A 66,448-nucleotide genomic window follows, 5' to 3' on the forward strand; every position below is an offset into this window, starting at 1 on the left:
ATTTAATTGCATAACGGCTGAAGAGTAAAGCACTGTAGGAATTTCCCCTGGTCTCTTCTAGATGCCATCATACCTTTTTCTCAGAATTAAAAAAAAAAAAAAAAAAAAAGAGGTCATCAATGTCATTTAAATATTTATTGGTGTACAAGGAAAACAAATATAAAGAACATATTTACTCTTACTAGGTCTTTCTTTGTATGAAATTTGTATGAAAAACTCTTACTAGGTCTTTCTTTGTATGAAATTTATACTGTTGTCTATAACTTCAGACAAAGACATTTTAGTAGTTGTAATCAGTTGCGCATCTCTTCTCCCTCCCACATTAATATCAGCAACAAAATGTTCTCATCAAATCGCGAATATAAAAAATGGATCCAGGCCCAAGAATGGAGATCCAGATCACCAGCTCAGCACTACGCAGACCAGGAAACATATCAGCCGTTTCCACATAAAGCATGCTAAGTCTGAAATCTTTTCTGAAGGCGAGTCTCTGAAGCATTTTTCTAAAATGATGCATTACCTACTAAAAATGTTACACCATGCTGTGTTAAATATATCAGAGGATAAGAACAGAAAATGAGAAGTACTTTTCTAGCACCTTTCATACAAATTATGTCTTTGCAGAATTTGCAGCACAACAGCATTTAATTTAACATCAGGGAAAAGTCTCAAGGTGCATTTCAAATAGGCTATGACACAGTCAGGAAGAAATAAGATGTGGAGAAGTACAGCCATTTCCAGAAGGCTAGAGCTGCTCCATAGAAGGCTTGCACACCAACAGTGCCTGAAAGGACACAAAAAGGGCTGGTACTGCCTGATTAGGAAGACGGGTGTGTGTGTGTCAAAAAAACTATCCCAGACAGCTGATATGAAATTTCTTAAGATGGTGTTTTGGTCCTCTTTCATCCCAGCCATACATTTGTACGTATTAAACAAAATTTTTCACTTGGTCTGTAGGACACAGAGAGGTGAGAAGTGGAAACGGGCACAAACTTTATGTTCTAGAGTGCATTGTTCACAGTGGAAGATGTATCCTGTGGCCTGGAAATCTCTGATGGCACGACGGCATCGAGCCAAACAGAAAGAAAAGAGCAACCCTGTGCTGCCTTCTGATTTTTCATTCTCAGGATCCCCATTAAGAACTTCACAACACTGCTCTGTCTCAAAGGCTGGCCAGAGGATACGCTTTTGGCAGTGGCACCCACAAATTAACTGTCTGCAAGCCTTACGTGCACTTCCAGCACGGTGTCACACCCCAGCTACTTTGCCTTTCCAAGGGGCAGCGAACAGCTCTGAAGCTGGTGCTGTGCGGGACCACCGCCCAGGGTCAGACCTGAGCTGAGCCGCAGCCACAGTGTGCTTGCAACCCCCATGGATCGCCAGAACAGGAATAAAAGGAAAGCTGCTGAACATCCACTCAGCACAGGAGACCTGGTGGAAATGTCCTTGGCAAGCTCTACCCTTGCATAATGTGCAAACAGCCTGGGCAAATCCCTCCTTGGTATAATTTTACCGGGACACGAGCACATGACGGTTTCTAAAAAACATAAAATTGGTTATGGATACATCCTGTTGCAGGTGCACGGGTTCAGGCTGGGTCAAACAGTTGTTTGTCCTCCAGATTGGGGTGCCGGCTGTGTCATGGGACGGTGCTGAGGTGCCACCACCACAACTGCCATGTAGGAGAGCGCCCCATGCCACTGGGTGTCCTGGCTGGGCCTGTATGCTGCGTACAGGCATTGGCACAGCTGCTGTGGCCCCCTGGGTATTGTGGCCCCCCAAAGAGCTGCTGCAGCCCCCGAGGCGGTGCGGAGGACGCTCAGTGTCATCGTGTGGAGGGCGAGTGGGCTCTGGCTGAGGCACAGCATCACGGTGCTGCAGTGGCTCAGCTTAGCCCCGGCTGGAGTAGCAGTAGCTAGATGTAGGGCTTGGCTGTGGAAACTGAACATTTGCCTTGGTCTGTAGGGTGAATAAGCTGTAAATATGTATACAGACAGGCCTGGGTATGTATGGTGAATAACCTGTAAATATGTATACAGACAAGGCTTGGTCTGTAGGGTGAAAAACCTGTAAATACATATACAGACTGGCCTTGGTCTATATGGTGAATAACCTGTAAATATTCACACAGACAGACCTGGGTATGTATGGTGAATAACCTGTAAATATGTATACAGACTGGCCTGGGTATGTATGGTAAATACACAGTAAACGCGTATACAGACAGGTGCACACGTTTGTATCCTTTCAGAGCACTGGAGGGAGGGCTCGTGTCACCAGCCCTGTATGAAAGACCCCCCCTCTCCTCCCCATCCCCCGAAACAGACCCTGCCCCTCCCTACACCCCCCCAAATGTTTTATTATCCCCCCCCCAGCTCGGCCTCCCGCGGCGGCCTCCCCCGGCCCAGGGTGCACCGCGACGCCAAGATGGCGGCGCCCAGCGAGGGCCGGGCGGGCCGAGGGGCCGCGGCGTTCCCGGGCGCTGAGGGCGGCCCCTTCGCCTTCCCCTTCGCCGGCGCCGCGGGCTCCGGGGCGGAGGAGGCGCCCAAGAAGCCGTGCCGGGCCTGCACGGACTTCAAGAGCTGGCTCCGCGAGCAGAGGAAGCGGGCGGCGCCGGGCGGCGGGGTGAGGCGGCGGGGCCGGGGCCTCCCCTCACAGCCCCGGGGGCGCTGGGGCCGCGGGCCCGGTTCTTGCCCCCCCGGGGGAGGGAACGGGGCAGGGGCTGCCCCCAGCTCGGCCGCTGTCCCTGTGCAGGGGTGTCAAGGGGCTGTGCCCCCCGGTGCTGATGTCCCCTCACAGCCCTCGCTTAGGGCTAAGCCTTAGGGCTAATAAAATAACGAGGGGCTGGGGCGCCTGGTGTAGGAGGGCGGGCAGAGAGAGCTGGGCCTGGGTAGCCGGGAAAAGAGAAGAGTGAGGGGAGACCTCGTTAATGTGTAATGGGGGGCTGTGAAGAGGATGGAGCTGGCCTCTTCTCGGTTGTGCCCAGTGACGGGACGAGAGGCAACGGGCACAAACTGAAGCTCAGGAGGTTCTGGCTCAATATGAGGGGGCACTTCTTTACTGGGAGGGTGGCAGAGCACTGGGACAGGCTGCCCAGAGATGTTGTGGAGTCTGTGAATACCTTCTGTGGAGGTATTCAGAACCCGCCTGGATGCCATCCTGCGCAATGTGCTCTAGGTGGTCCTGCTCAGCGGCGGGGGTGGACTAGATGATCTTCAGAGGTCCCTTCCAACCTCGGCCGTTCTGTGACTCTGGGATTCTCTCCTGCTGCAGGTTGTGGTGGAGGAGAAGGAGCCGCCCCCGGACTGCCCCCTGGACAGCGAGCAGCTGGGCCGAAACACCTGGGCCTTCCTGCACACCATGGCAGCCTACTACCCCGACCGCCCCACCAGCACCCAGCAGAAGGAGATGACAGACTTCATCAACCTCTTCTCCAAGTTTTACCCCTGTGAGCACTGTGCCGAGGATCTGAGGGAAAGGTCATTTGCCTCTTTGATTTTTTTTTTCCCGGTAGCTGGTGAAGGGGCCTGAAGTGCTGGCTTGCAGCAGGTATTTGCATATTAGCAGCTCTTCCTGCTGTTGGGGTTTATAGGTACCTGAACTGGTTTCTTCCACTGCATAGATCAAAGACACGCTTATTCAGAAAACAAATACCTTTTCTAGTGCTGTTAGGTTGTATGCTGCCTCCAAGGCCTCCCCGAGGTCGTTTTATTACCTTCCTGGTTCAAACTGGACTTGCCCTCAGTCGTGGAATTATACTGTGACTTGGAATAACTCAGATTTCAGTAGGCGAGTGTGCTTATATCTCAGAAGAGCCCCTTTACAGGCAACCACAGCAGTGGAAGCAAAGACTGAGGCTGTGATGTTTGGTAAAGTTTTCTACCCCTGTTACTGTCAATATATTTATCAAAAATTTCAATTTTTTTTTTTGGTGGTGATGAACGGGCAAAAATGTTTGAAACCTAGTTAGTGACTTAGCAGGCGTCACATGGCAAAAAATGTTCATTAGGAGACTAGCTGTCTGTGTGCTATGTGCCTTCTTTGGGTATTGAAATTGGTGACTGTAAAGCAGTAACGTTTGTTTCCTCTTCCCTGTTTGCAGGTTGCGAACAAATCAGCCTGATACTAGCAACAGAAATAACTTCTCCCAGTGGTTGTGTCTTCTTCATAATGAAGTGAACAGGAAACTGGGGAAATCTGAATTTGACTGCTCTCGTGTGGATGAGCGCTGGAGAGATGGTTGGAAAGACGGTAGTTGTGATTAATCCATAGAGACTGCTCTGAAATCTAACAGACCAATTCACTCTGGTGTTGAGTCACTACAGGGAGATGTGCGAGTAAATATGTGTGTTGGTGCGCCTGTGTGCGTGACTGATATGGCTTGTGAAAATAAAGGTGAAACCAATTCTGAAAGTCGACTTGAAAATCTTATCCTAATAGCATTTTGATAAATGGTCGTATCAAATGCATCATCTGAGGGACTGAGGCCTTACATTTGGCACAGGAATTCCAGAAACCTGTGAAGTTAAGTTACTGACAAACTTGTGAAGACTTCTTCATTGCAACATTTCCGTATTTTAGGGGCATTTGCTTGTTTCTGTGACTAGAATTCCTTTTCCTGCACACTGTTGTAGAGGACTGCCTTGTGACATTTTACGTTTATCTGCAAGCACTACCCTGATGTTGTAGAAAATGCATTTTTAATTGTCATTTTAACTTCTGTTCTGATAGGGCAAATTCATACTGTGTTTTGTGCCAGGTCTGTACCCCTTGAGCTCTTCTTCAGACATCTCCAGTACTTGTTGTTAAACTTTCGTTCAGTTGCTTTGCTACAAGCTCTGAAAGCAGGTACGTTTAATTTAAGTGCTAAAGTCGTGGAACCTTGATTTCTCATTTTATTTCTGTGTTTCAACTTATGTAAGATGACATCGTAGAAAAGGGACCTAAAACAAGACAAAAAAAAATCACGAATGGAAGGAAGTATCAGCTGGGTGAAACTCAAATGTTTTAAATTGATTGCTTATTTTCTTTGAATGCGGAAGCAGTATGACAAGAAGGCCTACAGAGTTTCTTACTACTTCTTACTTTTAAAGCAGATAATCGCTCATCTCTGCTACGAACTGTTGTCAGTTGTGAAAATAGCTGTAACGGTCTGAGACTGATACCTGTAATGAAGCGTATTCAGTTTTGTTTAGCATACGGTATTTCTGAGATGTCATTTGTGTTTTGAAATTCTTGATTGGGATTTGCTGACCTGTTTGACATTCTTGTGTTTTCACCTAGCTAAAGGTCTCCCTAGAACAAAAGGACTTTACAACCCCCCTTGCAGTTTTTGAGTCCAGCTTAAGGTTGTAATGTCAGCTTTAGATAGTATTTATTGCACAGAAGACTTGAAGGAGTCCCTAAGGCAGATTCCCTCTATAGATACTGGCCAGAATCCATGCTACAGGTGTTTGCCCTAGGTCAGCTATATTGCATCAGTGTTACTGATATGTAAGTGTGAATTTCAGATGAAAGTGCAATAGCAGCGTAAATGATTTACACCGCAACGTGTATAAATGCACGTCTCTTTAAAGAGATAGTTTATATATAACAAAAAGTCTAAATACTTTCAAATTCTTAAAATAGATAGCAATATCGTGCCCTTATTGCATTTCTGGCTGTGAAAGTTTGCAGGAGTTTGCACAAACCATGACAATAAGAGGCTTCTTCCTTCTGTACTGAGCTTTTCTGGTGTGTTTTAGTAAGCTTCCTTATTTGATGCACTGCAGAATGTTTGTAAATTTACTGATAGGGTGGGAGTTAGATGGTAATGGTACTTTTATAGCAGTATTAGGGTGATGACGGTCTGTAGCTGAGAACTTTGATCTTCCCACCTTTGTACGTGGGGCTCCTTAGTGTTTAGAAAAGCAATCAGAACTTTGGAAATATATTTGGAAGATATATGGCACGTTCAAATCTTTTCAAGTTGGACCTGTTAAAAGAGTATGACACGTTTTATGGACTGGTTATTCTAGCAAATTTTATTTAATAACATTCCTAAACACAAACCGAACAAAATTGATAAGTGTTTCACGAAGTGTGCAATCTGACTTCTTACTTCAAAGTATTTAAGTAGATTATTAAAAGTGCTCAGAAAAATTCCCTATTGGCACGGTGAGGCTCTTAGAACAAATAAATTCAGGCCCCTAGTTCTTGTTTTTCAGTAATGAACTCAATTCCCAAAATGAAGCACGTAGGTATCCACTAGTGCGGTGAGGACCAACAAAAAGGCTGTAGCCCCCTTTTGTCAGGCTTGGCCTAAATTGCCAATGGATGTGGACAAGCATTTTCTGCTGGACGTGGTTGTCCTAAGGGATCATTTTTCTGTTCCTTTCTAATCTGCCCTCAACAATTTCATTGCTCATGGGAGCAGGTTATGAGATTTCTTGCTAATTTGCTTCAGTATAAATGTGGAGGCTGGTAAAGCACCTGTCTTGTCCTATTTCATCTTAGTGCTGAAAATGGGCCAGGTTAGAGTTGCACTTGTTTGTGCAAGCACACGTGGTCTCTGCTGGCAAGTCCCAGGACTGCTGCTGCCGTTTGCAGGCAAGGGGCTGGTGATGGGCGGGAGGATGGCAGCCTTCCGCCGTGCCTCTGTCCACGTCTTGAAAGAGTGTGGAGAGGAAACAAATTGTGTATCCCTCTCAAAAGCGGAGGGAGCGGCTGTGGCAACACCAAATTTTTGTCCCTTGGTATTGTTCAAGGAGGTGGTAGGCCTGTGCAGAAGGAAAGGCCCCTTCTGCCAGCGTGTACCGTTTCGCTGTCCTGGCAGTGGTGCAGAGGTAGGGGAAGAGCTTTAAACCGAAGCCAGTGTCCGTAGCAAATGCCTGCTTACAATGAGGCCACGAGCTGTGGCTACCAGGATGTTACTAGGGCCGTTTGTAACTTTGCTAAGTGGCCATTTGGTAAAATACGTGCTTGAGTTCTCTGTTCTCTCCTGTTTATGGCTTTGCAGAAGAGCTTTAACTTGTGTGTTTTTCAGGCATAACATCTCTGTGGACTTGACTGTCCAAGAAAGGATTTATTTTTTTGCTGCTCGTTTATAACACATCTAAAGTTTTAATCTTATATATGGAATTTCTATTGAAGATATTTGTATTTGTGTACATAAAAAGAAGGGGAAATTGTGAATTCTCTCCTAAATGCACTTGATTAAATCTAGTTCAAAAAAAATCTGTATTCAAATTACGTTTCCTGTTTATGTGAAAATAATAAAGCAACTGAGTTCGTTCCTGGCTTCCCTACTGCATGAGGCCTTATGGAAAGCCATCGCGGTGCGCTGGCGCGTCCAACCGTCTGCATGCCGATATCTTACGGAGCTCAGCCGAGGTTGTGTGATTCTGTGTGTGTGTATTGATCAGACAAGGTGGGGCTGCAACCGGTTCTTTTTCCGTTGTGCTGCTGAATTGCTGCAATTCTCTTCAGAACATGAAGCTACAAAACAGCAGCGACGTAGACCAGGTCCTTGTCCGTCAGGTCAGAGTTTGTCTGGGGACTGGGGGGGGATTTTCTGTGCTGTGCTTCTAACAGCATTGAAGGTAGCATTACAGTTGGGAGTAGCTCAAATCCTGCTGAATTTGAGCAAGATGGCAGTTGGGGGTGTCACCCACTGGAGGGCGATGCTTGTTAACTGCATAGTCGCTGCACGGCCATGCACGGACAGAAAGGGGAAGCTGCTTCCTATCAACACGAGGAACCCTTGCAAGATAAGCACAGTCAGCAGCAGGTGCTGCTTGAGGAGCTTCTCAGAACTTACTCAAGAGCTGCTCTGTGTACTAGGCACCTGGCTAACCTTTCAGCTTGTCAGAGGACTTACTGATTTCACAAACTGGGTTCCATTCATAGCTGACTTTTTTTTTTCCTAAAAGCAAAGAGCAGGGAGCCACGAGGGAATTTTCTTCATGAATGGGAGGCAGAGTTGCTTGAGTAAGTGGCAAGTGCAGATGTTGACGGAAGCAGCACTGTGCCTTTAACATTTTTCCAGGGATTAGCTGTTCCTTTGCAGTGTGTCGGGTGTATACAGTCTCCTGTTTACAGTATGATCCTCAGGAGTGGCTTTGCTTGCATGTGTCTCCAGCCTATTACAGGTCGTGTGTGATATTTCTTCCTGTTGGGGTTTTTCAGGCTTGGAGAGGGTAGTGGGTTTGTTTGTTTTTCCCCGTCCTAGCAGCATTTTTTTTTCCACTCCTGGAATGGTTGTTCAGGCTTTTTGTCTGAGCGATGGAGAGGAGCTGCTCAGTGTTTTCTGTAGTCAGGAGGAAGCACGTCAGTAGAAACTGTCAATAAGGTTGTGTGAAGTCAGCTCTTGATTTTGTGGTTTAATAAGAGAATGGAAATCAAGCAAGTTAAGCAAAACCACAGCTACCAGCACATAGGCAAGCCGTCAGTTAGAAAGACAGGACTGTCAGAGGGAAGGGGTCAGCACTGTGGTCAGCTGGAGCACTGACCTGGGTTGGCACGTCCCGCAGGGAGGTGTGTGGGAACACCACTGCTGTTTCCTCGCCAGCTCACACGGAGACAGCTCGGGTGTCTGCAGCAATCCACGATTAATTCACAGCTGAGGGAGCTGAGAGCTGGTGGTAGTTGGGATGCAGCGTAGTCTGCTGCAAGTCAGAAAACACTGCAGGCCACAAAACTCTGCGACAAAGGTTGGTTCTTACCAGCTGAGGATCAATGGGACTCAGCACCCTTATCCGTCCTGACACTGGCATCTGGCATTGCTCTCAGTTCTTCATTTTTGTAATTAATGTCTGCAGAAGCAAAGACAAACAAGCAGCACTAATGTTTATCTGCCAGGCTTTGAAACTTTCTGTTCGCATTGACGTGTGGCAATCCTGTCTGCGCATGCTGGCCTAATGGATGTTAGCTGGTACAGCCCTGACAGTCACCCTGGCACTTGTCTGGGCTCACAGCAGCTGGCACGCTCTAGGCAGTGGCCCTGGCACTCAGGCCTGCTGAGTTCTGCTCCTGTGACCTTGCTGCTGAAAGGTGCCCTCTGTTTCTGTGCTACTCTGGGTTGTTGAGTTTCCTTTACAGCACTCCCAATGTAGAAGTTTCCTCTTGGTCTCAGGTTTTCCCTCCCAAATATCAGGTACCCTCTAGCTTTTTGGTTTCTCTTGTCTGTTACCGCAGTGTTCTTCCCAGATCTCTGTTGGCTGTGAAGAAAATTTGCTTTGCATCTTAACCAAGTAAACAGTAGAGGGCAACAAAGCTTGTATTTATTTGGCTTTACCATTTCTTTCTTGCACTTCTTTAAAATAGCAAGCTGCTCCAGTCCTTTTGCGTGTTGCATGAGATTTTGGTGACTTCAGTTACTTCTCAAACTAGTGGCTGTGTGCAGTACTTCTTCTATAATTGCACAGATGAGAGATGTTACTTTTTTGCCAGCAGCTAAAGTCTGCACTTGGAAGTGTAATAAACCGCTGCCTGGATGCTATTTCCAGCTTGCTTCCTACCTGCTCTTCAGCCCATAACTGGGTGTATGTGGATAAATCTTGGCTTTTCAAACAAGCAGTTAACAGATGGGAGAGGGTAAAGGAGCTTTATCTGATAATTTTGTAACAGTCACTTCCTTATACAGAGCACTGTTTGTGTAACACAGGACAGTACTTGCTTTCACCGTGAACTGTTCTAGGTACAAAACCAGAGGAGAGCAGAGTAGCAAGGCACTTACAGCCTAAGCACCAGTGGAGTTTTGCACAGAGCAAACACAGGTAAGGGCAAACATACGCAGTCATGAGAATTTTAGTCAGGAGGATCAAGATTGTTTGATGCAGTTGTCATCTACTCTGAATGCTTTATGGAAAAAAGAGGGTTTGGAAAGAAGATCAGAGGACAGTTAGGACTTTAACAACACTGTTGCTGTTGAGAGACAGGGATGCAACCGGCCTTTCTGCATGGCAAGATACAGAAATAAATCCCAAGAAGTTTCATGGGAGCTTTGCTTTGAATTTGCACATCTGCAAGAAAGGAAACAGCTGAGTTAAATTGCTGTCTTTCTCACAGTGGACACCAGGCAGCTATTTCATGCATTCCCTCAAAGCTTCTGTTTTATCCAGAACACCAAGCTTTAGCTCTAAACTCAAGTCGATGCTAGGGGACTTTCCTTTTGAACACCAAGTTTGGTCAGGCAAAGCCAAGCTTTCCCTGCTTCCCCTATCACTGACATCTAGCTAGCAGTAATGTGAAAAAGTGGATGCTGCGGCTGTGCTTCGTGTGGTGCTTCTTAGAGGGGGTAAAAGATAACGCCCTGCGCAAGATACACAAGGTGAGGCTCATACGGCTACAACACGTGGCTGGAGACTCAGAAGTTCAGTTCTTCATTGACCATAGGCTTCTTGCTAGGCTCTAGGTAAGTCGCTTCATCTTCTGTAGCTGCACTTCCACTTCTGCAAAATGGGGATAAAAATAGCAGGTTCACCAGCCTTTTCCTGTGTTTTCTATTTAGATGACAATAAAATGGCCTCCCTGACAGAGATTGTGTTTGCACTGCACAGTCCTGGGCCCATGATTGTTCATTATAATAAAAATCTCTCATCTTAATCTGTCTCTCAAATCTCCTTTATGTCAGGTTACATCTTTCTTTAGAATCCAAGGACCCGGTTGATATTTGCTGTGTTCAGTTAAGAAACGAGGTGTTCCTCATTTTCAATATCGTACTACAAATACCACGTTTGCTGTGCAAACATCAGGACCCTTTTTTCCCCCAGAACTTGCACTGTGAATCTTGCAGTGTTGTGCAACACGGGGAGAAACGATAACGGAATGGCTGAGCTGGGAGAGCTCCTTTGGAAGCAGAGCTGGACGTGTCTCAAATGAGAGCCGCAGAAGCTGTGCGTGTCAGAGCATGGCCTGAGCTGCTCTGAGGCTGCCCCGTGTCCTTGTAGCTGTCAGCTCTGCTCTCGTTACCTTGCCTTCTTAGCTACAACGCCAAGCAGGTAGCAGATGACAAGCACCAAAGTCAACGCTTTGGTCAGGCTCTACACGATGTGACTCCTTGTTGTGGTGCTAAGGAGGTCAGTTTGGAAAACAGCCAGGGATCTGATTTCCCTCTTGTCTAGCACTTTCCGAGGTGTTTGTGCACCTTCACGTAGAGTTCAGCCTGGGTGCTGAAACAGGTGCGATTACTGGTTTGCTATGAAATACTTTGAGAAGAAGCAAAGAATAAGTTTAGCAGATAAGACATCGCGCTTGCAATTGCGCCACTGGAAAGCATTTTGAAACCCGGTAGGGGTTTTGTGCAGTTCGTTTCTTATGCAAGTGCTGAGATATTAACTCTTCTGTTCTAAACAAACGCCATCTTAATTAATTGAATTCCACCATCCAAATCTTCCCCTGGTGACTTCAGTTAGTCAAATTTTCTGCATTTTTTTATGGCGTGTTTATCTTGAGTTTATACTTGCACGGTAACTGCTGAATCCCACCTGAGAAATGGCTGCGTTTCAGATATGGGTGTGTAGCCACCTAATAAATGAACTTCCAGATATTTTTGGATCTCTTAGGGTGGAGGGCATGAGGTAGCTTTCTTAGTAATGGCGTTCAAAGGTATTGCTAATCAGGAAGGCCATTCTCTCTGTTACTGCACGCTGTGAATTTCTCAGTACCTCTCAAAAATAATGCCCCTGAGCGTCCTGTTTTCTAGAGCCTAATGGCTGAGAGCAGTATTAGCCAAACCCTAATGAATGCCCAGCAAAGCATTTCAGAGCAACAAGTAAATGAATGTACAGCAAAAGCACTGCTCCAAGCACGCCATTCAAGCGACGTAAAGGGCAAGCTCTTTCACCACCTACGCCTGTATAAAAGACATCAGGCCGTATGGAAGTGCTGCGGTTGATGGGCTGTAAACCGCGGGCGAAGGCTGCTTGTCCCCCTTGGGCCGTGCTGCAGAATGCCTGCTGCCAGCTCGTTGTCCTGTTCTGAGGCAGCTTTACTATAAATATGTCGCCGAAGCAGTTCCAAGGGCTGGGCGGTTTCGCATCGGTGTTTGGCTTTGGAGTTGTTAAGTAGAAGCTGTAGCCAAGCGGTTGTTTGGTTTGCAAAATTGGGGTGTCCCACTGCTGCCCTCCCCTGCAGAGACCATCTGATCAGCCTTGCTGGAAGAACTGGCGTTAACTCATCTCGCCCCTTGCCGGACTCCCCGTGGTCAGGTCCCGATCCCAGGATCAGGCGTTGTGGAGCAGGATGCGTTGGCCTCAGTCTGCTTGAAGATTTTTGCAAATAAAGTTCTGCTTCGCAGAATGGCACCAGCACTGCTCGCAGGCGGTCAGCTTACAGCGGGTAGCTTGGGGAGCTTTCAAAAACTGGTTATGCGCAGTCGTGTGCCCTTGAAAACCCATTGCCACTCTTCCCTCTGTGGAGGTAGCCGAAGTCAGCCCTTAGCCGGATGGATGGGGCTGACTCAAACTGGTTCTGAAGGTGAAGGCCCCGCATCTTGTTTCCTCAAGGTCACCGTGTCTGTGTGCTTACCCCTGGGTAAAAAACAAATTGCTTTTTTGTGTTGGAGGCAAAGCTTAAGGAGTCAGTGTGGCTACGGGAAGCACGAGGCAAACCCTCGTTTTGCACCACCCTTAATTAAACTCGTGTAAAACCAAAACATGGATACATCTCAGGCACGTGTTTGCTTGCTGCTCTTTCTGCTCCCTGTCACTGAGGTCTGGGGGGAATGGTAAACGCAGAACTTGTTACAACTGAATGAATGCTCTGGGAAGTGCATTTCCAAACACCGTTCTTTTTCCCCATTTGATGGGGGAAAATGTTCAAGACCTGATGTCCTTTCCTGTTGTTGCCTGCCTCGGTCTATCTGTTAGCTTACTTGCAGCAATAGGAAGTGAAATAGAAGCGCAGTTGATGTGTACACCAGAGATAGCTGCTGCACTTTATCGGCACAGTAGCAAGGGACAAAAGCTAGCACAGCATGACATGAAAAATGATTGTATAAAACATACTGCACACAGCAGAAGTTGGAGAGAGGAACCTCAAAGAAGGAGGACAAGTTTAGAAGCAGGGATTTCCATGGGGATATTGCCTCGTGCATCCCAGCCATTCCCTGAAGAGTATAAACCAGTTATCTGTTTGGAAACGGTTATGATTTGTTCTACACTAGTATCTAAAGGATTCAGAAAGTGTCTTGGTCTTGTTGTGCTTTTTGTTGTCCGAAATACGCCTTCCCCAGTCTGGATAGATGAGCTGGGCAAGACCCTTCAGAAGGGGGAGCAGAGGCCCTGAAGGGTGGGGAAGTCTTTTCCAATGCCCCCAGAAAAGCGGAGTAGCCCCCAGAGGTCAGGACGATTCCCTGCGCAGTAGCCCCAGGAGCAGCAGCAGGAGCACCCCGCCTTCATGCGTGTGCACTGTGCCGCATCTTCTCTTCGTGTCATTGATTTTCTGGGTCTGCCCGCAGCCTCGTCCCGGTGGGAGCTGAGGACGTTGAGGACCCATCTGTGGTGTACGGCGTGGCAGTGCCCGTACGGGACGTCCGCTCGCAGGGCGAGGTGCGGGGCGCGCTGAGCCCCGATGGGCAGCCCCGGCAGCGGGGCCTCTGCGGCACCTTCTGCTCTCTGGGAGCAGGGCTGGCCTCGCCTCCGTACGTAACTCTGGGCTGACGGAGACAGGGTGGTTTTCCCCAACACATTAAAATGATTTTGAGGTCACTGGAACAGCTGCTTGTAAACCACTGAAGCTGTGTGAAAATCGCACCTGTGGTAACCCTCAAATAGTTACCTCTTTGTTTTTCATCTGCAATTCAGGGATGAGCTGGTGATGCTCGTGACAGCGGGATAAAATCCCTGGCCAGCCCCAGGAAAACCCTGCCAGAAGCAAGCAGGAGGAACCAGCCCGGCGTTCTCTTCTTTTTTACATAGTAAAATGTGATTTCTACTGAGCTGGTGACACTGAGGAACGGAAGGCTGAATCCTGCTTTTCCTGCTGAGAGTCAGAAATAGATCTGGAGAGACGATGACTCACCTGTAATTGAGAAACTGGATGGCATCATCGTGAGCTTTAACAGTTAAACCTGGTCCCACCTGCCAGAAAGAACAGGCAGACAAAGGTGCAAAAGGCCAAGCTTTGAGCTTGGAGACGAGGCCCAGCACCCAAGAATTCTTTGCTTTTTGGGGCATTTTGCATTGCAAGGGCTTAACACGCCTGCTACGCGTGTACCCCGTGCGATCCAGTGTGGTCCCAGCTACATCCCTGTCCCCAGAGGGGCAGGGAGCTGCCCAGGCAGCAGGCTGGGGGCGAGCTGTGGTGGGGCCGCACGAAGCCCCCGGCCCTGCCCGCAGCCCCGCTCGGTGCCAGCCGTGCATGCGGTGCCAGCCGTGCATGCGTGCTGCTCTCCGCCGCTTCCCCTGCAGTTGCCGTCCGGGCAGGGATGATGTCAGAGTTGTCATGGCATCGGTATCTATGGAACCGGGATCATCGGCGTGGCGCTACCCCGACTAACTCAGGAGACGGTCCTGGAGCCGTGGGGGGAAACTCCCTTTGTAATAACCGAGGGTTTCCCTCCGTAAAATGGCTCGCCTTTTCCTCCTTTCTGCCTTCCCTGGGGGGGAGTGGGGATGGGGCTTGGCCTCTCCCCGTCCCACAGCTCTGCTTGCCGCTGGTCCTGCACCAGGCAAGCGAGAGCTGCAGCCCCCAGCCTGCAGCAGACAGCGGGTGCGTAGCATTGTGCAGGGCTGAGGCAGAGCCCAGCCTTCCCCTCGCCACGCGAGCAGGCTGCTCCCCGCCAAGGGCACCCAGCGGGGCACCTCCTTCGCACCGCTCCAAAATCCCTCCTGTGCCTGGCAGGGCCTCACGGAGCTGCTGGGTGCTAACGGGAGGGGAGCGAGGGGTGCCCTGCAGCGGGGGCTGAGCAGGACCCGGGTGGTGTGGCAGCGTGGGGGCACGGCACCTCCCTGCTGGAGCAGTGCTCCTGCTTGGGGCTGTGGCACAGGTGTCCCTTGCTGCTGCACGGTGACACTGGCTGTGGTGGGGTGTCCTGGCGGCCGTGCGGTGGCTGCAGCAAGCTGTCCCTGGGTGCAGCGAGGTGACATCAGCCACAGCACAGAGACCACAGCTGCATCACGGCGACTCCAGCAGCAGCACACCTCCCTCAGATACAGCACGTGCACGGCCATAGCACAGCGACCACCGCCCCAGCATGGTGTCCCCAGCTGTAGCACAGTGTCACGGCTGCAGCACGGCGTTCCTGGCATTGCATGGCACCCATAGCCATCGCAATGTGTCCCTGGTTGCCACATGGTGTCCCTGACCATCTCACGGTGTCCGTGGACACCTCATGGTGCCCGTGGCCATTGCACGGTGCCTGTGGCCATCTCACAGTGCCCGTGGCCACTGCACGGTGTCCCTGACCACCTCATGGTGTCTGTGGCCACCTCATGGTGCCCACAGCCATTGCACCATGCCTGTGGCCATCTCATGGTGCCCGTGGCCACTGCATGGTGCCTGTGGCCATCACACAGTGTCATGGCCGCAGCACGGTGCCCGTGGCCATCCCTCGGTGCCCTTGGCCACTGCACAGTGCCCGTGGCCATCACACGGCGCCCGCGAGCACCTCCTGCTGCCGGTGGCCACCTCCCGGTGCCCTTGGCCATGTCACAGTGCCCGTGGCCATTGCCTGCTGCCCTTGACCATCTCCTGGTGCCCCCGGCCATCGCACGGTGCCCGTGGCCATCACACGGTGCCCGCGACCACCTCCTGCTGCCCGTGGTCACCTCCCGGTGCCCGCGGCCGTCCCACAGCGCCCCCGACCACCTCCCCTGGGGGTGCCCGGCCGCAGCCCGCGCTGGGCGCATCTCCCCGTGCCTCCGCCCGCCGGCTCCCCCCGTGGGCCGGGCCGGGCCCCCCCGCCGCCCGCGCGCGGCGCCGCGGCCGAGCCCACGCGGGAGGCGCGCGGGGGGCGGGCAGGCGCGCGGCCGGCGCGGGGCGCGCGCGGCTCGGCTCGGCTCGGCTCGGAGCGGCTCGGAGCGGAGCGGGCGGCGGGGGAAGATGGAGGGAGCCTCCTTCGGAGCCGGCCGGGCGGGGGGCGCCATCGACCCCCTGGATTTCCTCAAGCAGCCGCAGACCATCCTCCGCGTGACGGCCTGGGTAAGGCGGGGGGCAGCGCGCCGCGGCTCCGCACCGGCTGGCACCGCGCACCGGGCGGCACCTTGCACCTCGCAGCCCCTTCTTGCACCTCGCAGCCCCTTCTTGCACCTCGCAGCCCCTTCTTGCACCTCGCAGCCCCTCGCAGCACGCAGCCCCTTGCAGAGTGTGGCCCCTTCTTGCACCTTGCAGCCCCTTCTTGCACCTCGCAGCCCCTTCTTGCACCTTGCAGCCCCTTCTTGCACCTCGCAGCCCCTCGCAGCACACAGCCCCTCGCAGCATGCAGCCCCTTCTTGCACCTCGCAGCCCCTTCTTGCACCTCGCAGCCCCTCGCAGCACACAGCCCCTCGCAGCATGCAGCCCCTTCTTGCACCTCGCAGCCCCTTCTTGCACCTTGCAGCCCCTTCTTGCACCTCGCAGCCCCTTCTTGCACCTTGCAGCCCCTTCTTGCACCTCGCAGCCCCTTCTTGCACCTTGCAGCCCCTTCTTGCACCTCGCAGCCCCTCGCAGCACACAGCCCCTCGCAGCACGCAGCCCCTTGCAGAGTGTGGCCCCTTGCAGCACGCAGCCGCCGGGTGCTGAGCTGTGCCCGTTGTGCCCAGTGAGCAGGCACCGTGCACCCTCATGCAAGGGGCAGCCGCACGCGGCGTGGGGCTGGCCAGCGCCCATGGGGGGGCTGCGGGATGCTCCTCGGGAGCAGGGCAGGGCACAGCGGGTGGGCGCTGCCACAGCTCCTCAACGGTTTTGTCGCTGGTGCTTGAGCAAAGCCTACAGAACGGGGTGTAAATCAGGAAGCAGAGGACATTTTCCTTCCTTCCTCGCTCTGTGCATGCATGCGTGTGTGTGAGAGAAGAAATCCTACAGCCGGCCTTGCCCAGCTGCCCCTGTTCTTGTAGGATGTCACATTTTTTGGCTGTTTCCCATGCATGTGTTGTACCGCACAGCAGGGAGGCAGGAGGTGGGATAAGCCGTGCAGCCGCCCAGCGAAGGCTCTGCCCGTTGATGCTCCATGAATAAGCAACCCGGAAAGCTGCGCATGGGAGCTCACGGGAGCTGTGCTGCCAGGCTGCTGGGGGTTAACAGCAGCCCTGATCCGCCTCCCTGCAATGCCTGGCTTTTACCTGCTACAATCTGCAAGTGTACACAGCCAGAGGGCTCTGCAATGCCTGCCCCTTCCCAAAAGCCCCGGTGGGGAGGCTCTGCCCAGCCCTTGCCACGGCCAGCTCCTGGCTCTGGTGCTTGGAGGCTGGAGGAGAGCAGAGCCCCTGGAGGCTCGTCCATGCTCATGCACGGAGGCCCTCGCCCGCTGGCTCTGTGTCACCTTCAGCGGTGCCAAATGTGTACAGTGAGCAAAGGAAAGGTGTGAGGGGAGGTGCTGCCCCCCCCGGCTGCCATCCTCCAGCCCATACAACGGGCGTGTTTGGGACTCCCTGGGGTGCCTCTGGCCAAGACCCCGAGCAGCACGACATGGAAGCATGTGCTTACCTTGAAGCACATGAGCAATTCCAGCTGCAATCACATGCTGAAAGTTAAACCACACGCTTTACTGTTTTGCTGGATCAGAGCCAGCTTGCAGAAGGGCTCCATTGCTGGAGGAAGGTGGAGGTCGGTTGTGGATCTGGAGTTCCCAGGCATGGGACAGATGCGATGCTTGGCACAGGGTTTGGGTGGCACACGGTGGCGGGTGTTTCCTGAAAGTGTCACTTTGGTCTGGAAAACTTGGTTGGGATCCACTGGGATCCTCTGCGTGGCAAAGCGTTGGCAACGGTGTTGGTTTGGGGCATGGCCAGCTAAATTGTTGACCAACAGATGGTGAGTTTGGTTCCTCTTGAAAAAAAGCTGCCACCACTCACCCAGGGAGCTCACCACCCTTGTACAGGGGGGATTGGACCCTGCTGGGAAACAGGAACAGAATGTGGGAGGTGAGCTGAAAAGCCCAGCTTAGAAAATATTCACGCATGGATTTGCTGGCTGGTTTACTCAGTAGAGAAGTCATTCGTTTCATAGGTCTCGGTTCAAAAGGAAGCTGAGAAAAGCGAGTGCTTACGACTACAGAAGTGCATCACCTCTGGGCAGGGAAGGGCCCGTTGGCTTGGATGAACGTCACGTTCCTGGGACTATACCCGGGCAGTTTGTGGCATTCAGTCATCTCCAAAGCCCACTGAGCTCACAGGGATTTTTTTTGGTCTTTTCAGTGGATTGTGCCTCAGGCCCAGGAAGCTCACATTAAAAGCCATTCAGACCACATTTCCCGGGTCTCACATTTGTTGGCAGATCTGTCAGGGACCCTTCTCCCTCGCTGGTCCAGCGTGAGGATCTGGAGTCCCTGGCTGGCCTTGGCTTGGCTGTTGCAGGCTGCAACCTGTCATAAACCAGCTCAGCGTTTATGGCTCCTTCCCAGCCCAGCAGGGACATTGGTCGGCACGAGCTGTGAGCTCAGTGCCGGTTTCCAGCCCTCCTGTTTGCGTGGCTCTCATTATTTCTTGCTTTGTAAAGCTAAGTGTGCCCAGACTCTTTTTGCTTTGCTGCTTGTGCCAGATCAAACCCACGGCCCGTTTTAAGATGGAGAGCTTGGACAGGTGGCAGCCGAAACACTACAAAGCCGTGTCGGTCTGTGAGACCTCTCTGCCTTTCTGTTCTGCCCCAAAACTCCTCCTTGCTGGGCTGGGGAGCGTGGCGGCACACAGCAGGGGCTGCCGGCTGCTTATCACACCCCGCTGCGGCCAGGATGGGTGGCACGTCCCCACTGCGGCCGTGATGCTCCTTTATCTGCAGAACAAACAGAAACCTCGCCGGTCTTGCAGCCGCGGGGAAGGCGAGCTGCCTGTGCTCACATCTGCAGCCTCTGGGGTTCTTCAGAAGCCCCTTGGCTGAGGCCGGACTGAATGTAGGTGTTGGGGCAGGTTTTTTCATGTGATTCCCCTTCTTGTTGTTTGCTGTTGCAGTTTTTCGAGTGTGTTTAACCCGTGTCGTTGGACCAAACCTTGGAGACTTGACCCTAGCTGCCTCGTAGGACGTTCCTTTGGAGCGAGGAGGAGGGAGCTGCCTCGGCTCCTTTGGGATGCGCTGGTGTGGGTGGCGATGTGGGCGAAGGAGAGCCCCTGGCTGGGGCCAGCCTTCACACCTGGTGCCCATCCAGCTGATGGCCATCAGTGGGGTTTCCCCGATGGGGACCCAGCTCCATTTCGTGACTCCAGCAGTTGCTTTGGGGCTGCAGGTTCAGCCCTCGTGCTGGCAAACAACGGAGGGACTCGGGGGTGAGCAGAGACTTTGGTTTAGAAATCCCCAAAATTAAGTTTTGGTGAAAGGGGATTCCTGATTGTGCCTCATCTAGCAACCTTTCCATGACATATATAGTAATTTTGAATATATGAAGGAAAAAAAAAAACAAAACTCTCCTGGCATGGGCTGGAAAGAACCATTTAATAGTTCCTCATTCATCTCTTCCCCCTCTGTCTGATGCAGTTTGTCAGATGAAGATGTGATCACTCTTGTGGTTTCCTTTTTAGACATTTTTTGCACAGCAAAACAAACGCGATATTCACTGAGGATGCCTGCAGAATCATGAGTTCCCTTCTCTGTAACTACCATTGCTATCTATACTTCTTAGCGGTCACTCAGCTTTTAAGGGGAATTCGCAGAATCAGAGTGGTTTGGGCTGGCAGCTGCCTTGCATTGTCCGGTGGGGCCTTTTTCTTTCGTTTCTTAAAGTTGAATGAATTTCTAGTTCATCACCCGTACATTGAGAGCTTTTCCTGTGCAGTATTTTATCTCATCGGGCACAGCATTTGTTGGCTTTTCCTTGTGTTAGTCTTATGCTTTTAAGGGTGAAACCTTTATTAGGAGACTGAACTACGGCAGCCAAACCTGATCACCTGGCACGGGCGTAGCAGCAGGGTGGAAATCCCCGTGCCCTTTGGTATGAGACAGCCGGCTCTCAGGACCAGAGGTTACTTCTGCTCAGATCCAGGAAGGTCTTCTTGGGCTTGGCTCTGCACAGGTCTGGGTCTTAGCCCGTAATAGGGCAAATCATTGCCTTTCAGCAAGGCAGAGGCGCTGTGCTGAGTTGTGACTTTGGCAAGGGACGTGTCGGGTGGTGGTTCGGTGGCTGAGGAGGAGGTGGTGGGGTGCCCCCTTTGGGTTGCTCTGCTCCCACACACAGCCCACGTACACCACTGTGGAGTTGTGAAGCTCCCTTTCTGGTACCTTGCCTGTTCCAAGCGTGCTGCTGAGGCAGGTGGAGGGGCTGCTTGTTGTACCGAGCAGGGCTGAGAACTTCCCGAGGGACATCGGCAAGGAACACCAAGTGTTCCCAGTGCTGCATGCTCTGGATAGCTCCCACGCCTTCAGGGGTTCAGACACTTGAGGCCTCGTGGCTCTTCGAGAAGAGATGCAGGGCCGGGCTGGCTCTTAGGGAGCCCGCGGCGATGCTAAGAGTCATTTTGTGATCTTAGCTGCTCTGGGTTTGGTCTGGGCGTGGCTGCTTTTCAGCAAAGTCACCAGATTTCTGCCTTAATTCTCTCTTTCCGTGGGCTGTAGATTAAAGGCAGAACTTAAAATTAACATTTTTGTTAATGGAATTATACAGAAGTTTCACCACAACTGAGCTTAAAATGCTACTAAATTGCCATTTTCCTGTTACCACTGGTTCAAAATGCTGTCGGTTTGATGTCTGCTCAGATGGCATCACTAGGTTAGGTACTTTGAATGGACACTGTGTTTCAGCCAGCGTCTTTTGCCACATTACAGAAAGTAATTCAGTAAAAATCGGTCATGTGGTCATCAATACGCATCCTTCACAGGCTGATTAGCCCATCAGACACGTCCGTAAACCTATTAGGGTCAGCGTCACACTATCCGGTCCTGTGCCAGAAACTGCGTCAGGCCTTTGCTTTGTGGTCATATCCCTGGTCCTTGGGGGAGCTCTGGCGGTGCTAACAGCAGCTCTTGGTCTTCACACTCTGCAATAAATTACACAGATCTGTGCTGGAAACTTCCCTGGAACTGACAACTGTAAAGATAAACCGGGGGGGGACACAGGACCTGGTTCCCCCAGAATTTGAGCTTGGGGGGTGCTGAAGGCACCTGACACTCTCCCAAGGGCACAGCCCATCTCTAAGCGGAGTATCTGGGCACGGTACGTGTGTAATACCAGGCAGAGGCTTAACCAAGGCTTATGAAAATGCTCAGAGCTGGGCAGGATTTGGCCTGTGCTGGTGTGACCATAGCTGGTTTCCCTTCTTGTCAGCTCTCCCTCCTTGCTCGCTGGCTGGGGGTTCGAGGAGTGGAGACGGGCTGCAGGAGGCCAGCGTATGGCATCTGCTTCTCCCTGGAGCTCTTCGTGTGGGGAAGGATCACCCGGAGGCTGGTGCTGGCTCTCTGTCCGTTTGGGTTGTGCCTAGCACCATTGATAGAGAGCTACAGCAGAGCAAATGAGGGATGGATTATTTTTCCTCGTGCATTACATTTCCTGGATGTTGACATTAGCAGTTGCTTGCGTGTGTAATCGAGGCAAGGTTTTACAGTCTCCTACAACCCCACACCTTCTGGTAATGTTTTTTATAGGTCCCAAATCGAAGCGCAGTGCCTCAGCAGTGGAAACATCTCACCTTAAAATGGCTGACAGCTCGCACACTGAAGCTTTTTCAGCTTGTGCTCTCGTGGTTTTTAGGCTTTCAGTTTTCCTTGCGATGACTGTGCTCAGATTGTCAGGTCTCCTTAAGCACATTTTAGGTGCCTGGGTGACAGAAGGCTAAAAGCAACCTGGAAGAAGGGTGTGCAGGTCCTGCGGTCCAGCAGCCTCAAGCCCTGGGAGGGGATGCGGATCTGCAAAGCACAATGACAGAACCGAGCCAGGGCAGCCTGGCCAGCCACTCGCTTCCAGACGGCAAAATTCTGGTGCAAGCAAGGCAACCGTGGGTCGCAGCTTCATGCACACCTGAAATGGTGCCACGGGTGCCTGCTGTGGGGCTGGTGCTGCAGCCCCAGCTCCCTGGCAGCGGCTGTGGGGCTGGCCAGAGCATGGCACAGACGAGCAAGCTTCCTCCTGCCCTCTCAGGCTCTTCCTTTCCTTCTTTTGGGGAAAGAGTGAGGTGTCATTTGGTCTGCTGCTGCCGGGCTGTCCGAGTGTCCGTGCTGCCTGCTGCCAGCTAGCTGTGCACGGTCACCTCCCTGCCCCAGAGCCCCCGCGGGGGCGTCCACCACTGGCACCGAGCATCGGTCACCAGCCCCTGCACTCGGCAGCAGCTGCCAGCGAGGACGAAGCGGGCGCTGGTAGGGTGAGTGGGGAAAAAGGGAGGTGGGCAGGTGAGCCAGGAAAGCAGACGTGATGTGCATCTGGGTCCAGCGCTTTGGATATCGAAACCAACGAGATCCCCAGCCGAAAGCACGGTTACCTGGAAGCTCTGGGGGGGAGACTTGCACGCAGGGGTGGCTGGAGGTATCCAGCCTTCTCCTGGGTTTTGCACCGGTTCACTCAGCGGGAGCCAAATTTGCTGCTCTTTGTTGTTCAGCTGGACAGTGGAGTGGCTCAGGTGAAGGCTCGGGAGCTTTGTAAAATGTGGGAGATGTGGAAAGGGGGCCGGGCTTGGGGTGCGTGGGTTTGTGCAGCCCATGCCCCTGTGCTGTGGATGCTGCTCTGCCTGGTCGCTGGCACCCCCTGGGCACAGGGGCTGGGGTCCAGCTGAGATGTGGGAGGTGCACGGTGCCTCTGGAGAGCTGGGATCCTGCCTCCCTGCTCAGACCTGCAAAATCGCACTTGCTGTGGAAAGGCTGACCGTGTCTTTTCTCTCCCAGGTCTCTGATGAACTGGTTGTGGGCTTGAGCAAATGAGGTTTGCAGAGGTAGTTGGGAAATTACACTTGTTTTTTGTGATCTTCAGAAAATTCATAGGGGTTTCATTTTCTCCCACCTACCCACATTTCCTCGAAACTCCTTTTTTAACCTACACATAGAAAAACAACACCAAATCTATTCTCGTTAAGATGTTTTACCAGCACCAGTTGTTTTTCCAAGAAAAGCTATAAAATTTCAATCACGGGGGGAAGGGGAGAGAAAAACACGGGAAGACTTGTTTTCACTGAAGAGCATGTTTTGACAGGACTATTTCAGCCAGCGCTGATGTTTTGAGTGCATCTATCAAATGCGTGCACTTTAAATCCGTTACTATTTTGGCCTCCCGAGAAGGGCTGCGTGTCCCGTGGGCGCCGTGGGCTTGCCTGCCTCACGAGCTGCTCTCGCCATCGTGTCCCTGCAAGCCCCTCGGCTGGCCGGGGCTGCTGGAGCTTCAGCCCCTTCAGCCCCTTCCCTGATGCTGGGCTGAGCATCACCCAGCTGCAAGGAGGACCTGTTTCTTTGCACTGAGCTAAGCAAAACGTCTGCTCTTACCATCTCTGGTAACCATCACGCTTGCGGCAGTCCCAGGAGTGCTGCGCGCACCCCAGGCACCTTTTGGCTTTTTGCTGCTCCTCGGTGCTCTCTGCGCATCGTCCTTTGACAGAGCCGGGTACAAACCTGCGTCCCAGCCGTAATCTTACTCTTACTGTGCTGCAGCGTGGGATTTGCCTTCTCCTCGCCCAGCACACCAGGGCTGTGCAGGCAGCACCAGCACCGCGGGCAGGCACAGCCCCTCTGCCTCACCCACCCAGGCGGCGAGCCCCTGGGAGGCGTTGGAAAGCAAGAAGAAGTAGTCCGGGGAGGACTGTTAATCCTGGGAGGACTAAGTAAAACACTTATCTGAGAAGCTGAGTACAAGTTCACTGGACTGCCAGAGAAATAATCCAGTGGAATCAGAGGTTCTCAATTATTCATGTTTTCCAGAATCACATTATTTCTTCCAGGGCCTGTTTTATAAATGCTGCTGCTATTTCTGATGGTAAATAACAATTTTGCATTATTTATGAACAGATTTTTACAACTGCTGATATTACAGCTGCTGCCAAAGCGCTGGGAAAATTATTATTACTGTTTGTTGTTGTTTCTTTCTTACAATGCGGCCCTCTTGTTCTTTGCATGATGATGTGCCCGTCGCGGTGAGATAGCCGAGCTCCGTTAAGTGCAGCGCTAGCGAGGAACAGGGCAAATGCAGGCGGTGACGCAGGTTAGCACAGAGCTCACGGCTGGATAAGGGAAAGGACCCTGGACACTGGTTATATTTGAAGATGGGGGAATGCTCAGAAGGACGTCTGGGTTTATCTTTATATCCCATATTAATGCCTCGGAGTAGATCAAAAGTTGCACCCGCATTTTGCAGATGAGCTCTTGGAAACCTGCACACCTCCAGCAGTGTGGGGTGTTCAGGGTGAGCACAGCCCCATCTCACACCCCGTGGTGGGACTGACGGCTCATTTCCTTGCAGCTACAGAGCATTTGGGGGAGCCTGGCTGGGTGTTTCCCTGCAGCGGTGCCACGTGGGGTCTCGGGGCTGGGTGCTGCGTGTTGGGGTAGCGCAGGGCCGCCGGCTGAACGAGCAGGCAGCTCTCAGAGCATCCCCAGCACCCAGCGTGGCCCAGCAGGGGGCTAGCCTGGTTTTTAGGTGCAGCAGGAGTCTGCCGTCACTAACTGAGCTCCTGGCTAACAGGGTTCGAAGGTGAGCTCTGCCCTCGGTTGTCCTGATGGTGGGTTTTGGAGTGGGGGTGAGCACAGTGCAGAGAGAAGCTGCCCTGTCCTGTGCCTGCAGAGATCAGCCTGAGAGGCTGGTGGCCACATCCCGGGCTTGGGGTGCTGGGGCGGCTGCTTGCAGGAGCTCTCATGCACCTAGGAGAGGATGTTCTCCAGAGACTATTTCTGCTGCTTCTGCTCATCGTTTATTTCAGATGACACCCTACAGAGAAAGAAAATACCCCGCACCAATCCCTCATACCTTAGTAATGCATTCTCTTGTAGATCTGCTGCCTTGTTATCCCCTCCAGTCTGGGGGAGAGTTGGTGGAGATGGTCTAAGGCAGGTTTGCTAATGAGACTCTTGCATTTGTAAGTAGCTTCAGTGAGAACAGCCTCTGTCCCAGCTTCACCCAAGCCCTGGAAGGAAGTAGAGGAGAGGGAAGAAGGGCTGTCTGGATGAAATGCTTCAGGGCAGTCAGGTGTGAGACATCTGGCCGGTGCTTGGGAGAAAATGTATGTCACAGCATTACGCTAAGGTGTGCTGGGAGCTTTCTGAAGGGTTTCCTTGTACTCCATTCTGCTCCCATCCACCCCAGCTTTGCTACCACTACCCGCTGGGAGCGGGGGTGGCTGTTCGGTGGGGCATCAGGCACGCAGAATGACTTTGCAAGGGCCACAGGCTGCAGGTTATCAGGTGGCTGTGCAGCTGCTGCCACTGTCTGCTGCCTGTCTCGGTCTCGTGCACTCGGGACTGTGCTGTTACTGCAAAGAAGCAGTGGGGCTGCCAGACCAGGAGCTGTGCTGTGCCCCAGGACCCTACCTGCTGCCGGTGGGCTCGCCGGAGGAGCGCGCGGTCTCTCTGCCTGCAGACGTGGCTGTGTCCTGTGAGCCGACGGGGTTTGGAGGCATGCAGGGATCCCGTGGGCTGGTGCTGGCGGCAAGTGACAAGATCAGAGATGCACAGCATGGTGCAAAGGCGTCTGCAGGTCTCGCTGCCTGCCTTGCTCTGAGCCCAGCAAGCGAAACAGCAGCGCGGCGCTTCCTAGGCTGTGCCAGAGCAGGCTCCAGAGCGAATTGTAATGCGGCTGGTCCCGGGGTTCTGCTTGCTGCCTTTGGTTTGGGAGGGATCAGGGAATTACCTGAGCGTGCAGCACTGTGAATGGTGTTAATTGACACTGTGCTGCGGCCCCGCTCCTTCCTGCAGCTGGGACGTGAGACAGCCCGCTGGGTGCTGGGCTCGGGGCCGCCTCGGGGCAGCTGCTTCTCCCCGCCCCTGCGAGCAGTGGCTCTGCAGCCCTGGCTGGGAGCAGATCTGCTCCAGGGGCCCAGGACAGCAACATCAGCCCACGGCCCCGCTCCTGGCTCTGCCACAGGTCCCAGCGGTGAGTGGCAGGACTGGGGCAGCCACCAGCAAGCCCTCTTCCCTGCTGTCCTTCGCAAGGCTGGAACTGGGTCACTGGATAATGGGTGCAGGCGCTGCATCCTTCAGACCCTGCTAAGCCATGCATAAGATTGCCCCGTTGTTTGCATGGCAGCGTTGCTGCAGCCTCTTCCTCCTTCCTGCAGCAGCCAGGTGAGCTGCTCCCCATGCCCCCAAGCTACTCCACATGCCCCAGAGCTGCTCCCCATATCTCCGAGCTGCTCCCCGTGACCCCATGCTGCCCTGCCCCTCCAGCAGGCGCTCAGTCCTTCCCAGGGCCAGCCTGCTCAGCAGCTCAATTATCCTCTGTAACTTCATTTCTCTCCGCTCCGCAGTTACACAAGGGGCTTTATTGAGCACAGCCTGACAGCGCAGAGCAGCACAAGCAGAAAGCCTGTGCAGAGACCTGCCTGGCCAATCTGTTTATTTTTTCCTCCCCAGCCTGTCTGGAGAATAGCATCTCTTAAAATACACCGCCGGCCAAGCCACTGAAAGGCGAACAGGCCGGCAGCAGTGGAAGACCAAGGTGCCGTCCACCAGCGCCTTGCTTAGGGCCACCAAGAAGCTGCGAGTAGGAACGTGGTCTGGTGGGGGACCCAGGTGGTCTGTAAGGTCCCTTCCCACCCAGGCTGGTCTGTGATTCTCTGATCTGCCTAACAAATGCCATGTTGCCATGGAGTCAAACGCAGGACCGAATCCAATTACGGTGCTGTTGGAAAACAGTTAAATGTAAAGAGCTGAAGTTGCATTTTTCCCCTTCGTTCCGCAGATCTTCTCCATCGTGGTGTTTGGCTCCATTGTGAACGAGTGCTATGTGAACAAGGACAGCCAGTCCCCCGAGCTGCTCTGCATCTTCAATGAGAACGAGAGTGCCTGCAGTTACGGCATCGCCATTGGCATCATTTCCTTCTTTGGCTGCATCTTCTTCTTTGTTGTGGACCTCCAGTTCCAGCAGATCAGCAGCGTGAAGGACCGCAAGCGGGCCGTCCTGCTGGACCTCGGCTTTTCAGGTACCACCCTGGCTGTGCTGTGCTCAGCAGGACAGTGCCGGCTCCGTGGGGCGTGCGGGGTCGTCGCTGTGCCCTGCAGCTCCGCACCTGAACCCTCGTCTCCTCCCGTGGCGTGGCACGACTCGTGTGTCTTAGTCGGGGAGGGGAGAAGTGGCAGAAGGGCTGTCCCAAAGCGGTGAGCTCAGGGGCAGCAGTGAGGAAGCCGTGTGTGGTGCCTTGGGGTCAGGGGGGGTCCCACTCATCTGTGTTGCTTCTGCAGCCGGAGACGTTTGCTGAGCTGGGATCTGTGAGGCCACCCGGAGAAGCAAAGCTTGGTGGTCACATCCCAGAGACCAGACAGGGCATTTTCCCCTCCCACGTCGCCTGTTTCTGGCTCAAACAACTGTTGTTTCACAAGCTACATCTGGGTCTGTTTTCACTCTGTGCGTGTGTTTCTGAACAAAGCAGAAGCGTGCTTCTACAGCAGGAGCTGAGATACCATCGCAGTCCCTTGCTGCCTCCAGGACTGGGGCTTGCAGGTGGCGCTGGGTCTCCGAGGACTGCCACGGATCTTCTGGGCTGTCCTGAGCCCCTTGGCCTGGGGCTCAGCTGTGTGAACACGAGCAGGCGGGATGTGTTGTGCCAGGAGAGGCCATCCTCCGCTTGGCTGCTCTGGGAGTTTTCTGGCTGAGTCTGCAGCTGATGTTCTCGATTTCCAGGCTCTCGTGTTAGCGAAGTCTGAAGGTGATTTATCCCGCGCGAGCAGAGTTGATGGCTCTCTGGTCCCAGGTGGAAACATCCATCATTGCCTCCCTGCTCTTGCCTGTTGTTAAGGATGTCCTCTCCTTGCTGGAAAGCTGATTGCCGTGGTGTTAGAGCTCCGGCGGCCAGCCCTTGTTAGGTGATATTTACAGCCCCTTCCGTGGGGCTCGGTGCCTGCAACCCTTCAATTCGAATGGGAGGGGAACATCCCCATCCATCTTCTGCCGGGCTGTGCGTGTCTCGGTGTGTGGCTGTGATCCTCCCCTGCCTTTCACCTTGTAAGAGCTGCACTCTCCCCTGCAAGGCATGTGTGAAATGGTACCGGTTCAGTCTCTGCCTCATTCCTCTTTTGCACTTGCCACACACTGTGTGTGTGTTCATGGGCTCAGCAGGAAGCTGCAGAAGACGGGTTTCTGCCCTACAGAGCTTCTGTCCCTCAGGCATTGCTCTGCTCTTGGCTGCAGTGTTGCACCAGGGGTCTGTCCTGGTAAGTCAACCCCGTCCACAGCCTCCAAACGCAGCTGTGCTGCCAGCGGTGACTTTTTTTGCTGGGACCAGGGGTCAGTGTGCATGCTCTGGGTGCATCATGTCAGCTGCGTGTGTCCTTCCTCCTCCCTTGGGCCTTTCCCTCTGTAGGCTTCTTGGTAAAAAACGGGTAAATCACTTCCTTGCTGGCACAAGACCCATTTACATGCAGGTTGTGCCATTGGGAGGGGTCTGGGAGCGGCAGCGCCCTGCTGGGTCGGCCTGTCCGCCCCTTCCCCTCCCCAGCTAAGCTCCCAAATCAGGCCGTGAGTCAAGCAGCGGTGCCAGCTGTCAGCACACACAGTGCTCGGCGTGCAAAACACCCTCCTGCTGTGGGTGCTTCCGCTGGGAGATGTCAGGGTGGGGTCATGCCTGCTGCATTTTATCCCATTCCTATTTCCGTGCCTTCACTTTTCTAAAACGATGGCTGTCCCCAACCTTCCTTACTGCTGTAGCCTGAACACCCACTCGCCCAGAGATGCCAGGCAGGTGGTTGCTTCCAGAAGCAGATCTTGCGGCAGAGATGGAGTGCGGAGCTGTGCTGGCACGTGGTGCCCGCACGGTCGCAGGGGTTGCAGCCGTTGTGCCCACCTGCGCTGCTCCCAGCACCCAGGGCATCCAACTGCTGGGTTCGGCGTCCTCAGAGCCAATCTGTGCAGCTCAGAGTGCAAAGTCTGAGAGTAATTTGCATTAACTATCTCTGTGTTAATCTCTAGAGACCTTGTGGGACTCTCTTTGGCTGTCCGTTTCCTTTTCTTCCTCCCTACCTCTTGATTTCCTCTTACCGCCTTGCCACTGTTCCATCCTCCCCGCACGTGACCTCTGCATTACTGCACTCTTTAATATAAAAGCTGAGAATACATTTGGGAAATAAGAGGGTGAGGAGCATGCTGGGGTGAGAAGGAACATTGCAGATCAGGCAGTGAGTGGGCGGGATGAGAAAAGAAAGTCCTTGTCCCTTCGCCTGGATCGCCCCGGTGCCTGCTGCTGGCTGTTACATGGCAGCTGCTGCCTGTGCAGGCCGTGGGGGAGTTACTCACAGTGCGACCCCACAGCTTTATTTCGCTGGAGGGAAAGAGGGCTTGTGTGTCGGATCAGTGCTAGATTGGAGGGATCACCCCGACAGCTGTGCTGCTCCTCCCTGGCTGTGCAAGGAACGTTAACGTTACAAGGTGCCCGAGTTATGGGGCTGTCCCTGCAGTGGGGTTCCCTGACGGGGCGCGGGGAGCTGCGGCTGCTGCAGCCCCTGGAGCCCGCTGGAAGGGAGCACTGGGCACGGGCAGGACTGCCACGGCCACGGCGCTGTGCAAGTGGTATTTGGGACTTTCTCTTCCAGCTGCTCTTCCAGCTGCTCCTGTAGACGTGCGCTTGCTTGGAACCAGGCTGTAATTATGGCTGTAACGTATCTTTCCTGGTGTTTGCACTCTGTTGTCTGCAGAGCCTAAAACTATAATTATCTGCTGGCTCCTGCACTTCCTCCTGGTATTCTCCTTCCCCCCAGCACTCGGGAGGGTGCAGAGCTCCTCCGGTGCACGGGTCCCCCGGGAGTCAGGACCAGTGCACAACAACCCCCTGCCAGCTCAGCCCCCTTCCTTCTCAGGGTTGTAAATTTCCAAACACCCGCTTCCACCCGGTCCTGCGAATACGCCGGGGCTGGGTCTAGGTGCCGCCGAGCTGTGGGAGCTGCCTGGCCCTTCTGCGGGATGTGACCATGGAAGTCGTGGGACGGTGACAGTCCCGGCCAGCACCACCAGGAGCAGAGCAGCAGCACAAGGGCAGCCCGATGCCTCTCGGGAGCAGCTGTGGTCCCGGCACGTGATTCAGGGTGTTGGGAGCAAAGTCTCATCTCACAGGAGTGCTAGCAGAGGGTGAACGTGATCACAAATGGAAATGGTGCTGGTACAGAACTGAAACCAGCGCTTCCCGGAGCCCCTGGGAAGGCTGGGCTCACGCAGGCTGTGTCAGCCCTCCGAGGGGCCTTCGAGGGCCATACCGTGCCCGCCGGGTCCTTCTGGCCCAGGCCAGGCCCGCCTGGCCTTTGCTCCCCTGACACCCCGAGGCTGGAGAGCTGTGGCAGCCCCCTGCGGGACGCTGTCTCCTGCACTGGGACCTGCTGGGGCCACCCTGCTCACCACATACTGGCCACCCTGTCTGTGTCCCAGGCCGTATCTCAGGCATGAATCTTCCCGTGTCCACATTTTGGGGAGGATCTGATTCCTTAATGGGTGCCAACTGCTGGTAAAGCCCGATTATAACAGACCTGGAGAACTCGAAAGCATGCATGGTGCTGAGGATGGTCTTTGGAGAACAAGCCCCAGAGGTCCCATTTGTTGCTGAGGACTAGGGGATCATCCTGAATCTGAAAATGTGTCCGCAGAGATCTGGGGTAGCAGACGTTAGCCACGTTCTGCAAAAAGAGGCTGTTCTGTTAGTCTGTGACTTGGAAAAGGAAGGCATGTGTGATCCTGGCTGGAGGGTTTTGTTGCTGTGTGGGCAGATCAGCGTCTCAAGCAGGGCCAGGCTGGCCAGAGCTGGTCAGGAAGCCCCAGATCCAATGGTGTAAGAGAAGGAAACAAGGGCTGTGTTCTCCTAAACCAGTTAGGAGCAAATTCTGACTACAAGGCAATGTATACGCTAAGCCCTGTAAATCTTGCAACGTATTTGGATATGTGCATGCATTTTTTATCATTCTTAAAAACAACTGGCAAGATGAAGGGGAATAAAGGAAGCTCCTTTCCTCCCCCTGCAGCCAGACTGTGCTTTGCAGTCGGCTGCCCCACGGGACCGGTGGTGCGGCTGCTCATACTGATGTGTCGGTAATCCTTGGGAAGACGCGTGGTAGCTCAGCATCCTGCCTGCCAGGGCCCAGATGCCTGCCTGTGCTGCCACCCGGAATCGGCACATGGGATGAGCTTTGTGCTGGGGGCGCTCAGGAAAGCTGGAGGCCCTTAAAACAGTGTCATGAAAGGCTCCAGGTTTTGCAGCTCCTCCTTCCAGCACTGGAAAGCATTGCTGCTTGGTACAGTGTGCTTATGGCTTGCTTTGTGACTGTTGTGAGCTCCTTGGCATCAGGCACTGCTGTTGGCTGGTGATTGAATTAGGGAAGCTGCAGCCCTATCTTGCTCAGCCAGCCTTGGTTCCAGTAAGAAATAATCAACGGAGCGTTTTTGCTCAATCCCCCCGAGCCCAGCAGGGCTGGAAGCAGGAGCACAGTCAGCGGAGGGCAGCAGCGAAGAGCAGAGCTGCCTCCTGCCTGACACCCGTGCGCCTCCACGGCTCGGAGGCTCCTGCCATGCCAGGGCTGCAGGGCCGCCCCTCCAGCCCTGTTTTTTTTCTGGCGGTTGTAAATCGGCCTCTTCTAAAACAGATCTCTTTGGGCCACTCCACAGGCCAAGGCACCCAAGATCGCTGTCACTACTTGAAAATCTGGGTGGCAGTGTTTGGTCGTCAGCAGACATCACTGGGGTCTGGCAGCAGAGGTCCTTGCCCTTACAGTGGGCAGTAACAGCACTGACCAGCTCTGTTCTCTTTTAGGTTTCTTGTCCTTCCTGTGGTTTGTAGCCTTCTGCTTCCTGGCAAACCAGTGGCAACGGACGAAAATGAGCAAAGGGGCTTTGCAAGGAGCAGATGCTGCCCGGGCAGCAATCGCCTTTTCCTTTTTCTCCATCGTTGTCTGGGTGAGTTCAGCTTCTGGACTTGTCACGAATCCTATCCTGGGACCTGCTGCTCTTTATCCAGAGGTGCAGCATGGCAGTGCAGCACCCAGGGCATCATCTCGTGAGCACTGCCTCCCGCTGTCACCGCCAGGGTCTGAGCCCCATGCTGGGCAGACACCAGTCACCGCAGCTGGGCGTTGTGCCGGTGAATATTCACCACGGCACAAACTTAATGTTTGCAGAAGAAATGACCCAACTCAGAGCTCATCTGGGAAGAGGAGAAATGAAACCTTCTATGGGCTCAGCGCTGAGCTGGAAGGAGGAATTTGGGGCACGGTTTGGAGAAGTGAATCCTGGTGGGCCAGTGTGGAAGTAACCTGCAGTCCCTCCCCCCTGCCCCTCTGCAGAAAGGTGAAACTTGTGGTTCCTTACCCGGGAAGCACCAGCTCTGTTCCCCTCTCCCCGGGGAATTCCAAACTTCCCCTTCTCCTGCCGCTGGAAAGTTGCATTTCCATCGAAAACGCGTTGCTGGCCACGAGCTGCCCTCATTTCAGGGCCTTGGTAGACCCCCCAGGGCCTTGTTCTGACCGTGGTTTGAAGCAAATGAGTCCCCAGGAGAGGTTTGCCACAATGAGCCTGACCCACGGGATTGCGGGGGATTTGGGCAGCTCGCAGGCTCAGCAGCTCAGCCCCGGGGGAAGCCAGGCTGGGTGCTCCTCTGCCCTCCCCGGGAGGAGCGAGTGCTGGGCTGGGGACTGCCGGGACCCCCTGTGCACTCCCTTTCAGGCTCTGTGCGTCCTGTGGCTGTACCAACAGCCATGGGAGCTAGAGGGACGTCTGCCAGAGGGTGTAAAGCACCGCAGCACCCCACGGGGTCCCTTACCTGCAGCTGCCAGCTGTGCGTGTGCCCGCAGTGCCTGCGCCTCTTGGGCTCAGCACCTGCCTGTGGAGCTGGGGCTGGGGCCAGGGAAAATAACCCGTGCTTGCCAGAGAGCCATGTGTGGAGGAGCAGGGGTAACCCTGGGTCATTTCCACCCCCGCTCAGGCTGTTTGCAAGCAGAGAGCACGCGAGATGTGCGCTAATTCCATAGTGCCTTAAAAGAACTGGAGCAAGAGCCTGCCTGAGCCTTTCCAGCAGCAGCAGCCTGCTTCCAGTTACTCGCCGGTTTTACGGCTCCCCACTCTGTTATTACCCAAATATATCTCCTTTAATCCCAGCTGCTCTGCAGCTCTTCTCCACGGGCAGATCCAATCGCTGTGTTCCCGCACTGCCTGCTCAGCGCAGCCTCTGCCAAGGGAGCCGGGCGAGCCACCCTGCCCGTCCCACTGCATCCATCCGCTGCCCCCGTCCCACAGCAGCCATGTGCTGCCCCCGTCCCACAGCAGCCATCCGCTGCCCCCGTCCCACAGCAGCCATCCGCTGCCCCAACAGGCTCGGGGCTGGCAGCGAGGGCTGCTCCCGGGCTGCTCCCACCCACCAGCAGCAGGGAGGGCTGGGGGACACCGGTTCCCACCTGTAGCAGCCCCTCCACGTGCCCGGTGAGCTCCTGCTCCGCTCCCCGGGGCTCCTGGCCCTGATAGGGGTTACAAACTCGGGTGCTCTGCCCGATCCATGTGTGGTGCACGGCCACCGGCAGCATTTGCGGTGGTTGGGAACCGTTCCTGGTTCGTGCAGGCAGTTTTTTTTTCCCCGAGTCTGTCATTTATAAACTAATTGACTTGTTAATGAAACCTCCTGAAATAAAAGCAACGCGGTGCTCTCGCAGCTCTGCCGCTTGCATTTCCCACGATTTGCGACCTGAATACTTGCAACCTGGGAGAGGGCGAGGGAGTCTCTGCAGGACTGACCTATTTCCTTGGCCCGGGACCCAACAGCGGGGGGCCGGAGGGCTGTGTGCCGGGGAAAGAGGTGCCCTGGCCGCGGCGCTGCACTCACCCCAATCCTCTCCATCCCTCGGCAGGTCGCGCTGGCGGTGAAGGCGCTGCAGAGATACCGCCTGGGGACTGACATGTCGCTCTTTGCCACCGACCAGTTCACGGCTGACCCCAACGCCTCGTACCCTGGGTACCCCACCGGCAGCGGCATCGAGAGCACAGAGACCTACCAGAGCCCCCCGTTCACCGAGACCTCAGACGCCAACCCGAAAGGTTACCAAGTGCCAGCATACTGAGGGACGAGGGTGCCACGCGGCCGTGTACAAATAGAGCACGTCCTATGGTGCAGTACAGTTAACCGGTTGATTGCAAATGTATTCAGTACCATTTCCTTAATGTGGCAAGTCAGTGCTGGGTTCCTTACTATTAGCTAGTTGTGCAGTGAATTCTGTACAGTGGTATTGGTTCTTGTCTTACCTGTCCAAGGGTTTTATAAAAGCAGTGTTCCCTCTAAGTCAGAAGGCAGGAAGGTCGCTACCACAGGTGGCAAAAGACAAATAAGTACCTTCTCTGAGGCTTGTTTTAACAGCAGGCTATGGGCGCCGGGTTCCAGTGAGTGCCTAGGAACGCCAACAATACCTTCTCCTGTTAGAAAACACAGTAGCTGATGAGTTGATATTTATCTCGTTCTTCCAGAGCTAACACAGAACTGGTCTCGTTGCAGCGAGCGCTGGGGCGGCCGGCCCCAGGCTGGTCCCGCTGCTGGGAGCTGCTGCAGAGTTTTTGTGTACAGCGTAAAAGCAGAGTCCAAGGAAAGTGCCAAATTTACAAAGACATAAGCAGTGTCTGTGTTAACTTTTCTTTGTATATATTTACTGTACAAAAACCAACCACGACAACCAAACAGGTGTTTCAAACATAGTTTAGGATGCAAGCAGCATGGGGGGTGGAGGCACAGAGGTTTGGGGTTTATGTTGGTTATCCAAACGGCTTCTGTGCTTCAGCACGGGTCTGGTTGAGGGCACGAAAAGTTGCTGTTTGAAACTTGCTTTGGAAAACAGTTCAGCAATAGTTGTCTGCTAATTAGAAATAGGCTTTTACCAGTGGAAAATATGGTGTGTTACAGTTCCACTTCTTCATTGGGGGTTGTTAAAGTTTGCAAATTTACAAGTAGTTACTGATTGGCAATACTGAACACTTACTCACTCTCAAACTCAGAGTTGCCATCACAAAAGGTGTGGGTGTCTCAGTGACTCAAAGTCTAAGTCAATTAGGAAGCAGCATATAACGTGTATTTTTATACAGGGAGCAACCACCATCTGTCGTAATCTGCAGCAAGAACCTCAGGTGCGAATGTGTGTTTGGCACTGCGGGCTCCAGCAATGCGGAATTCAAAGGGAGCACTGAAAAGCCCCCGTAGGCTCTGAAGTCCATCCCGGGGGCGCACGCAGCCCATGTTTGCACATAGCGGCAGGATGCAGCTCATGAAAAAATGCCCAGGACAGAGGCTGAGTTTTGGTTTCCAGCTGCAGAATTACAGCCTTGGCTAAACCAAGGAAATACGAAAAATCCAGTAGATCCTCGTCAGCAACCTGATGGCTTTCAGGCATCTGGGTGCAGGGGGCAGTGAGCTGAGCTGTTTGCTGCTAAGATTGAAGCGGCGTTGCGGAGGGGCGAATTCCCGACCGCCTCGGTGGAGGCTCTGTCCTCGGCAGCCCCGGCTCCCCTGGCTCGCAGTGCCTGGCTGCTGGGAAGGGAGGTTTTGCCTTGCTGGTTTATGCTGGCAGAAGTCGTGTGTTGCCTTCTGACCGCCTGACAAGCAATAGTTAAGGGACTGCCACAGCTGTTCTTGTAGCAAAAAAAAAATAAATAAAATCCAGCAGTTTTTTGTCATCATCATTAACACAGCTCATTTCTGCTGCAAAATTGCAAATAAATGCTTTAATTAATAAGCAGCAAACCTCATCACAGGCAGTCATTATCAGTGACAAAACGCGTAACTCGAATCCCCTGCTAGTTAGGTCAGATTAACGTGCATTTGAAGTGAATGCTGGCATTACTGGACCCGGACCTTCACGCTCGCCGGGCAGCACCCAGCGCTGCGCAGCCGTGCGGGCTGTTCTCACCCAGCACCTCCCAGCTCAGACACTTCTCCCGCAGAGCCACCCCCTGTGCGTGGTGACACGGGGACCTGGCAGCCCACAGCGGTTTCCACCGTGGCTTTTCTCTACGATGACAGCACCAGAGGCTGCGCATCTCCCTGCCCGCACCTTTGCACCCACTTTTTAACTCTAAGGTGTTGTAAAGAGCTTCGCCTGCTGCCTGCAGAGCTGCCCTCAGCAGCGAGGGAGCCAGGGCAGAGAGCAGGAGGATGGCACACTGCCTGACGTGAGTGGCTCCTGCCCAGCTGATGCAAGAAGGGTGACCTAGGGGCATCTGCACTTGGCCTGTGCCAGTCAGGCAGGGAGAAAGCCGTGCATTAAGTAGACCAGGGACATCCAAACACCAGTACAGTATAAGCCTAAATTCATTATACGACCCCTGCGATTTTTCTAGAGCCGGTCTTGCTGAAAAAAAAAAGGCAAAAGATTTTAATACAGGGTACAGTAGAACTGTAGCAATATTTTCCTTAGAGGGAACACTGAAATTTTAGCAGCACAAACAGTACTTGTGTTAATATTTTAGCAAAATTATAATCAATTTAAATGTTTAAATTGATTGTATGTGAGATAATGTTTGTTCGGTACATTGTATTTTTTCTATTTAACTGTTCCAGAGTTTCCTTGTAACCGTAAAGAACTAAAGTTCTGTCTGACTGCGAGAAGTGTCCTGATCAGTGGTGTAAACGTGCTGAATATTACAACATCTGAATGTATGCACCCCAGGCCTACATTGCATTTCTTTCCTTTCCACCCCCCCACCCCCCCTTCCACCCAGTGGCAGCGGGACACAGGATGGCTGCGCACACCCACGCACACCCACGCCGCCACTGACCTAAGAGCAGCAGCTGTGCCATGGGTACCACAACAGCACAACTGCGACTCCATCCCTGGGCCAGGCACGGTTGTTCCTCTCAAGGTCAGCTTCTTTTTACAGTCATTGCTCCCCGAAATTCGTTAGTAAATGGCACCTGGCGCTGTGAGTGTGCAAGGCCCTGGATGTGCTTTGCTCGGAGGAGAGGAGGAAGAGGTTTGGGCACCTGGGAAGGTTCCTGGCAGGGATGAGGCAGAGCAGATTGCTCCTCGCTTGAACTGGAGCTGGGAATTACATCCGTGGTCCAGCTGCACCAACGCCACCTCGAGAAACCTTCACTTGCCTCCCGCGTGGTGCCGCTGGGAAGGAGCCAGCACCTCTGCTGCAGCCGCAGGGTGGGCGCTGCCCTGCTTCCATGGCAGAAGGGCGGGCAGAAAGCCGGGCAGGCGTCCCACAATTGATGTATTTTTTCCAGGCGACAGTGACGAGTTCACTCACGAACAGTCGCCCCTCAGGCTGCGTCAGCCAGACAGCATGGGAAAAAAATGTAATTAACGTGGCACTGCGACACCTAAGACACACATGCCTTGGAAACAGCATTTACCCACCTTGAAAGAGAAACCATTTTCTGCTTTGTTGGCAAGACTGTTGATGAACTCTTGTGTAACTCCCTGCCCCCCAGTGACAGCATGGTAGCCCACAGGGCCCTGCTGAATTAAAGCATGCTTAATTAAAGGAAGCGTGAGGCACCGGCCCTTCCCTGGCCAGTGTTGACACATGCCTACCAGTTGTACCAAATCCTGTTTCCAAGCTCTTTGTGAGACCCCGCAGTGTTCCCGCTAGCCGTTCGCTGTGTTAGTGGTACCGTTATTAACTGTCGTAGCACATAGCGTGTCAGTGACTTGTCAGGCAGACCAGTGTGTGCAGGTACGGACTGTAACTAAATATAACCTTACGGGCTCATGGTTAGAGAATTACTAGATCCCTCGGTGTAACGCCTGTAGTATCTTCTTTGAGGTTTGAGTATTCTTAACATCAGTCTTCATACTTCTTTCACCTGCTTTTTCTCCCTGTGGATTCACTGTGGTAGACAGTAGCTGCTTTCCTTGTATCTATCCACACCAAGTCTTAAAAGCATGCCTGAATTTTGCTGTGAATTCGTGCCATGCCAGCTGCTACCCTCATGCTGTTCCTGCAAGCTGTTTAATATATTCTCTGTTCTAGAGATCTCCAGAAGCCCAGCAGCTAACTCAAGCTTGCAGAGGGCAGGACTGTGCTGCTCTCAGGCTAGCGCGCCAAAAGCTTCTACGCAGTGTTAGCACTGAATTTGGGTGTAAAGAAGAGAATCTGAACAATCCTGTACCTTTCCTGGAGATTTACTCTACAAGGTCATCTTACTCCAGGAGGTTCTGTTGTGACAACACAGATATTTCTCATTGCTGAAGTTAAACACATCATGAGGTGTTTTTTTTTTGTTTTTATGAACTTATAATTTAAGCACATTAAAAGAGTATTTGAAAGAAAGATGTTAATTGGAAATTGTTTCCAACATTTTAAGCTATTCCTAGGAAGGTGGAAGCTTTGCTTAACTGATACTTAGCAAAAACATCTCCCCCCAACCACATGCTTCTAAATCTCATGCAGTTTAAGTCACGTCTGCGAGCAGTTGGATTTTACTTGCTGTTTTGCCAAGGCACTTTGTAAGATGAGCTTCCTGTCAGGCAAATTGCAGGTAGCTACACAACAGCACTGGAAATTAGTTCATACTACAACAGTAAGTAACAGCTATTGCATTTCTTCTCTGCTTTTTCCATCACCCAGACATTCTTTACTGGGGGTTATATCAACACCCATCTCTCTCCCCGGCCAGCACTGTCCCCTCCAAGCATGTATGGCTGGCTCTTCGTTCTGCCTGCTGCAGCTATGAGATCATTTAAACAGAATTAAACCAACTGCGGTCATTGTCTATTCATTAGAAAAATCACATCATTACTTATGTGGAATCAGTATTTCTCTCTATAAAAGCCACTGTATATATTTGCAGACTTCCTTTCCGCCTTGTTTGCCTGAAGTGCGGCAGATGGATGTAGCTCCACTCTGTTTTATTCATAGTACTTCCCTAGATTGCGTTTTGAAGCTGTGTGTCAGAAGACCCTCCCCACCACTACTGAGGCTCAGAGAAGGCCTTCACTGTATCGACTTGAAACCCAAGTTCAGCTGCCTGTATTTTGTTGCAATATGCATTTAAACCTCAAATTCTTTACAAGTTTTAATAACAAACTGATACCAAATGTGGTTTGCAGATTTCAGTTTTTTGCAGATACCTCCGTATAAGCAGACCGCTTCAAAGAGTTGCAGTTGTCACTAATCTTACGTGCATTGTAGTATAAAGTGGACTGTGTATGAAAATAAGTTAAAAATGTTTACAACTTTTGTATATATATAAATATATAAAAAAATATCTTTTGAGAGAACAATCTGTGATTATGTATTTTCAGTGTCTGTGTACCAACTGCAACTTATTTTCAATAAAGAGTTTAAAATGAAAAGAAGCGGCCTGAAAAAATTTGGTAACACTTTATTTAACCAGGTGAGCACAGGGAACAAGGGAACTGCATCATCAGGCCAAAGAGATCAATCGCCTCGAGGAAGCTTACAGCAGCACTTGGAGTTCTCAACCTGCCAGGCGGGAACTACGGATCTGCTAACACAGAAGAAATTAACTGAAAATAAAGGGAAGACATAAGAAACTCCTGGAGAGTATACGCATTTCGTTTCCTCTGAACTTTACAGACCAAAGGAACATACAGGGGAAAAAAAAAAAAGAGAGTTGACGCTGTAGATCCATTGCTGACTGGACGCGGCACGGGCAGCTGGCATCAAAAGTGAAGCGCCCAAGTGCCAGCACAGTCGGGTCTGTCGTGGTTCGTGGTAGTGTCACGGGCATCAGGCCCGGCTCCGCTCGAGAGGAACCCGACTCGAAGCAGGAACATGGAAGCATTACTACTTGCAATATATTCATGCATTTTATAAACAGCCATGCAGCCAAACGATCCTCCCCTCCCCGTTTCAGGGCATGCAGTCTGTCCCCTGTGCTGAATACAACACGCTCAGGTATTCAAAACAGCCTTAATTATTTGGAAAAGAAACCAAAAGCACTTTGCAGCCTGACAGCAAGCAAAAAATAAAAAGTATAAGGCAAGAAAAAATTTCTGTAGCCAGGACTAGCTCTTTAGTAATAGTCTGAGCTCATGTTCATATAAATGCTTATATAAAAGCAGTATTTTGTCACTTAAAAATTATATAAATTAACTTCAACATGTTAAAATAACTAAACCTGGTCTGCAAGGATGGGCAAGAATCAGACACTTAATTATAGCCATGAAAGTGCACTGCAGGGAGGTCTCGTCACTCCATTGCATCAGAGCTGCTGCTGGAGGAGTCGCTTCAAACGATGAACAGACTCAACTCCCACTTCCTAGAGGTGGAGTTCATAGATGGCAAGCAACATAAGCAAAGCTACTGCAGAGCGATATCACCAAGGGAGGTACAGGATGTAAACACTCCATACAGTCTGAACAAATTATCCTTGTTAGCGTAGACCACTGTAAACAGATAAATGCACTTAAAGGCACTGCAGATAAACATGGTCAGTGATCAGCAGCATTTAATGTCCCAATACGCTGTTGCTTGGAACTACCACCATTAATACATCCAAGAAATTAGAAACATGGCAGTCATTAAATAAAATTACTGTGAAGTGTGCTTTACAGGAAGTAAAGCTTTAACATGATTCTACATGCAGTGCTACAAAATAAGTTTCTTTAAAGAACATGTTACATAAAAGGTCAGAGGCAACTTCAAACCTCAGGTTCAACTAATCACACCGATCAGTCCAATTCTTCAAGTAGTAGAATTAACTCCGTTTTCAGACAGGATTATTCTTTGCTGCAGCCCAATATTTATAGACACACAACTGAAACGGTCTCATTCATTGGTGAGTAGAATCTTTTCCTTTTCAGCATCTTTGCACCCCTGACTACTTTGATTTCCGTGGTCACAGAAACAGCACACAAATCAGAATATAAGGGAAGCCACTGCTGCTTCCATTCATTTCAGTGATTCAAAATCTCCCCCCGCCCCCCAAAAAGAGAAAGAAAAAACCCAAACCAGATGCATATTCCACTATTGTGTCCCCTGTCAGTCATCAGATCAGAAAGTATTTTCTCAGCTATTGCGTTACAGGAGAAAGGTGGCCCCCACCTGCCCACCCTGCGATTTTGCCCTAATTCTACTCAGGCATTTTGGAAGCTCAGACTTTGGATGTTGATTAGCTACGGTGCAGTCCAGTGATCCCTTTGCACATTATTTATGAACAGCACTGAGAGGGCTCTCTAACAGTTACCTGCGTATGAGTACTCAGCTGGCAGTGGCTCTCAGCCACACTACACTGTCAAACCTCATTCCAAAAAGTGCATATTCATAGACAAACTTTTATTGGTCTTCGGAAAGCTAACTTATGATTCTACTGATTGCTTGTAAGGAAGGGAACTCCTCATCCTCAATATGCAAAGCTTTATGGGTGACAATGTCCTGCTGAGTTAGTACTTGCTTACATGTTGGGCAGATGCAGCAGTCAAGATCAGAGTTGGAGTCCGTTTGCCAAACGTGCTTTTTGTTCTTTTTGGGTTTGTTTGAACTTTGCTTTTCTTTGATTCTGAAATCATTGTGAGCAGAAAGCAGTTCTTGTTGCTTAACCGTGTCCGGCAACAACACCAACAACTCATTAAAAATTTTCTTGAAATTATCCCCAAGGAGTTCTCGGCAACTTTTGTAATACTGTGCTGCAGAAATCAGCCCCTTCAGTGAAAAGAGAATTGGAACAGTTAGAAATTTAAAAAGAAAAAAAAAAAGAAAAAAGTCCCATTCATCTAAAAATGGACTCACTTTCTCCCAGGCCACATCATCCTCACTGCTTTTTTTTGCTACCTTAGCACTATAAGAGAGCTACAGTGGAGCACAGAGGGAAAAAAAACCTGTGTAGCCCACTCACCAATACCAAACGGTGACAGATGCACTGCATGAACTGAACAGAGAGGAAGATTTCAGGAACGGGAAGGTTCTTGCCCACTCACCTGTCTGAATTGCCCAGAATGAGTTTTAAATTTATTGAACTTGGACTCATCGCTTTGGAGAAATTCTTTAATGGACTGTATTAGCTGGATGTTCCTTTGCTGAAAGTTCTCAGGTATCAAGTATGACCCATGGCAAGATTTTGGCCTGCATTTGGGGGAGGAAAAAAAAAAAAAAAGGAATTTGATACTGCTTCACGTTATAAAAAGATAGACATTATATGGCTATTCTTTTCTATAGGATGCACTCCCCCCCGCCACCCAACTACTATAAGCAGCATATAGCCATCTTGATGGGATGAAATGCATCCTGTGGGATTACTGCATCAGATTCCAGCTTTACCTAGACAGAACACAAGAAATTCAAATTTAACGTAGCCTCGACTAGTGATTTTGTAAGCAAGGTTCACCAAAAAGGCATGACAACAGACCATGCCACGAATAAAGCAGAACAGATAAATACAAACAACTGCATTAAACTTTTAAAATTTTTCCCTTCCCAGTTTCTCATAATCTCAGCTCTCTAGCCCAGAAGGGCTCAGCCAGAGACCAGCTACTAGAAAGATCAGAGCAATGAAGAAAGGCATTTAGGGGTTGTCAAGAAAAGCACGCTTCAGCACCTTGCTTCTAGGAGTCAGACAGAATCAACTGAAAGATTAAGAAATATGTTGTAGCTGTTGTAGATCTGTTTCCAAACCAATCTAGAGAAGAGAAGGCTCTGCTGCCAACGTGCATGTTTTCATTTCCCCAGACTCACATCCAAGCAATGCTTGTGCCTGCTTTTACACGAGTCTCCTGACTGGCCATGGGACTCCACAGCGGAATCGTTACGTGGCTGGCCTCTGGCGCAGCACCTGCTTACAATAACCCCCTCGCAATATTTCATGATTCACCTGAAGGCCCTATAACATATCTGAGACACATTGTGTGAAGTAACTCTAACTGAAAGGTCTTTTACTTACTCTTTCAAAGATGTAGTGACAGGTTCAGAGATATTGGTGGCTGGAATAACAGCAAAACCTGGAGGCGGTTTACTAACAGGCACGGACAGTCCTGGAGGCGGAGGAGGACTCTTTAGTAGCACCACAGTGTTAAAGCCTAAACGAAAGCAGAAATGGGCAGGCAATTAGAGCACATACCTGTGGCACCCACATACCACCATCTGTAATCAACACCAATGGTCTGATGTACTCTCAGAAGCACCAGGAAGTTACGAGTCAACAATACAGGCCACTTTATCAGAATAAACCTAAAAAAATTGAAGAGGTAGAGATCCGTTGCCCCTACAGTCAGGTCAAGAAGCACTTCAGAGTGGCTGATGTTACTCTACAGAGTGCTAAACTATCGAGTTCATTTTTCACAAGGCACTAATCAAAAAAAAAAAAAAAACAAAAAACCCCACAAACCCAACCCCACTCAAATCCTGATGGTAAAACACTCACATTGTTAAAACAAACGGAAAGCACTCCAGAAGTCACAACAGAACTAGGCATCGCATGTTCTAGTGTACTTCACCTACAATTATCCGCGGAGCAGCACAGAACAAAGCAGCTACGCAAGTCATCTCCTGATGTGATGCCACTTTCATTAAAACCACTGCAGGTCACATTTGTTGCTATGTTGCTCCAGTTTTACAGGATTATGGCACCACTAAAAGTAAGGGCACTGCATCTCCGCAAATGCAGAACAATTGACCAAGGAAGCCAACTGACAGGTATCAGCAGGTACAGATCACAGCTAAAGAGGGACTTCCTTTGTCCACGGGACCTTCCAGACACTACCTACGCTTTTGTGCTCATTAGAAAGCAAGTGACACGTAAAGATCGGCCGCTCATCTGTGAGGCCCTCCCAAAAGACAGACACCTGCAGATGCAAGGAGCAGAGGTGTCTTCACACTGCCACCACACCAGACTTGTTTTACAGAGGACATTCAGGACTGTCTGTGTTTCCCAGACTGCCTTTTAATTTTGGCCACATTTCTCCAAGCTACAGCCAAGCAAAGCTGACTGTGCCCTGTAGTGCTCACCTGGTGGTGGCGGCATTCGAGCTGATCCTGAGCTCCCAAGTGCTGGGAAGTCTTCCTGAGGTAAAGGGCATTGGTTAGTCACTGTGGGCTTTTTAAGGCCAGGGGGCTCTTTGGGTGTACTACAGATTGCTAACGATTTTTCCGAATGACCATTCATGACAGTTGTGGATCTGTCAGGGGCGTGAAGAGCAGAGGATGCGTTTGGTGTCTGCTCTGCCTCTGGCAGCTTTTCAACGGATGATTTGGGAAACGCCGTCTCCTGTAACAGGTGTGGGGATGATGGTCTCTGCTTCTCAACCCCCATCCTCTTTTTCTTGCTCACTTTTGTAAAAGTTTGTGAGGTAGAAGCTGCCAGCAAGGATGAGACATCAAACATTGTTGGTGTGTTTCTGATCTCCTGGGTTGTCAAGCCACTACCATTGTCTTCATCATCCGACTGACAGAGTTTATTGCTCTTCTTACTTCCTTTAGTGCTATTCAAGGAGGATGTTTTCTTGGCCATCTGATTTACACACGGGCTGCTAATGGCTTTGACCACGTTTTTACTGGAACCATTGTTCCATGCAGATGTGATGTTAGTTATCGTTTTATTGTTAGGCCTCATTTTGGACACCAGAGCTGGAAAATCCTCCTCTTGAAAAGCTGTTTTCTTTGCAGTCGCTGTATATGTCAAAGACATCCCAGAAGAGATTGCAGGTGCAGCAGAGGATGACAAGCTTGGGAAATCTTCTTCTTTAAGCTTAACTGCCGCTAGCTGGGCAGAGCTGTGAAAAAGGACAAGTACACCTAGTTACACCAGCGGTGCAGAGGCAGCAGAACTCCACCAGGCAGAACAAGCTCCATACCTGACTGCAGTCTTCCTCAAACTTATCACTTAGGGTGGTACGGCAGGCATAACTTAACAGAATGGAACTACCCTCAGGCTTATAAACCAGGTGTGGACCGAGTCTCTTCAAAGCAGTCACACTAGCCTTGCTGTATTATCAGTACTGTCTTAGTACACCTCACCTCGACCAGCAGGCCATACACACAACGTTCAGAGGTGCGTTCTAGCTGCCACGTCCTGCACAGATTCTATTTGAATTACCACCCATTTAAGGAGATGATGAGTTTTAAAACCCATAGCACATGGCTCCCTCAAGATAAGCTACTGAGTTAAAAAAAAGTCTGGAATTAATACTGAGAATTACCCTGAAATCGCAGCACTAAATAAATAAATAAATAAATAAATAAAGTCAAGCCATGAACTGAAGCAACAGCCTCTGCTGTTCATGCAGGCGACTAAGACAGAAACAGTTTGAAGCAGAATAGGAACCGGGGAAGGGAAACACTTGAAGTCTAAGTGATCAGTAAAATTATTTTCTACAGAAACAGAACTCGCGTGACTTTTTACATCAGCTCTCAACGCTGCAGCCTTCAACAAACTTACCCTTGTAGAGGTCCCATTGCTGAACCAATTGCTGGAAAGTCATCTTGGCTTAAAGCACCATTAGCAGCTGCTTCTTTTGGAGTTTTGACAAAAAGAGCAAAGAAATAATTCAACTGAAATCCATTCATTTCAGAGGGAAGCTATCACTGAACATGACAGCAGTATTAACAAGCCTTATTTTCAGCAGCTGATGAGGTCATTAACTGACATTCCAAAAAGGAAATTTTAAGTCCATGCATCACTATTTCCTTCAATTAACCACATTCACCATTATGTCACCGGGTACCGGCTTTAGCGTACGGACAATTCATGATCCTTAATATGAGCAAAACATTGGCTGGTAAGATGCCTGCGAGGAAATCCTCTAGAGACTAAGATGTCAATGCCCCCAGCTGCCTGCTCCATGCTTCTCCCAGAGGCCAGCACTCAACTGCCCGCACAGGGTTAGGATTCTCTGAGTACGCTGATGCTTCACTTGGAAAGCTGCTCCTCTGAGCTTTCATCACACCTCTGCTGCACAGGTGCCCACACTGCTCAGCAATCAGCTCCTGGGCAGTCAGTTTACATCGAAACATCAATCATTTCCAATTTGCATTTGCCTTAAAATGCAGTGCTGTGGACTGCAGCAGTTCAAGGACAGATTGGTAACAGCTTTGACACACGCAGCAAAAGCTGGGCTAGCAGCAGGAGGAGATAACCTTGCCTCCCATCCCCAGCTGAGCTGTACCCATTAACCAACCAGAGCTCTCAGCAGCTCTCAGTTCATTATGAAAGCATACAAACTACGTGCGAATCCTGTTGTAGGAGCAGTAAGGCAGAGAAAAAGGGATCTGAAGCAACAGTAATATCAAAACAACTGCATTGTCTTTATTTGCCCCTAAGCCTCCTTCGGAACAACTAAAAGTTTGCTTTGACCCGTTACAAACTTTTACCAGGGTCAACTTCTTCACAAAAAAAGGGAACGCTCAGCTTAAGCACCACGATAAATCAGTTTTTGCACACTAGAGTAGAAAACAGCAGCCTTAGACGATAGTTTTGGACAAAACACCATATATACTGTTGTATGTTAATTGTGTTTGGTATTTATACCCTGCTCCATTTTATGTATAAACTGCTGCAAGAACCCCAGCCCACTCAGACACATTTCGATGCAAATGACTGTTAGATTAAGATTCTGCACAGCTCTCCCCATATCCCCCAGCTTTTGAGAACAGTGCACGGCAATTCACACTTTTGCCAGCCCGATCTCCTGAACCATCATGCCTCCCTGCAGCTGCAGAACATGTTCAGCACTAACCTGGAGTTTCATTTGAAGACTTCGTAACGCGTTTGGAGCTGGATACTTCTGAATCCCTCAGGTCCTCCTTTTTACCTCTACTGCTGCTGTCCTCTTTGTCTTCTACCCGTTTTTTTTTCTTCCTGACGTTTTGCTGCTACAGATGCCCTGACTGCCGCTGCAACGTCTCTGTCTTCTTCTTCCCTACAGGACAGGGCAGATTTTCTTGGTCAAACAGCAAGGATTACTGAGCACATTTGTCTCATTCCAGCTCTCACCTCTCTGGTGTCAGGTCTGTTGACAGTCCCTGGCCTTGTGCTGCCACCTGCTGAGAAGGCTGAAACAAACCCACTGCTCCGATACACCCTGCCACCAGCTGGTAAGATGGGCAACATTTAACCCCTGGATTTGCAAGTTCTACATGGTGATAACAATCCAGGACAGAAACCAGCTGGAGTGAACTGGGAGAGACAGTACCAAAGATGCATGGGGACACCTCTCTCACATTTTCAGATGTATGAACGTCTTATTTGTAGGCCAAAGTAATTCTTTGAAACATGGCTTGTCATGAACTCTCAACACATGCACAATCCACATGCGACACCAACACATAAAGTGTTCAGAGATGGACTTTTTCCCCTGGTGAAATTACCAGTAATGAACCAGCTGACTTTCCAGGGAGAAAAAGAAGAAAAATAGATGTGCAGTATGTATAAAGCACTCAGGTCTTGTGTGAATGAATAGACATATAAATGCAAACTTTCATTTCAATACTTAACCCTCTTCTTTTTCCAAAGCATTCAGTCTGGCCACACAGAGATCTGTTTGTTCAATGAAAAGCATGGTCCTTAGAACATGAACTTCATGATTACCCAGACCAAAAAGTCCATTAAACCTGCAAAGACTTTTCCACTTACTTCAGAAAAGCCTATTTTAAAAGTTGGCACAAAAACAGTTGCTGAAATTAATTTAGGTTTCTGATTTTAGTTAACCCACACATTGAAGATTACAGTGTTCATTTTCCTTGGCAAGTCCAGAAAGCTTAAACTTCGCACAAAATAGTTACACTTTCATCAAACACCTAGTCAGCATGCAGGCTGAGACTGAAAACTAGTTCTGCTCTCAACTAAGGATTCACTATGAAAGTTTCCAAATTTTGTACCCACTTCCTTCCTGCTGGTCCACCAAAAGCCTCTTAATAACTAAGTAAGAAACAGCATCAAGCAGCAATAAAATCCACAAAATGTTTTGCCACTCACCTCTTATACCTCCAGCTGCCTCTTCTGTTTTGCTGACTTCCTCGGCCACCCAATCTGCCTGACCTTCCTTGCCTGTTGTACCTGTCAACTTCCTCATAGTCCTCTCCACCTATAACACCTGAACAGGAGGGAGGGTTGATCATTCTTAAAGTTATTTCTCTAATCTGGGCATCACACTATGCCTGAAAAGGAGCAAAAAACACACTAGTACAAAGAAACCTATCTTGATTTCCTTCTGATGATTAAGTAGCATGTAGCCTCCAGGACTGCTACATTAATGGTTGGACTTGATCTTAAGAGTCTTTTCCAACCTAAATGATTCTATGACTGAAATATATTTTGCAGTATATAGATTCCACATATTTTAACCTGCGATGTGAGTTTTGAGTAATCTCATTTTTATGCAGATTTCTCTACATAAAATAAAAGTATGTACGTATCTCAATCTCAGCACACCTAAGCGGATACGTTCCTCTGGTCTCATGCTCCTTTTTCATCGCTACTTCATACTAACTGTAATATAAGTAATTCGTGTAATTACCTGTTGGAGAAGTTTAGTTTCACTAAAATTATTTATCATAACTGAATCCACACATGGAGGAAAAGAATCATTGAATAATTTAGGAAAGAAAAGACCTCTGGTGGTCATCTGCTCCAACCCCTTGCTCACAGCAAGGCAGACTCTGAGATGACATCAGGTAGCTCAGGGCCCAGCCACGCTCACCTTCCGTTCTCCTCTGGTGCCTAGGAGCATAGGTAAACTGAAGGTCTATCTGCCGGTTCTGCCTGGCCTCGGCCCTGTTCTTGCTGTGGCAGGCTGTTTTGTGCGCTTTATAATCTATTTCTGTGCGGAAAGCGTGGGTAAACTGTTCTGTACTGCACCGTCCCTCTTCGCAAAGGAAGTGCTTTTCACGGAAGTGTTCACGAAGGTATTCATAATCACTGGAAAGAGAAAAGAGGCTGAGCTGCAACTTTCCCAACACATTTTACTAATAGCATACGGTTATTCTTTACTCCGTCTTGCAAAGAAAGAACCAAATGCCTACGCTTGTCTTTATCTCCAGGCAAGTTTTCCAACTGAAACCATTTCTGTGCAGCCTAGACACATACCTTAATGCATAATCCCAGACGTTAAGCTGAAACTACTGGATGATACTCGTCACATCCAACTGTACGCAAGGCACGTGTTTCATAAAAGAAAACCTACTTCTATCTGCTTTGCACATAAATGTTGGAGTATTAGTTAACACGCTACACTGCTGCAGACACCTGCCTGTCACGCTCCAAAATGTAACTTAACACCCAACATTAACACGGATGAGGATGACTTTAAAGCACAAACTAGACAGAAAGTAGTTACTGCAGCTACTGGTTTAAGGAACAAGAGAGCCTACAGCCAATCTGCTCACACATTCCTGCCCTCTGTCTTCAAGCACTACTCTTACAAAAACTCAAAGCAGATCGAAACAATTTCTCTCAAATTTAAGCTACAGAAAGAGAAATTAAACTTTCACAAACCTGTAGTATTCCTGAGCACCATCAGAGTCACAGAAGTGACAAAAATAATGATCTCGTCTTAGATGTTTCAGTAACTCATCATTATCCAAATAACGCTCGTCACAGAATTTACACAGGGGATGCCCACGATGAGAGGTGTCATCTGGATCTCCATGGATTCGATGGCGAGCAAGGTCCTTACGAGTATACCATTTCCGTTCGTACGTAAAAATCTGAAGAAATACATATAAAAATGGAATAAGCTAGGCTCACACAACTCATTCACTTGCAGGAGTCAAAGATTTCTTTAGAAAGGTGCAATGTGACATCAGACACCTAAAATTTTCAGTGACTAGGAACCAAAATTCAAGAGATTGAATGAAATTACATCTCACTTGTACTTCACTCACCTCAAACATTGGAAACGGATCTAATTCACTTTTTTCCTTTCACAAGTGTATGTATTAACATAATGTAACAAACTTTTAAACCTCTGTTGGAAAAAAAGCCTACTTTTTTTTAATGAAAGCACAGCATTTTGCATGCTGACTCAAAAAAAAAAGTGGAAGAGAAGTGAACTGTTTAATGCTCCTCAGACAGCAACTACCCCAACATAGCTACATACAGACGATACAGTTCAATGAACAAATTCTGCAGTCTTCTGTCCCTACTAACACAAACTATTTTAGTAGAAAGGGTTCTGAAGATGCCAAAAAGGTCAATACGCCATCGAGAACAGAATATCCTTAATTTCTTGCCTCCTCAACAAGGAGGCATAACTTATCCCAGGAAAAGGCTCACTTGGCTTAGCTAGGGGTTGATTGACCGAAGCTTCTACGAGTTTAAGCACTTCTTTGCAGCCCACATGGAACCTTCCTCCAAAATAAAAATGTGCCTGCAGTATTCTGAAATTAAAAGCCAACAAATTCTACTACAGTTTGTGATGTCTTTGGGAGAGATGATGATAAAGAAGCTTTAGTGATGGCTACTTAGGCTGACTGTGGAAACACCTCTTAACCAGAGTTCAAAGGACGCTGCAACCAGGAGAAGTTGTGTTGGCCTCTCCAGCTCACTTGCCTTGAATTAGCACTATTCATTGCACGACCACAGGAAAGAGAATCAAATTATTCCAGTGAAAGCTAACTCTGCAAAAAAGATGCATTGGTATTCATTCATCTCAACCCCGACCACTTCTGGATCTTGCCCCTTTTGGCAATAACCTACAGTTCAACTGGCATAAACCAGCTGTGACACTATATAAATGCATTTCTCTAAGCTGATACTCGATTGGTTTCAGAGAAAACAAACACACGTACAAAATCATGTGTATCGAGTTCTAAAAAAACGTGCTCATGAATTAAATTCCCTCCTACAGCACTACACAATGCTGACGACTACTAGACACAGAGGTTAGCAGTCCTAGCACTCATTTAACAGCAGCTGCTGATTTTGTCTGACATGCTATTCAGACACAGGAAAACACACCAGCTCTAGGGAAAGGTGGAATTCTGACTTTCAGACTGAAAAAAAGCATCGCCTGACTGGCATAACAGCAGCTGGTCTAAGGGAAATTTGGGTGGGCTAAGAAAAAAGGACAACGATGGTGATAGCAAGATGTGGAGCTTTAAGACCCAGTACAGGCAGACAACTCAGCTTTCCAGTAACTGCTCTATCTTTACCAGGTTGTAAAACACATTTTAAAACAGCCTCGGTCATTTTGTACGTGTGTACATCAAACACGGTGGACCTCAATTGCAGACAACAGTTAAATTTCATTTTCCAATCAAATCAACAAGATACAGGAAATTTGCTCTGAACAAATAAACAAGATAATGAAATATAATTATAGTTCATTAAACCAGCAAGATGGACTCTCATCCTGTACATGAGTCAACTGTAAATGCCATGTTGTCTCTGATCTGAGAGAGAAATCCATCCTGCCATGATACACTCTGCCTTCTGAACTGGCACCAATATTTTCTGAGTTACGGTTTGTAAAGTCATCACGGGTCTTAATAGATACCACATCTCTAGTTACAGCTGTAGTGCCTACAGCTCAGGCTTAACTTCCTATCAGACAGTTAGGGTTTGTTATTTACATACACTGCGGGGGAGGAGCTAACCTCAGAAGGTTATTAACATGGTTGGGTTTAATCTAAAACATAATCCATTCAGAACCTTCAGGCCTCTTTCATTAATCAGTTTATGAAAGAAGGCAGAGTTAAAAGGAAGCAACTGGCCTGGCTGCAGGCAGACAGAAGAAACTTAAAAAGCAAACTGGCGCTGTTCAGCCACCCCCTTCTTCCCACCTCCGCAGGTACCTTGCAGGTCACGTAAGGACTCAGCCCTCCTTCCCACGCCAGGACACAGAACCAGCTCACCTTTAAGTGTTTAACACAGAGCTTGCAACAGAAGAGTTCATGCTGCTTTCTCATGTGCTGTTCCAGATCTGCAAACGTGTTGAATGGCTTCAGATCCGGACACAAAAAGCATTCATGCTGCAGCAACTTCCTAAGGGACAAAGAAAGATTTACTAAATATTATCCGATTCCCCCTCAGCAACCCGCTACCTTTATCAAAACCAAATGTTCTGTCAGTAGCAGAATTCCGCATTTTTATAGCTCCCCCAGCAATTTGCAACGAGGTTAGTGTCCTGCTTACTCCAAGAACACTTTGTCATCTGTCAGGAACAGGACAGAACCAAATTACTGCAAGAAAGGAGCCAAACAGTTGCTAAGAAATACTCTGGCAGTGCACCATTTGCACGTGGACTGGAACATGTCCGTGCAACAACCCCCGGCTTACTGAAGGTTCAGCTGATGCATGCAAGGTTCACATCTAGTTTAATTTTGCTTGCTACTGCAGAAACCAAAGTATATGATGGGGGGGGGGGGGGGGGGCATAAAAAACTGTAATGGAAAAGGAGGAAAAGAAGTAACTCCAGTGCTTCCCAACCGGAGCTGAAGGCGGAGCACTGGTCTCAGCAGGAGACCCCAATCACGCGCACTTATTTCTGCCCCCAGAACGGCAATCTCAGCAGCTCTCCAGAAATCAGATCATCAAAAGCAATTCCCAGAGCTGGTGTATAATTAATCAGAACGTTTCCAACTGCTTCTGCTCGCTAAAGCCCATTGCCCAATTCCATAAATTGGAAGTCACACAGAATTATAAATGTATCAGCAGAGCTGCACTTTTAGCCCCAATCAGGTTAGATTAGATAAAATACGTGACTCTCCAAGAAAAAGGTACCACTGCCTACATGGTTTCACCTTTTTTGCTCTTCTTTCCTTTTAAGTGGTCTTAACTAAACTTAAAGCTTCCTACTAAGCATGTTATGAAAAGTATTTTTAGAACGCGATGCTGATGTCACATTTTTACCCCGTATTGTTTTTTTTTACTTCACTTTTCTCTCTCCCATTTACAACTAACATCTTTGAAGGAAGAAGAGGACGCTCCTCTTTTCATCTGACGTAGCGTACAAATGATTTTGGGTAATCCTTAACGCAACACAGGAATAAATAACATTATCATAGTAATTTTGCCTTTACTAATTTACAGGGCAGCCATACACGGAATTAAAAGCCTTCCAGCAAGTTTGCTGCTGGTAAAGAAGCAAAAAGCAACTTTTCTTGACGGAGCAACACTCCTGTATTACGCTTCTGTAAACCTAACACTCCAGGGTTTGAGGAGCTGCTCTCTTTGATGACCATGGTACTGAGAGCTCGTGCCAACCGTGCCGCTCCAGCTCCTCATCCCACCAAAGCCACCTGCGCTGCCCGGTGAGTAAGGCGCGCAGCACGGCAGCCACCATTTCCATCAAACAAAACCACACTGCTCTATTAGAGCATGCGTTTCCGGCCACGTAACGCAGATAAGAACATGTGTTTTAGGGATACGTTACAGAAAGGAAGTCCGGCGCTTACCTGTACAGCGCATAAACCTCTGCATCCATAAAATAAATGTCATATTTCTTCTCATGCTGCAGCTGGTTAAGTGCTATTGTTGAGAAGGACGTAAGCTTCCGTCCGAAGACGACCTGTGGGCAACACAACGCGGGAATCAGACAGGGAACACGTGGGCTGCACGGCCGTTGGGATTACAGACCAGCTCCTCAGCACAAACTTTGTCAGGGACCTCCTCATAGCCTAAGGCTTGGACAACACGCCCCGAGCCGTGCCAGGCCCAGCTGCTTGTCACCACCAGCTACTGTCCCCGCGACTGTCAGCAAAGCGGCGTGACAGCTGCTTATCAACCTCCAGCAGGAGCACCAGGCGGAGGGGGGTGGGACCAGCCTGGTCTTTGGATTTTGAACTGGGTTAGGAGACTCTTTTATGATGCTTTGCTACCGCAACCGCGCTGAGAGTAAATATCTGCCAGCAATTCAACCCATTCTGCAGCGAGCGTCTGTCCAGAGCCCCGCGCTCAGCTGCCTCCTGGCAGGAGGCCACCCAGACTTAGAGCCTGCAAGCGGGAAGTGGCAGTTCTCAGAGCCTGACTGGGAAACCGCGGCTGCTTCTTTCCCGTCTCACCAGGAAAGTGAGAAACAGACCGCAAGCTCCCTTCCCAAAGTATTTGTACCCCTTCTAAGGGAACCTGGCTGCTCCCAGTGACCGCCCTGCACCCTGGGCGGCACAGCGCAGCCACCTGCAGTGCTGCGTCCTTCCTGAGAAGGCTCGTGGCCCTCGGTGTGCTACAGCACCCCCCCCACTTTGGGAAGTGCTGGTGGGGCAGCAATATTGATGGAACAGCTGGAATTCCCTGCAGCAGCTCAGGAAGGCTAAGACACAAATATGCTAATCGTCCAGTCACAGCAAATACAATAACTCTGGAAATGCTTACAGCCTTAATAAAAGGATTCCATTACATACTACACGTGCAGTTCAGCTGCGTTAAGTCACTCCTCCATCCCTGTTGTGCTGAAATACCTTGGAGCAAGTTGTGTGCCTTTGTGTGTGTGCGTTTTTAAAGCTTTCTTTACAGCCAGGCTACTATTAACTTAACCAAAGTGCTTTTTATATATACGCAGACACACACACCTCTCTGAAATACCAAGCTTAAAATAAAGAGAATACAAGTCTAAGTCTGTTGGGTAACTGCCTAACTTCAGCTGTTTAAAAAAAAAAAATAGTTTCAGTAAAGTTCTATAGACCTCTATTTCACCTCAACCTGAAGCGCATTTTGGAGCAGAGGAATGGGTCACAGCAAAGCGGATTTTATCACAGGAGTTCAACACAACGCGAAGTAAACACACCGACTGATCCCCCACGCCTGATCCAAGTATATGTCAGGGTTGCTTTCCAGGTCAAGTAATCCCTCCTAACTCCAGCGCAGCAATTACGCACCACTGAGAGCACGCATTACCATAACAAGTATATCCTGCTTTCCCCTCCATCCTGTTCCGTGGTGCCAGCCATCTTCGGAGCTATTTCCATTTCCTCTGGATGTGGCACTTACCAGGTCAATCTACACTGATCAGTACAGCACCAGCTGAGGTCCGGTAGAGCTGTCCTTGCCTCTTCTAATTCCACACACACCATGCAAATGAAGAGACCCTGCTTTAGATCCTACTTATACGACCAGATCACTTAAGGACAGTCCTGATGCGGTTCATGGCCCCCAGAATCCTTTTGCTTTCCTTGGGGCAGACGGGTGCACACACAGAGCAGCGTTATAGCGGTGCTTAAAGATGAGGGGAAAAAGAAAGAGCCCAGCCATTAGGAAGGACCTCTCGGGCAACTCTAGCAGAAGGATCGCTTTTAACAGTTAACACACGAGAGAGAAAGATGGCTTAATGAACCAAAGTTCAGGCCACATAACACAGCGATTATTACAAACCTGGGAAGATCTCAAGATTAACAGTCCGTCTGTGACCCTAAGACGAGCAGCGTTAAGGCAGAAGAGCAACATCACAGTTGGCTTCTCCGAAAATACAGCAGAGGCAGAGCAGCAGCTCCCCAGAGGATGATCAGAGACAAAAATCACTTTTAAATTTTTATCTTTCCCTACACAGAGGCTACTCATGCGCTACTGAGGTCAGCTTAAAAAAACACATCAACATTTCTGGCCTCCACAAAGTCTGAGGATCCTGAGCGTGCAGCCTAAGATCCTCAGTCCCTCCAAACTACTTGAACAACACGAAAAACAGCCAAAGTAACCAGAATTAGTGGGGGGGGGGGGGGGGGGGGGGGGGGAAGAGGGGTGTCTCTTTTTGTCACAGGGGAGAGGAAGAGCTCCCCTGGCAGACTTATTTTACTTCCTTTCCTGAACCCCCTCAGTGTGGTTTCTCGCACAACGCTAGCAACAATTCTTTTCTTCTAAGAGGTTTTCTTTCTTTTCTTCTACAAGCCTTCTCTTCCAAAAGCTTTTCTTTCTTCGCATCGGTTCAGATACGAGTATTTGCCAACACCCCCGAGCGGAGTTTCTTCGCCCGGCCCCTGCTGGCACCAGACCCCCCGCTCCATCCCCGCAGCGAAGCCACCGACTCGGGGCCACCTCCCCAAAGCCCTGCCAGGGGGTCCCGTGCCACGACACCCCCCGGGGGAGAAGCGGCACCGTGGGGGGGGCTGCTCACGGAGCACCCCCACACCCCCGCGGCGGGGCTCTCACGCCAGCGGGACCCGGAGGGGAACCGCAGGGCGAAGCCAGCGGGGCACGGGGCGGGCCCGGCCCCGAGCTCGGAGCCCCCCCCCCCGAGCCCCCGGAACCCGGCCGGCGGCAGCGCCCGGCCCCGACCCCGTCCCTCAGCCCCGTGGCGGTGCCGACCTGGCGCAGCTCCTCGCGGCACACGGCGCAGTACCGCACGCCGCACAGCGCCCGCATCCGCACGGAGCAGCGGTAGCAGATGGGGTGGTCGCAGCGGCCCAGCGCCACCGCGTCGAGCTCCCCGCAGCACAGCACGCACGGCCCCTCCGCCGGCCCCGCCGCGCCGCAGCCCGAACCCGGGCCCGGCCCCGAGGCCGCCATGGCGGCGCCCACCCCGCCGCGGCCTAGGCCCCGCTCCGCCTAGCAACCGCCCGCGCCACCGAGACGCGGCCTAGAGCGCCGCCCGGCCCGGCCCGCCGCCGCGACGCTCTGGCCGGCGGCCGACCATAGAGAGCGGCGCCCGCCCGGGCCGGCCACGGAGACTCCGCCTAGAGCGCCGCGTCACCGCCCCACCCCCCACCCCCCCGTTACCCTCCGAGGGCGGCTCGCGGCGCCGCGCCCCGTGACGTCACGCGCGTCCGCCAGCTCCGACCATAGAGAAGGAAGGCAGAGCGCCGCCCCGGCCGGGCCCTCGCGGGCCCCCTCCGGCCGCAGCTCGCTGCTCCGCGCCGGCCGCTACCGGCACCCGGCGGCGGGACCTCGGCGCCCCGGGGCCTGCAGCGGGGGTTCGGCCTCCCCCGGCCGGGGGCAGCGCCGTGAGGGACGCGGGAGGCCTCAGCCCTGCCCCGGCCCGGCCCTGCCCCGCCCCGCCCCGGCTGGGCCCTGTCACACGGCCGGTGGCAAAGCGGGCGTCAGCGGCACGAAGGCACCACAAAAACAAGCGAAAAACGTTAAAAATGCAGCTGGAACACTGTGGGAAATCATAACTGCGTACGCTAGCACGCGAACGGGGCGTGTCCGCACCGACACACGTTACACCGCCTCACAGGGCGCCGCCGGTGCCGGGCCGTGTGGTGCCGCAGCGCTCGGCCCCCGGTACCCGCACGCGGCGTGTCGGGTCGTTCGGTTGCGAAACGCAGCTCCTGCCCCTGCTTTGGGGGCCGATCCCGTATTTTATATACGTCTGTGTGTCGCAGCCAGAGCTGCAGCGCCTCGGACAGAAGGGGGTGCTCCAGGAGCGCGCAGAGCGGCCGGCTCAGCAGCCATGTTCCCCTGGAAGGCAGCTCGGAAACCATAAAAGCTGTTCGCGTGCAGCGCAGGGGCACCCACACAAACAATTCTTCCAACTTCTGTATCTCCCGACTTTTCCTTAATCTGGATTCCCACAAAATGATCTATCCGCGGTCGCTTTCCTTTCCACTCGTTAAAAATCAGAGCAGATCCCGTTCAAACGCAGGAACTTGGCTGCTAGATCTAGCTAAACAACTCTCAAGACACTCCAAGATCGTGGCATGAGGCGCTGGCTCTGCCACATCATCGCGTGTGTCACCAGATGAGCATCACGTCACCCCGACTAGCAAACATTCCTGGAGTCCTCTCCCCTGAGTCAGAGGCTGCCATCTGTCCTAGAAATGACAAAATGGCCCAGTTTTCCTGGGCTCCTCCCGTGACTTGCAGAGCTGGTGTTAGAGGGCGGCTGAGGAATGGTTCCGGGACACGCGATGCCTCGGCGAAGCCGGTCAATGGTGGATGCTCGGGTTACTTGGTGGCACAATATGACAACTCGTAAAGATAAAACATCCCAAAATAAAGTCAGTTTTCTAGCAAGGGAAATGGTAATAAGCCACATTAAATTACACATTAAAATGTACCATAAATTCTTAGGACCTACTCTTGTGCAACACTGCTAGCTGGAAGACTGGACGAGCAGCACTTCCATCATTCGGATCTGCTTTCTTTTCACTGAATTCCTTGTCATTTGAGTTAAAAAAGGGTCTTCATTTCTGTGATGCATAAACAATTATTTTAGGACAAAAAACATAGCGAGTTCGTTAAAATGTGTCATGATGTTATTTAGTCCAAAACCATCAGCATTTAAGAACATCTGCAGTAGAATAAATAAAGTAATAGATTAGATAAGTATTTTGGAAAGCAGATAAACTAAGTAATTCAATATTTGGGGTCGCTGGATACAACAGGTAATATTTACTTTCTCCCAGAGAGACCCATTTATCACACTTCACAGTAGAGAGTAGATAATACATGTCTTTTTGGTAATCAACATTAAAGTGTGTTTGGGTGGGGCTATATTAAATAATTAGGAATGACTGAGGATGTTGGCTGTAATTACTTCAGGAAATGTACCCCCCCTCTGAATTAATGATACTGTTGAAAATGTTTTTGTGTCAAAACTGCATCACACAATTTTGGAGAGCAATTAGCATGAAATGAGATGGAGGCTGCTGACAGTAATGTGCTGTCTTAAGTGTCACTCGTCTGTGAAATTACGCAAGTACCCCAGCGCCATGGCTGAGCATAGGATAATAAATATACCTGCATAATTAGCCTTAAAAGTGACATTACTCATCACAATGAACATCGTGACAAAGCAACTGGCCAGAACCGGACTTCATACTTTACAGATTTCACCCCAAGGGTCTCAGTTTTGTGGGTAGGAGCAGACCTGAGGCACCGCTTCCCGCAGGCCCGGAGCGCTGAGTACCTAATCCTGCGAACTGTGGCCCTACAAGCGTGCTTTTCCCATCAGCGGCCTGCGTGATGTTCCTGGTGAAAGGAAGCACCTGGCTCTTTTCCAGGGTGCCACGGCGGCTTGCAGGCAGCAGTCTTGGCAAATCGTCAGCTGGGGCATTTTCTGCTTCTCAGATGATAGTTACTATAATCAGTGTGGAGAAAGAACTGCTGATGGTTTCGTGTCCCTTTGCTGAGAAGCTAAACTTCCATCAGCAACACAAGCTCAAAATGTTTTTTTTTTTGTTTTTTTTTTTCCTACGAGTCAGACTTCGCAGTCTCACAAAGTCCTCAACTTTAAAGTGGATCCAGGAAGTTTATTTTGAACAAAGACTATGTAAGGTTATTAATCCTTCCAGTGCAAGATGGGAGGCCAGATCCAGACTGTCCTCTACAAGTAACCGTCTGATGATTAAAACAAACCCGGTCCATGTGCTTCTGGCACGCTGCCGATGCAGCCTTCGGCAGAGGTTAGGTCTCCTTAACTTGTGCCTCCGGTCCTTGCTCCATGACACTGCCAAACAGCAGGTCTGAACAACCCTGCGTGATGTTGTAAAATGTAAGAAAAAAAATTATCTGTGCCATTTCACTCTTATTGCAGAAGATGCTACTGCTTTCTTGATGTCTGGACCTCCAGCAAGTCGAACGAAGAATTGCTAAAAAGCCAATACTCAGTCTTTTCTCCAAAGTTGGTTTTCAACTCATCGTCATTCTGAAAAATCATACTGCCAGTGTGTGTGAGTCACGGGTGTAGATTAATTTATTTCACAGTGCACAGAGGTTTTTATAATACTCTTTCAATGGATTGAATCATTCTTCGCTGATGACTTAAGGATGCTGTTTTATTTCTCTCTGGATTGCAAATGGAGTCTGGATCTCATCACTAAGTGTGACCCAAAACTATAAAGAAATGTAATCATATATAATTAACTAGGCTTCGGTGTATCATTTCTTGGTTGGTACTTAGTTCTATGTGTTGTCAAGATGGCAATGTTTTTGTCCCAAGATAAAGGGTTAATAATAATGCTAGTGGTAGTTAATTTCCATGTTTAATTGCTAAATATTACATGATAATCTCAGAAGAAAAAGGCACTCTTCAAGTCATTTAATCAGCAATAAATATACTTTGGAATAATTGATAACTCTGCAGATGAGTTTTCTTCATAGATTTTTTCAAATCCATTTTACTCAGAAGAGCAGCAGATCAAATATTTATAATTTAGCACTAAAATACTGCCAAAATGTAGACCTAAAGGTTATGCCTTTAGATTAATTTCACACTCACAGCTTGAGGCGGATGCGGTTCATTTGCAGTGAAGATACTTAGTGCATAGTAGCGAGATACACTTTCATTTGACAAAGTTTCTGTTAAAAGTGACAATTTTCTCAGAGCTTAATATATTTTTTAAGTCTCAGGCACTCTGTTTAGCTGCAGAGGAGGTAGCTGGGTCTGTGTTTCTCCCTCTGCTTTGTCCGGGAGCGTGCCAGTGGCAGCGGTCCAGCGTCAGCAGTGACCCAGCCTCTGCTGTCACCTCGTCCTGCGGCCAGCAGCGCCTGGCAGTGAAGCAGGGCAGGGTCTGCAGCCACCCTGCCCTTGCAGGGTGCTGGCTTCTGTGTCTGCAGGGCCTGGAGGTGGAAGCTGAAGCTTTGTATGAGCACGGGGCAACACCGGGCTCCTCTGTCCAGCTGGGCTGCAAGCTGTGCAGGTTCCTCACTTCGAGGCAGGCCTAAATTTACAGCCCTGAACGTCCATAGTCTTTGGAGACCCGTGCATTTTTCTAATCATTTTATGCTATTATAGAATCAGCATTGTTTGTCCCAAGCACACCGCGTTGCCTTCCTCCAAGACGTCCCCTCTTGTCAGGCCGTGCACGCTGGAACCAGTTTTGCAGCATTTCAAGGTACGCAGGTGTCAGTGGGGTTTGGCCATTTTTTTGTCTCAGTTTTGGATCAAACATACCAACGGCTGTGTCTGTGAGACTGGAAGAAAGGTGGCCTGTTATTTTCCCACATTTAAAAAATATCCCAACCTGCAATTATTAATCACACCGGTTGTTCACCTGTTTTAACGGAAGCTTGTTTTTCTTTCCAGAAGTTCAATTGCAGAGGCATACAAAGGCTTCAGCCTCTCCATTTGCCAATAGGCACAATGCACTTTGTAAGATTTCAGATTTCACGAGGGAATTTTCCTCCAAAATCTAAATGTGAGAAAAAAACATAATTTAGTGCTACAAGCTTTTCTGAAAAGTGGTGGTTCCTTAAAGAGGGAGAGGATGAGCAGGGAGGGGAGCTATCCTTAAAGCATAAATAGAGGTACATGCTGGGAAGCAGAGTTGTATTTTAAGGCATTCGTAAGCATTAGCCTAGTGATAGAGTTTTCTTTAGCAACTGCATGTTGGAGGATGAGAGCACACTAAGTGCAGCTAACAGAAAGCATAGTACCTCGACGGGAATTCAAAGAAACAGCGGGGGGAAGAAGCGGCATTAAGCTTTCAAGGTGAAGAGCCAATGTGCAAATTCCCAGAACAGGAAGAGGGCCTCGAGAGAGCTCGGCTTTCAAATAACATTAAGGCAGCAAACGTAAATGGACAGAAGCAAAGCAAAGGCAGCGCCGAGCTGCCTCCTGCCTGCAGCGAGGAGCAGAGCTCGCAGGGCCGCGGGACCAGGCAGTGCGGGGGCTTCAGTAGCACTCAGGAAGCTGAGCCATGACCCAGCCCCAGCCACCAGCCCCCGGTCAGCCCTGGCAAATGCCTGGAGGTCTAGGTGTGCTTTTTCAGACTGGAATGTATTTGCATCCCCCTTTTACACTGGGCAGGCTCCAAAGGTGGAGGGTCACACAGCTGGCTCCGGGAGCGCAGCTGGGAGCTCCTGGCTCCTCATCCTGGCCAAGCAGACCACTATGAAGGATGTCAGTTTTTTGTGTGCTGCTGGATTTTGGGGGCGTCCATCTCACACCTACAAGGACTGCATAAATAACTAAGAATTGCATGCCATCAGTGTAGGACATTGTGCTTCTTCTTATTGCAACACAGTTGTAGCACATTTTATTCCACTTGTAAGGATGTCCCCGGAATAGGACTGTTAATGTGGCTCCTTTTTGATATCTCAGAGGGTTTTACAAATATAGCTCTTAATCCGGCAGCATTCATGCCAAACCAAACACACTCCACCTGTGCAGAGTTGCTTGAAGACAAATTTTGTTCTCAGCTATATGCCTTGGAGCCCTCTGCTCCAATTATCTTACACACATATAATTGTGTGTACAATATAGCCTCAACTAATTAAATTTCAGGAAAATAGGAGAGCACTTCAGCGTTGTGTGGGATTTGGTTAAGAGATCTCAGAGCTGTCAAAGAAAAGATTCATCTCACAACTCTTCCTCCTTACAGTAAACATGCCTCAGATCGGAGCCAAATATACTCTGCACTTCACACATCTGGGTATTAGCTCACTTTCATTATTGCAAATTACTTCCAGGAGAAAGACTGAATCATGGAATGGAGGGGGCTGAGAAATCTGCTTGCCTTAGAGACATTCATTTGATGTCATCTTTTTTCCCCTGCTCTTTTACCTGCTTTTCGGATTTTCGTCTTTGTTGCTTCCTTATTGCTTTTCTAAGGCAATATTGTCATAGCACATCCTTGTGATTTTTTCATCATGATCCATTGGTGCTGCTATGCCGTGTCCAAACCACACTATGATGGCATTGCTTCAGCCCTTGAGGTGTTTAGAGGCTCTCCTAATATTCTGCCAGCGGTCGGAGGCAAAAGAGGCCAAACAGAGGCCTGGACGTGCAGGTGATCCGCTCCTTCCTGACTGCCTATCCCTCCACACCAGTGGCCCCATCGGCGCCAGGTTCATGTGTCTGAGTCATGTAGGAGTTGCGGGACCGTGCCCGTGCGTGCGAGATGCCGGGCTGCTTCGTTAGGAAGTGACCAATTAGCCCGGCATGGTGGGCAGTGCAGGGGCCTGGGGCTGCACCTCCGCTCGGGTTTTGTCTCTGATCAGCAGTTCAGCTATTCCCTCTCCATACCTCAGTTTTAAGCAGAAATCATTCCACTGACTCAGCTGGGTGCAATGGGGCTTAATTGTTGTCTATAAAGGGCTTTGGAATCCGAAGTGATCGACGCCGTGAGCGTGTGTGCAATTAGGAATTGCGTGCCGTGCTGTGGGCTCAGCTGCAGGGCCTGAGCGAACAAACAAGTTCATTTGGCTTGGAATGGCAAACGCTAAGAAACTATGCAAAAGTACTCTGAGTCGGGCTTTTTATTTTTATTTTTTTTTGAAATTTAGTGCTAATGGATCCATTGTTTCATGTAAAGGTTTCTACCACTTTTGTTATAGTGTGTGTGACATTCACAGTACTCTTTGTTCCATTAGCAAAGTAATTTGAGAGAGTTTATTATCCTTTGGAGACTTCACTGCTTGCTGTTTAACTTCCATGTGATTGGACCCTGGAAATATCTCTTAAAATAGTGCACGAGCCTAAAAATAGTGATGAATTAGTCGTTTCTTAGGAATAAAATAATTAATTTGGTGCACTTTGGAAGATCTGAAACCTTAGGAAACACCACTTACTGCTTCCTCTTTCTCTTCAGAGCCACCAAAACACGCGGAAGGCTTTATGGTGGAGTCAAGGTGCCTCTTGCCTCGCAGTTTGAAATCGTAATTTGTTTGTATCAGCTACAGTTGCTTTACTTCAGAGGAACAGAGAAATAGCATTTAATCAGCATGTTCTGAATCACTGGTGAAAGGAATCGCTCCCTAATCTGAATTTATTGCACCAGGCCACACTCTAGATGCGAGGAAATGGCACACGGTGTTATTCCTGGACCCAGCAGCCGAGGCCGCCTGTCGTGTCGGTGCCCGCGGGACTGCGCCCGCCTGGGTCCCACTCGCTAAGTGGCTCATGCGCCCCGCTGAGCGAAACGCGCTCGCTCTGATTCACCGAGAGAGCTCAGCGATGGGCTGGCTGCTGGAAAGCATCGGGGTTCGCTGAGCCACACGTGTGGGAATATTTTCTCCTTGCCATTAAGCCTTCAGTCACTCGGGGTTGAGGCAGCGCTGCAGGCAGCGGCGGCGCGAGCCGGGGAAAGTCGGTGAAGGGTGAGCCGCGGCACCGGGGCGTGCATGAGGAAATGGAGAGCAGGGCACGGCTGCTGTCCCCCGACACAAGGGGTGTAAACCATGCTCACTGCTACAGGGGGGATCTTCAGTGCCAGGCCGCTCACTCCCTGAGCTTCAAACCCCATGCGAAGGGCAACCCTCAGCAGCAGCACCCTGCTTGGCACAGCCTCGGGGAGCCTTCCTGCCCTTTTACCAGCCTCGTTGCCCTCCTCTGGGTGCTTTCAGGGACCATACCAACATTTTTATGTTGTGGAGCCCAGAGCTGCACACAGTATTCAAGGTGAGGCCTGAAAGAAGAGGATGGCTGCAGCTAAGCGGGCTGTGGGTCTGCAGAGAGCTCTCTGGCCAGAGGAGGGCAGGTTCTGTACCAACCCACGAGTCTCCTCATCCAAAATGGTCTTGCCTCCAGCCTCTCATTGAACTCCCACAGGGAGATGCTGGAGAGGCCAAATGGCCAAAAAGTGTCATATACAGAATGAGCAGTAATGACCAAGTGTGGCAGAGGCCCCATCACCGGGCTGGCCTCTTAAATTGCTTTGTTTTCATGCTCGGATGAGTTGCTAACCTTCCAATAAACACCAGAGTCATTATAATAAAAATGTGGAAAATGCTATCATCAAACCACACTGGTTTATTTTTCAAGTGCCTCTTTCTGGGACATCAAATTCATTTAGATCATTCTCAAAAGCCACAAATCCTGAATGGGTGCAGTAATGTGTGTGGTGGGAGGCGAGAGCACAAGGCACATTAAATTGGGTAGAGGCAGGGCTCTGACAGGAGAGCTCGGCTGGGTTTATTGCAGGGGGTTAAGACGTGATGCCTCGGGCTGCTCACCCCTCTTGCCCCCAGTTTTGCAGACTGAAACCCCGGTTCATGTCCTGACGTCTCAGCTCGAGCCCTGTGGTGGAGACAGTGCAGGAGACAGAGGAGGCAGCTCGTGGAGAGTCTGAGCAGTGAGCAGTGACCAGGAGCCAGGGCTCTTCCTATAGCAGAGCCTTCCCCTCACAGAAAGACACGTTTTGTTCCAAAATAAAGCAAAAAGGCCTTAGATTCTTTCAGCTGCAGAGCCAGATGGTTAGATCCCACTCCCCATCACCTCTACAAGTTTGGAATAACTTCATCGAGGGTTTGCCTGAGCACTGGGGAAGCTGAGCAAAGTCTTGGCTCAGTCTCCGTGTTGTTGGCAAATGTGGTGCTGGGGCTAATTGTGTTAATTAAGTGAAAACATAGACGTGAGGTTTTTGAAAGAGCTTGAGACTGGCTGGACTCTGCTCGGATGTAAACAAGTGCATGTAGCTTGTAGAAGTGACCTAAAAGGCTGAAATCCTGGGTGAGCCTGCACTAAACTTTCACAGGAGCCAGGCATTGTTCAAAAGCTCTTTATCTGCCAAGAGGAATCAAGATTCTGTTCATCTGAGGAGTTCCTGGCACGAAGGCCCCCTCGGAGCAGCACAGCATGATCGATGTGTCCACGGGCGTGCTTGCAGCGTCTGCAGAAACATCAGTTCTGTGAGCGGGATAGGGTTACCCAGAATAGAAATAGAAGACAAATTGCTTCTCAGCTGTTTTGTTCCAATGATATTTGAAAATACTTGGGAGGGGAAGTGTGCACTGTGCTAGGGAGCCGGAGCATTCACGCACCGGCTTGGAGTATCTCGAGGTGCCACACGTGGGTCATTCGGTGCACAGGGAGGAAAGGGTTCAGTTCAGCTCCCGGAGGGTTTATCAGCATGACGAGTTATTCAAGTTATGCCAAAAATACACAGAAAAGACACTTCAGGCAGAGCTCTAGGAATGCAGAAATCTTCCACTCCTGGCAGGAAGCTTGAGCCCACATTTGTATGTTGATGCAGCCAAACACAAGCTGCTGAGCTGCCGGCTCGGTTTGGAACCGGGGCAGGGTTGGAGACAAGTCTCTGCCTTTTCCCCAGCACCGGGTTGTTCAGAACTGACACTGCTCTCGGAGCGGGAGGAGGTATAATGGCTTTTTATTGAATGAAATAAAGCTGATAGCGCGTGTCCCATCGTGAACTGGGGTTTGGTGACCAGGGATGCGATGTGATTGTCTGTGTGCTGTACTGATGCCCTTCATTAATGGCTCTATTGAAACATGGAAGTGGTGAGGCCATTCATAATTTCCAGAGCACTCAAAGTGTGACAAAAATAGCCTGTCCATCAGCGATCTGCTCAGTGGAAGATGGAAGTCCGGCTCCATCCTTATGGTAAACCTGGGTGCTTCCAAGAAGTTGTGCCATGGCTGAATTCGACTCTCCGCATCTGGATCAATAACAAAAATGTTTTTGGTTCTGCACACACATGACTTCTTGCTTTCAGCTCAGGAAGAGGCCAGAAACACGTGGAAATAGCAACACGGAGAGGTGAAATGGGCACACAGGAGCATGCAAGATGCTGAGAACAAAATTAATCAAGTTACTGTGCGGCCTGAAGAACAG

The 66,448-nt window shown here is 50.4% G+C and overlaps 3 protein-coding genes and 1 long non-coding RNA gene across 4 annotated transcripts; 2 read left to right on the top strand and 2 right to left on the bottom strand.

Annotated features, from left to right (window-relative positions):
- Positions 1-2,389: 2,389 nt before the first annotated feature.
- On the top strand, positions 2,390-6,655 carry GFER (growth factor, augmenter of liver regeneration). The gene is made up of 3 exons (XM_040574771.1): positions 2,390-2,625; positions 3,274-3,479; positions 4,103-6,655. The coding sequence occupies exons 1-3, from the start codon at positions 2,428-2,430 to the stop codon at positions 4,263-4,265; spliced, it is 567 nt and encodes a 188-aa protein (XP_040430705.1). The 5' UTR covers positions 2,390-2,427; the 3' UTR covers positions 4,266-6,655.
- LOC121078507 lies at positions 6,205-14,719 on the bottom strand. The gene is made up of 2 exons (XR_005824609.1): positions 14,002-14,719; positions 6,205-12,509 (listed from the first exon to the last, which is right to left on the bottom strand). It is a non-coding gene; the product is annotated as an uncharacterized LOC121078507 (long non-coding RNA).
- Positions 14,720-15,948: 1,229 nt separating this feature from the next.
- On the top strand, positions 15,949-38,519 carry SYNGR3 (synaptogyrin 3). Its single transcript, XM_040574345.1, has 4 exons — positions 15,949-16,122; positions 26,909-27,149; positions 31,950-32,092; positions 34,033-38,519. Exons 1-4 carry the CDS (start codon positions 16,024-16,026, stop codon positions 34,240-34,242), a joined length of 693 nt encoding a protein of 230 aa, XP_040430279.1. The 5' UTR covers positions 15,949-16,023; the 3' UTR covers positions 34,243-38,519.
- Positions 38,520-39,480: 961 nt separating this feature from the next.
- Positions 39,481-56,571, bottom strand: ZNF598 (zinc finger protein 598, E3 ubiquitin ligase). Its single transcript, XM_040574344.1, is given in 14 exon segments — positions 39,481-41,779; positions 42,055-42,199; positions 43,014-43,149; positions 44,078-44,841; positions 45,507-45,579; positions 46,804-46,906; positions 46,908-46,986; positions 47,562-47,603; positions 48,042-48,159; positions 48,766-48,983; positions 49,560-49,771; positions 51,920-52,049; positions 53,462-53,574; positions 56,301-56,571. Coding segments are annotated over 14 exon segments (2,682 nt in total). The 5' UTR covers positions 56,502-56,571; the 3' UTR covers positions 39,481-41,431.
- Between the last annotated feature and the right edge of the window lie 9,877 nt (positions 56,572-66,448).

This window comes from Cygnus olor, chromosome 15 (assembly GCF_009769625.2).
Source record: "Cygnus olor isolate bCygOlo1 chromosome 15, bCygOlo1.pri.v2, whole genome shotgun sequence".
Lineage (NCBI taxonomy): Eukaryota > Metazoa > Chordata > Aves > Anseriformes > Anatidae > Cygnus > Cygnus olor.

Coding starts and splice junctions, on each gene's coding strand:
- GFER (XM_040574771.1), top strand. CDS start 2,428: ATGGCGGCGCCCAGCGAGGGCCGGGCGGGCCGAGGGGCCGCGGCGTTC. Junction 2,626..3,273: donor GGGCGGCGCCGGGCGGCGGG/GTGAGGCGGCGG, acceptor CTCCTGCTGCAG/GTTGTGGTGGAGGAGAAGGA. Junction 3,480..4,102: donor GCCGAGGATCTGAGGGAAAG/GTCATTTGCCTC, acceptor CCCTGTTTGCAG/GTTGCGAACAAATCAGCCTG.
- SYNGR3 (XM_040574345.1), top strand. CDS start 16,024: ATGGAGGGAGCCTCCTTCGGAGCCGGCCGGGCGGGGGGCGCCATCGAC. Junction 16,123..26,908: donor TCCTCCGCGTGACGGCCTGG/GTAAGGCGGGGG, acceptor TTCGTTCCGCAG/ATCTTCTCCATCGTGGTGTT. Junction 32,093..34,032: donor TTTTCTCCATCGTTGTCTGG/GTGAGTTCAGCT, acceptor ATCCCTCGGCAG/GTCGCGCTGGCGGTGAAGGC.